This window comes from Primulina tabacum, chromosome 1 (genome assembly GCF_025594145.1).
Source record: "Primulina tabacum isolate GXHZ01 chromosome 1, ASM2559414v2, whole genome shotgun sequence".
NCBI classification, from domain to species: domain Eukaryota; kingdom Viridiplantae; phylum Streptophyta; class Magnoliopsida; order Lamiales; family Gesneriaceae; genus Primulina; species Primulina tabacum.
The window spans coordinates 13,384,526-13,456,614 of NC_134550.1; the positions used below are offsets into that span (position 1 = coordinate 13,384,526).

The following is a 72,089-nucleotide window of genomic DNA, read 5'->3' on the forward strand; positions in this document are numbered from 1 at the left end:
TTTGGGCACATCTTCGTCTCGAACTCGTACTTGTTGATACCCAGAACGAAGATCAATCTTCGAGTATACAGAAGTACCCTGAAGCTGATCAAATAAATCATCAATACGAGGAAGTGGGTACTTATTTTTCACAGTAGCCCGATTCAGTTGCCTATAATCGATACACATTCGCATAGTACCATCTTTCTTTCGAACAAATAAAACTGGAGCTCCTCAAGGTGATACACTCGGTCGAATATAGCCCTTATCGAGAAGATCCTGTAATTGTTCTTTCAATTCTTTCCAAAGGTGCCATGCGATAAGGAGCTTTAGAAATAGGCGCAGTTCCCGGTACAAGATCAATACTAAACTCAACTTCTCGATGAGGAGGAAAATCAGGAATCTCGTCGGAAAATACATCCGGGAATTCTTTCGCAACAGGAATCTCAGATAAAAAAGGTTCCTTTTTAGAGACATCAATAGCGTAGATAAGATAACCCCCATCTCCGCTAGTCAAAAGTCGAGACATTTCCAAGAAAGATACCAATGGAATTTTGGCTTGGGAACCCTTGCCATAAAAATTCCACTTGGGTCCATCAATCGGTCGAAATCGAACCACTCATGACAACAATCAACAGTAGCTCGATTTGCCATCAAGATATCCATGCCAACAATACAATCAAAGTCGTGCATTAGGAGGACAATCAAATTCAGAAATACCACATTATCCTCATATATCAATACACAATTATGCACAACGTTCTCAGACAAAATAATCTTCCCTGCTGGCGTGGCTATCGACAAAGTATCATACAACGGGGTACACTCAATATCGTGAGATGCAACAAATGCATGAGATATGAATGAATGAGATGCTCCTGTATCAAATAAAACACGTGCAGGATAATCGCAAAGCGTGCAAATACCTGCAATCACTCACCAGGAGTTTCTCTCGCCTGATCCTCGGTCATGGCGTACACTCTCACTTGAGGAGGAACTTGGGCACTCTGACCACCCGGTCCTCGATATCGTGGGACACTCGACTGCTGAAAGGATGGAGCAGGAACAATAGGTCTCATCATACTGGGCCCACCTCTAAATCCTGGCTGGGGTTGGGAAGAAGTCGTACCCCTGTTCGGACATACTCGAGAGAAATGGCCTTCCTGCCCACACTGATAACAAGTACCAAACATACCTCGACACTGCTCGATAGTATGTTTACCCCCACAATGGCTACAGTAGGGAGCAATCACAGGACTCCCTCTCTGGGATCCACTCGAACTCGAAGAAGACGAAGAAACAGAACCAGTCTTCTTAAACTTCTTACCTCTCGGCCGCAAAGTAGGTTGTTGAGCTGACACTGGAGGTAGAGGAGTATACTATGGACCTCCTCGCCTAAGTCCAGCCTCGGCTGCCTTGGCTCGTTCAACTGCCTCTGCGTAGCTGGTAGGCAATCCAGAAACAACATAAGTATATAAAGCAGGATGCAATCCATTTACAAACCTGTTATATTTTGTCTTCGCATTACCAGCTACGTGAGGTGCATACTTCAACAGAGTAGCAAATTTCGAAGCATATTCTGCAACAGTCATCGTTCCCTGCTGCAGATTATTAAATTTATTCTCCTGAGCAGTATAATAGGATGGAGGGGAATACTGCTCCAGAAACTAGGCCTTAAAGACATCCCATGTGACTTCAATCCCGGCCTCTTTCAATCCAATCTCAGCGGCTTCCCACCTAGATTTTGCTCGGTCTTTCAATTGATAGAGAGCAAGTTTCAGTCTCCGAGCCTTGGAATACTCAACAATATTAAACAAGTGCTCGATATCCTTTAACCAAGCCTCTGCTCTTTCAGCACTCTCAATGCCAAAGAACCTCGGTGGTTTCAGATCTTGGAATCGAGCCATCACTACATCCATGGACAATCCTTTAAATTGCCCAACTATCCTCTCAGTACTGCTACTCGCAGTTTCATTTGTGGGATCCATCTACAAATCAAATGATGAACTATCACAAATCAATATCAATTTCATAATCTCATCATCTCATATCATCAATCTCAGCAGATACTTACTCAAATCAAATCAAGTAAGAGCAAGTAATACAAATAAATCAAACACATACGCACAATTCATTTGTGCCTATTCAAGTGTACACAAAACTCAATCGAGCATTCTCAGCTATGCTCTGATACCATCTAGTGTGGGGCCCTTAGCTCCTAATCGTTATTACAATGCACTTTGATTAGGGTTAACTAATTACAACGGAAAACGAGTTTAAAATTTCCTTTACAATGAGCTCGAAATATTTCTTCTATAATTTAAATACTAAAATAGTATTTCATCTCATAACATAAACATGCCCACACGAACTCAAAACCAATCATATACAAACAACTCCTATCCTCGAGACATGCCCCGGTATATAAATACATATACATATATACTGGGAACAAAACATAAACCTCAACTCAAACTGTGACTCCCTCCAGAAGTACCCTCTCCGGTCTCCTGATAACCTGGAGTACCTGCTATTGTCCACACACAAAGACAACAACAGCCCCTCTTGGGGGTGAGCAAAGCTTCGTATGAAACAACCAATCATATATACCACAGATATCTAAACAATGATATATGGTATGCAATGCATGTATGTCGTGGAGGTATCAGGTCAAATGCCCATCCACTGAGCACATGTCAGAATCAAACGAATCGCTATCAAATCAATGCTCGAGCTGGCACACCGGCCTCAATAAGGGATACTCGTATGATAGCGTCGACAAAGCGCCATCAAATCCCAAATCTCATATCCAATCATCGGGGCCACAAATGTCTATGTCTTTAAGGGTCATATAATACCAAACATAGCATTGTGTTCACAAACCCCAGAATCCAATCAAATCATATCAGGATATCCAAGGATCATAGCTCAATGTGCATGTCATCTATCGATGTATGCTTCAAATGATGTGTGTTAACAAAACTATTTATTTTATACATCGATATTCAAATCTCAATGTCATGTATGCCACATAAACTCAACAATTAAGGCATATAGACACATATTCTCAATCCAATCAGTCAAATCAATCCAACATATATCATATAATACAGATACCTGTCGTATGTTACCCGATCGCAACATACCTCAATTCTTTGTTTCTAGTTGATGTAGCCTGAAGATATTGATATTACACTTTATCTACATCAATAACATACTCCAAATCATTAATATGAGTTTCAAATATCTTTTGAAACTTCAAAAATTCATATCAAATCATAACCATATCATAATTCAATTCCGACTTCAAATATGAGTTTATTGTCGGTTATTCTACTACATACAGGAAATTCAACTTCAAATACATGCTATTCCAGCACTTTGATATTTCAACTGCTGGAACCAGAAGAAAATTACCTCAGTCAGACGCCCTCGACGCGACGATTCCGAATATATATTTGGTTTCGCGTTTAGACAGCATTTCGAAGTCGATTTGGACGGAAGAGGATCGAGTTTCTTTCTTTTCTCTCGAACTTTCGGTAAATGAAATGAAGAAAGAAAGAAGGAAAAAGTTACTCTTATCCTCATCTCTCTCGCGCTCGGGCGGCAGAATTCTCGCGCTCGAGCGCGAGACATTCTGCCCCGAGTAAAAATGCACCAGGCTCGGGTGGTCATAAAGTACCGCTCGGGCGCGGCATGTTTTGTCCGAGAACATAAATTCTATATATCCTGGCGCTCGGGCAGTCATTTTCTACTGCCCGAGCGCCACACTTTCTATACAATTATTTGATTTTTGTACTTATTGGCGTCCGGCTTCCCCACTCGAGCTCTTACAACGTCAATTCATATTCAATATTTATTTTCTCAATTTCATTGTCATAATATACATCAATTGCATAATCACATATCAAATTCATGAATTATCGATAATCACATAGGATTTACGATAATATGATACACGGTCCTTACAATTGATCTGAAGACACCGACGGAGATGTGGACCGGGAAGCCGACATATTATTCTCATTTACATACATTTTGAAGTCCTGTGTACGTTCGGTATAATGAGCAAGAAAGATCGAAGCTGGATTCGAAATTCAGAAAATGTATCTTCTTGGGTTATGCTGATGGAGTAAAGGGGTTTCGCTTGTGGGATCCTACTGTTCACAAGCTTGTCATCGGCATGGATGTTATCTTCGAGGAAGATAAAGTAAAGGGAGACAAAGGCACACATAATTCAGAAACTGCTATTTTTCAGGTGGAAAATAAGACGGACGAATGTAAAGTTTCTTGTGAAGCATTACCAGAGCACGAAGAACAAGAACATGTTGAGTCTGAAGTTTCCAATGTGAGGCAGTCAACTCGAGACTGAAGACCACCAGTTTGGCTTTCAGATTATGTAACTGAAAGCAATATTGCATATTGTCTATTATCAGAGGATGGTGAACCATCGAGTTTCTACGAGGCTACTCAAAGCTCAGATGTATCATTGTGGATGATAGCAATGCAAGAAGAATTGGAGGCATTGGACAAGAATAAAACTTGGGATCTTGTTACACTACCACGAGGGAGGAAAGCCATTGGAAACAGATGGGTCTATAAGATCAAGCGCGATGACAATAACCAAGTGGAACGGTATCGTGCTAGATTGGTGGTAAAAGGGTATGCTCAGAAAGAACGCATTGACTTCAATGAGATATTTTCTCCTGTGATTCGGCTTACAACAGTCAGAGTAGTAGTTGGCATTGTGTGCGGTGTTTGACCTACATCTAGAATAGCTAGATGTAAAAACGGCGTTTCTTCATGGAGATCTTGAAGAAAAATCCTATATGCTCCAGCCAGAAGGTTTTGCGGAAAAAGGCAAAGAGAACTTGGTTTGCAGGTTGAACAAATCTCTGTACGGTCTCAAACAGGCGCCGAGGTGTTGGTACAAGAGATTTGATTCCTATATCACGAGCCTTGGATACAACAGATTGAGTGCAGACCCTTGTACGTATTTCAAGAGGTCTGGTGATGATTATATCATTTTGCTATTGTATGTGGGTGACATATTGGTAGCAGGCCCCAACAAAGATCAGGTCCAAAGATTGAAGGCACAGTTGGCTAGGGAATTTGATAAGAAAGACTTGGGACCAGCAAACAAGATTCTAGGGATGCAAGTTCACCGAGATACAAGTAACAGAAAGATTTGGCTTTTAAAGAGAAATTATTTGAAGAAAGTCTTGCAACGCTTCAATATGCAAGATAGTAAGACAATCTCGACCCCTCTTCCTGTTAACTTTAAGTTATCCTCCGAGATGTGTCCTAGCAGTGAAGCAGAGAGGATGGAGATGTCTCGAGTACCATATGCATCAGCAGTGGGAAGTTTGATGTTCGCCACAATCTGTACAAGACCGGACATTGCTCAAGCAATGAGAACAGTTAGTCGGTATATGGCGAATCCTGGACGAGAGAATTGGAGTACTGTAAAGAGGATCCTTAGATACATTAAGGGTACCTCAAATGCTGCATTATGTTATGGAGGATCAGATTTTACACTCAGGGGCTATGTCGATTCAGATTATGCATGTGATCCTGATAAGAGGAAATCTATTACTGGTTATGTGTTTACACTTGCAGGGGGAGCTGTAAGCTGGGTTTCAAAATTACAGATAGTTGTGGCTTTATCTACAACGGAAGCAGAATATATGGCAGTTACTCAAGCTTGCAAGGAGGCAATATGGATTAAAAGGTTATTGGAGGAGATCAGACACAAAAAAGAGAATGTTCCTTTGTTTTGTGACAGTCAGAGTGCCTTGCACATCGCAAGAAATCCAGCCTTTCATTCCAGAACGAAACACATTGGAGTACAATTTCACTTTGTGAGGGAAGTAGTAGAAGAAGAAAGTGTGGATATGCAGAATATTCATACAAAAGATAACATAGATGATTTTCTGACCAAGCCAGTGAACACTGATAAGTTTGAGTAGTGTAGATCCTCAAGTGGTCTAGCAGAAACGTAAGCAGCAGAGAATAACAAGATTGAAAGGATGTGTGAAGATGTGTTTGATTCTCAATCAAATCTCCAAATGGGAGAAATGTCGGCAGGAGATAGCATTTATTGCATGTCGGGCAAATTGGATGAATTTGCTGAAAAGAAAAACGTGTGGTTGGCTGGAAATTTTGCGGAAATTTTCAGAGGAGAAAACGAGTTTTTATACGCGTTTTCACACGGACAAAGGGCTCTATAAATAGAGCTCCCCCCTTTCATTTTGAAATCATCCCTTCTTCGAGTTTTCTCTCATCTTATAAGCATTTGAGTGCTTAGTTTTATAATATTTGTGAGGTGTTTGTTCTCCTGTATTAAGAGAGTGTGTTCTTTTTGGAAACACAGTGAGTGAGTTGTACACTACAAAATATTATAGTGGAATTCTTTTCATTTTGTCCGTGGTTTTTACCCTAATAATTTTTAGGGGTTTTCCACGTAAATCTCGGTATCCAGTTTATTTTTTATTTTCGGGTTTTATTATCTCACATTTCGCACGCGTATATATATATATATATATATGCTACTTATAATAAATAAATTATTTAATGATTATAAAGTATGATTTATTTCTTATAAAAATATTTATTTTTAATATTTCATGTACCGTTGAGACATTGCTTTATCAGATTTGGATCTACTGTTTGGTGTGTAATGTAAAATGTTGGAAACCCCACAGAGCACTGTGAGTTATTGTACGGACACAGAAATCTACTGAGAAAGAGATCCATGTCCTAAATATATAATTCCAATTAGCATCAATGGCGCAAATTAAAGGGGGGAAAAAGGCGTCCGAATCAAAGTAGAACTGTACATTTTGAGCAGTGAGCCGTTCTATGAAATGAAGCTCACCGAGAAAGGTGGTAAAGTTGAACAGTACATTAAACAGTAGTGGAAACCTAACCAGAAAAGCCTTGGAAAAAGAGTTCCCATTCTTGAACAATAATGTGTTTTTAGGACTTTAGTAGGTTGTTTGTTTGATTGGAGGGAAGCCCTTTTGTCCATTTGTTTGTTTTTTTATCCTTCTAAACCTCACGATTTGAGCTCAGATTCATTGTTCTTGTAGTAAGGAGAAAATACCTTGAGAAAGAGTACCTGATTCTTGAAGAAGAATGTGTTTTTCAGAGCTTCAAAAGGTCGTTAGTTTGATTAGGAGGAAGCCCTTTTGTTCATTAGTTTATGACTTAATTTTTTCCTGCTGAACGCGCGTTTTGAGCTCGAGAAAATGCTTGTTTGGTTGTTGGCCGGGAAGCCAGCTTCCTTTGTTATTTTTGATCCGTAAATTCTTTCTTTCTTCTTCGTAAGTTACCACACGCACACTTGGGATAATATGATTCGAGTTCTTGATTTTGCCGATGACAAATCAAATGATCCATCGCCGGCCGGAACCCTTTTCTTGTTTCTTCTAGTGCACGACGATCGCAAGTAAAGGGAAGGGAAGCAGCCATTTCTTGAAAATACATAGGACATCAATATAAAGTTAAATTTTCCAAGATTTGTTTATTTATTCATCGCGATGATGAGACGAGAAGAAAAGGTAGGTGAGACAGGCGTTTCTTTAGCAACCAGAAGGTGCCAAGACTGTGGCAACAAAGCAAAGAAAGATTGCCAACACTTGAGGTGCAGAACTTGCTGCAAAAGCCGGGGATTTGCTTGCCAAACCCACGTTAAGAGTACTTGGGTTCCTGTTTCTCTAAGGTACCCGAGGCACCACCCAATGCTGCAGCAGAAACAGCACATTCATTGGTCAACTGTTCAGCACCAAGAAGCCAATCAACCAAACCCTAAAAGGTACAAAGCCATTAATCAAGCTGCAGGGCCTCCACCATTAGGTATACTGTTTTCTTCTTGGCTCCTTTTTTCTAAGATCTCGCAGATCCCGCACGAACACACACTACAAGGTGTAATAATTGGTTATATATTTATTGATCGATGAACTAGCATACGCGCGGTTGATGTTGGTGAATCTTGCAGAGGTTTGGATATAGTAAACCACAAACCCTAGCTACAGCTTTCACTACCTTACATGGTCATGAAGAACAAAACCAAAGCAACTTTTTAAAATTTAAATTCTGTATATTTTGAATTCCTTAGATGTACATCATTTTCTATTCCAAACAAAGTTTTCTTGTGTTTTCAAATTAAGATTAATTCTTGATCATCATATAGATGTTTATTTTTGAACAATTTGCGGCTTGAAATTCAAGAAATTACACCAAGATTTGAGAATATATTCACATATTTTTTCAGTACACATGTTTAATACTTCAGCTCATGATTTTTTTAGAGGTTTCAGTTAATGAATTTTAAAACGAGATGATTAGTTCTTTAAGTTTTGATATGATATAAAAATTAGCTAAAACTGTATATTTTATTCTAGAGTTTTTTAATTCACGTCCCATATATTTATTTTATTTGACGCACTTACCTCCCTTATCAAGTGCAAAATTAAAATTATAATATGCAAGAGGTGTTAAATTCATGAATTATAGGGAAAATGAATGCAAAATGCACGTTTATATGAGCTACTAAGTTTTTAAATATTGTCCTATGCGCAATACTATGATATAAAAAAATGTTAGACCAGAGTTGCACATTATATTTGATAAGCTATACAAATCATAATCTTTAATTTGTGAGACAGTATTCTAATTTAATCTTTCTTGATGTTCCACAATTTCTTGATGTGATGATGATATACAAATCAACTTTCGTTTGCAATTTGTTCAATCTTAGGCCTACAAGAAGGCGTTTTTCCAGTAGAAGCCTGTTTTCCCACTGCATTTCGTTGTGTTCGTGTGAGTTCACTGGACAACGTGATAAATCAGTATGCGTACCAAACATCAGTAAGAATTGGAGGCCATGTATTCACAGGCATTCTGTATGATCAAGGCCCTGAACTTGATGGAACTAGAAACTATGTAACAGGAGAGAGCTCACCCTCCCCTGGTATTGGCTTGTTGCAGCTTGAAAATTTTGTCCCGAGTACAACTCCTACTACAACCACCGGTACTTCATCCAATCCATTTCCTCTCCCTTTTTGAGCATTCACCACTACAACCGCACAGTTCTTTGATCAGTACCCGAAATCTTGAGGAAATGGAGGGCTAAATAACTGTACCAGTACAGTTCATATTTGTATATTGTTTCAAATAAGTATACATATTAATTTATAGGGATTTATCGAGATTGATCATTGAAAAGGGTAGAAGTAACATTTAAGACATATTGTGTTTGGTGATTCCAATGAGAATAATTTGTGATTTCAATATGTTTTTTGTGTTGCTCAAGGTTGTCTCGTTTCCAATGTATATGGCATATTCTTTTTGGTGATTAATTTAAACGGTATACTTATTTTTATTTACATTAGCATGTTGGATCCAATAAATTCCACAGGAGAATATGTGCGCGATCTATCTATTTTATCACGATGGGATCAAGAGAGCTTAAAAGGGCTAATATAAAAGTTGAAATACTTCATGTGATTAGCGACGGAAAATTAAGTCGCGAAACAGAAATCAGCGACATAATTTGTTCTGTCGAGTTTTTCCTCATCATTATTGTTAACAAGTGTTGTGAATAATGTACAGTATTCAGTGCATAACATTCCAATTTCCAGTTAATATTCTATCATGTGAATCATTACAATTAACACCAAGAAAAAATATTAAATTTCCCCATGTATTTGTTGCATATATACCTAATTTGGCATAGTACTTCATATGCCTACATTACTACGTATCTCTACAAAGTGTTAGATATATCATGAATATTTTCTCCATGGATTATAAATCACCTGAATCCCATATGAATTCCCTCGGGGTCGTTCATCTATTTTGGGATCAAATGGTCATGTATCCACAAAAAATAATTCAAGGGTACTTGCTCAGCCGGACATATAAACTTGTTTTGTGTATCCCATTCCCAAGATTTCTTGGTGTCATTATTGTTGTGAATCATCATAGAATTCATAGAATAAGATTGGAATTTCCAGCTTCTCTTTTTAGAAGGCAGCCGCCATAGACAAAAGGAAAGAAACTAATGTTGTATCTGACAATTGACAGTTCAGAAATAGCCATCCAAAAATATCAATAAGAAGAATACATTACATTAAAACCCATAAAATAATTAGGATACTTATCCCTGAACCAAAAAATTAATAAGATAGTTGAAAACCAGCATCAGTATTAACTCTATTAAGTTCATATTTCTTGAAGATGTTACCATCACCCAATCGATTTACATGTTATAATAGCCAATCTTCAATTTCTCTCAAGGTACATGACTGTATATGAACATATTTTTTTTGTCAAATTCGTTGAAAAAATTGTTTTCATGTGATACTTGCTGGAGAATTTTTCACATTTGATTTTACCATTGATTCGTTTAAAACACAGAGTTAATTTTTCGTTGATGTGTGATGCTATTGATTATTTGGAGCAAATATGTGAAGAGTCCAATAGCCTCTTTCTAAAGGTACAGCATTGTATATTTCATATCTTTGGTTTAACCGTATAAAACTTCAACGAATGAGTTTATTTGTGTTGAATGGATTTCAGCTTCAAAACCTTAGCCTATGCTGTAAATCGAGGAGTCAACAACGAACTGACCTGAAAACCCATCTGATATGGAGATTCTGTAAGAAATATGACACATATTAAAAGAAGTAGTGTGTAGGAATTGGCGATGGCCAAAAAGCCTACCGTTTTTTACGAACATTATAGCATCCTCAAATTTTTGACAATTGAGATGGCATGCGCCTCTTTTTTTACATTCAGACTCCCGAATTTTCTCGTTAATGGTATGAGAAACGCCTATACATAGAGGTGATTGAGGTCCATAATCACACATCTCATAAGAAATATACACCATCTATAGAGAGTGTGAATTGCTTGGAAGGCTTCAATCGGAGGAAAATCAGAGGAAGTACAAATTATTCAATGGCCGGTATCAGAGCAGTGATACCTCTACCTTGAAGATATTTGTTTTCATTTTTGAAAATCGGACTTCATGAATTTTCAAAATTGATTTATGAAAAAAAATTGAAATTTGAAAGTTCGAACATAATGATATTAAAAAACTTACCTGATAATATCTCGGTCGAAATCTTGAAAATTATCATGAGGATAATTTCTGCAACTTTGTTCAAGAAACAAAGAATATGAAGTTTCCGAGAGGTTGAATATAACTCTCTGCAACATGGCTTCAAAAATGAATCAGAATACAATTTAACGTGTATGCATTCAATTATCTTTATGTGAATTGAATTATTGAGAAAGTTGGTCTCTCCTCAACTGTCGGCAATTAATTTAGTTTTGTTTTAAAAAAGTTAATGCGAGAACCCACCAATTTGACAATTGCAAGCTATTGTCGGTAACAATTTAGTTTTTTTTATTATTGTTTTTAAAATAATAATAATAAATAAATAAATAATGATTAATGTGTTATTAAGTTATATTATAATTCGGTATACATATAACATTTGGTTTAAATAATTTGTAGACATTAAAATAATCACAAGTTCAACGTAATTTCAAATACATGTTTAGAAATTATTTTTGCATGTTAGATATAATGTCAAATATAATGGATAAATGTTTGACGTGTAAATGCAAATTTAATATTATGTTTGCATTTATTTTTGAAATTTAGAATGCAAATAATATTAAAAATAAATAAATAATTGGTACATCAATATTCACATTATATTCATATTAAATTATATTGAGTTGTTTATAATTTGAAATGAACATATCAAGTAAGATGTGACTATAATATTATAAAATAAATTATTTCAGATGTTCACAAATGAACAAATAATCCTCGCTTTATCACTACTCTGATAAAAGAGAAAAACTGATGAGGAGCCCACATTTTCATGTAAATGTGATCCTCATTTTATCACTACTATGATTGAAGAGAAAAACTGATGGAAAATGTATTTGTTCATATTAAGTAAAAATTTGAATATAAAGTTATTTAATGAAAAATTTTGGCTTATAAAGATTCACATAAATGTGGATAATTAAGTTTAATAATAATGATAAGGTGACGTAAGAAAACATGATCTGAGGGAGTTCTTCATAGATCAGTTTAACTGCCTTGACTTGCCACTAGTCTCCCTGAGGAATGTTGCTCTGACTAGGAGTTAGGTATTTAAAGGGCCTTAGAACTACCTATCTTTCCTGGGAGCACTCTTGGAAAATATTGATTATGTTACTAAATAATTATTATATAAATTATTAAAGTAAAGTAAAAATTTTGTCCCGTAAACCGTATAATTTTAAATAATTGAGGAATAGCCACAACATCCTTAATTATGAAAAATTATGCATTAAGTGGATTTGGATCACATAATGGACATCAATTGTAATTAATTATATAAACACAATAAACTTTACCCCACATGGATTTTTATTATATTTATATAACTAATTAGGTTAAAATATCAAATTATATTTTCTTAATTTACCCACAGGAATTAAGGAAAATTCATTTTGATGGTTTAATCATAAAATTACAGAAAAAATCTTATTGAATTAAAATTTTAGCTCATATGCAAATTTTATGTCACTAGATTTTTAAGACATGAATTACATTGGCAAAACATGATATTGTCTCAAAATTTTAATCATTTGATATTTTGTGCAGTTATGCAACATGCGAGTTTTTTAGATATGAAATGTGACTTCCTGAACTAAAGGGCGATAACTATGAAATATGGAAGAAAAAATTCTTTTTCAGCTGGGGTGGATGAATATTGATTATGCTATACGGAAAGACGAACCATATGCTATTACTGAAAACAACATTCCGAATGATGTTGATTTTTATGAAAAATGGGAGAGATCTAATCGACTCTGTGTAATGTTCATAAAGGCCAAAATCTCTGTTGGTATGCGTGGTTCTGTTGATCAGCATAATAATGTCAGATAATTACTGAAGGCTATTGATGAACAATTCTAGTCTTCAGATAAGACACTTGCTAGCTCCCTAATTATGGAATTCTCTTCATTAAGGCTCACCAGTGTGAGAGTTGTGCGTGAGCACATCATGAAGATGCGGGACATAGCGGCTCGGCTCAAGACACTTGAAGTGGAAATGTCTGAGACATTTCTCGTGCACTATATTTTATGCACTCTTCCACAGCAATATGAGCCCTTCAAAATTTTCTACAACACACATAAGGATAAATGGTCAATTAATGAATTAATGACCATGTGTGTTCAAGAGGAAGGAAGGCTGTTGATGGAAACAAGCGATAATGTCTTTATGACTGCACAAGAAAAATTTAAGAAACAAGCCAAAGTCAAGGGAAAGGGATAATTCCACCCCAACCTGACATCAAAGAATAATCCAAGTTTTTCTTATGTAAAAAGATGTGACACATGAAGAAGGATTGCATTAAGTTTAAAGATTGGCTTGAAAAGAAAGGTATTCCTACTTCATTTGTCTGTTATGAATCTAATATGGTTGATATGATTTATAACACATGGTGAATTGATTCTGGTTCTACAATCCATGTTACAAATACCATGCAGGGTATGCAAAACCTAGCCAATAGAAAATGAGCGGAGCATCTATTCAGGAACAAGATATCTTCGCATGTGGAGACTATTGAGACTTGCTGCCTAGTGTTGAATAGTGATTATATTTTAAAATTGAAAAAGACCTTTTATGTTCCTAGTTTTTCTAGGAATTTAATTTCAGTTTCAAAACTTGTACCTCTTGCTTATTCCGTTAAGTTTTTGGATAAATAAATAAATTTGTTTTATAAATCAAATCTTATTGGAAATAGTAGATTGATTGATGGTCTTTACTCTATTTATTTACAAAATAATAACACCACTATGCATGTTCAGGAAGTATTAAAAGATATGTTATAAATGAAGATTCCTCTATACTATGACATCGGAGATTGGGACATATCTCCATAGAGAAAATTAAAAGATTAGTAGATGATATAGTACTTAATACTTTAGATTTTACTGATTTTGAGACTTGTGTGAACTGCATTAAGGGAAAACAGACCAATAAATCTAAAAAGAGTGCCAAAAGGAGTACATAAATATTAGAAATCATACATTCAGATATTTGTTGTCTAGATATGGACATGCAAAGTCCGAAATACTTCATCTCCTTCATTGATGATTATTCACGATACATGTATATCTATATTATTCATAATAAAAACGAAGCACTTGAAGCCTTTAAAGTTTTTAAGGCTGAAGTGGAGAAGCAATAAAAAAATTAAGATTGTGAGAACAGATAGAGGTGGAGAATATTATGGTAAATACACTGAGAATGGACAAGCACCTGATCCGTTTGCGAAGTTTTTCCAAGAACATGGGATTGTTGCCCAATATACTATGCATGGTTCTCCGGACCACAATGGCGTAGCTAAAAGGAGAAATCGAACATTATTGGACATGGTGTGGAGCATGTTAAGTAGCTCCAAACTTCCTAAATCCTTGTGGACTGAAGCTCTTAAGACAGCTGTGTATATATTAAACCGAGTTCCAACTAAAACTGTCCCAAAGACACCATTTGAGTTATTAAAAGGTTGTAAACTGAGTTTGCAACATATACGAGTTTGGGGTTGTCCTTCTGAAATAAGAGTTGTAAACCCACATGAAAAGAAACTGGACCCAAGAACTATAAGTGGATATTTCATTGGGTATGCCGAAAAATCCAAGGGATACGGATTCTATTGTTCATCTCACAACACTAGAATTTTGGAATCAAGAAATGCAAAATTTCTTGAAAATGACTTGATTAGTGGGAGTGATCATGACATAGTTTTTGAGAATGATCACATTAAGGCACAACCCTCTTATTCAAATGACAGATTGATCGTTATTCACACCCCTCAAGACCAGATGAGTGTTAGACAACCAGTTACTAAAGTTCCACAAATCACTGATGAAAATCCAGTAGATCAAGTTGTTAATGAAGAACAACAAGAAATTGTTGATCAACCAAACAACCTTAGGAGATCTACTAGAATAAGAAGATCAACAATATCTAGTGATTATGTTGTGTATTTACAAGAATTGAACTTTAACATCGGAGCCAAAAATGATCCTGAAACGTTTTCACAAGCCATGAGTTATAATGAGTCAAAACTATGATTTAATTCTATGAAAGAAGAGATGAATTCTATTGCAGTTAATGGAGTCTAGGATCTTGTTCAGTTGCCTGATGTTGTAAAAGACATTGGATGTAAATGGGTCTTCAAAACAAAAAAAGACTCATTAGGCAACATTGAAAGGTATTAAGCAAGATTCGTTGCTAAATGATTCACTCATCACGAAGGAATCGATTATAAGGAGACTTTTTCTCGTGTATCTAAAAAAGATTCTCTTCGTATCATTCTAGCATTGGTTGCACATTTTGACTTAGATTTGCAACAAATGGATGTGAAAACAACTTTTATCAATGGAGAACTAGAGGAAGAGGTTTATATGAAACAACCTGAAAGATTATTCTCTAGTAATGATGAGCAATTGGTTTGTAAGCTTAAGAAATTTATATATGGATTGAAACAAGCTTCGCGTCAATGGTATTTAAAATTTCATGATGTTATCTCTTCATTTGAATTCGTTGAGAACCCAATGGATCAATGTATATACCAGAAGGTTAGCGGGAGCAAGATTTGTTTCTTTATTCTATATGTGGATGATATATTACTTGCAACCAATGATAAGGGTCTGTGATATGAGGTGAAACAATTCCTCTCTAAACACTTTGATATGAAGGATACGAGCGATGCATCTTATGTCATTGGCATTAAGATACATAGAGACTGAATTCGAGGTATTCTAGGTCTGTCTCAAGAAACCTATATCAACAAAGTTTTAGAGAGATATCAGATGAAAAATTGTGCACCAAGTATAGCTCCCATTGTGAAAGGCGATAAATTCAATTTGAACAAATGCCCAAAGAATGATCTAGAGCGGGAACAAATAAAAAAACATTCCTTATGCTTCTGCTGTCAGAAGCTTAATGCATGCTAGAATTTGCACTAGACCTGACATTGCATATATTGTTGGGATGTTGGGAAGATATCATAGTAATCCAGGTTTAGATAACTGGAAAGCTGCAAAGAAAGTCATGAGGTACCTTCAAGGGACCAAAGATTATATGCTTATGTTCAAACGAACTGAGAATTTGGAAGTAATTGGCTACTCTGATTCAGACTACGTTGGCTGCATTGATTCACGAAAATCCACTTCAGGATATATTTTTATGCTAGCTGGTGGAGCTGTATCTTGGAGAAGTGCAAATCAGACATTGACTGCTACTTCCACTATGGAAGCTGAGTTTGTATCTTATTTTGAGACAACCTCACATGGTCTATGGTTGAATAGTTTCATTTCGAGGCTTGGAATTATGGATTCTATATCTAGGCCATTAAGAATATATTGTGACAATTCAGCTACTGTTTTTATGGCTAAAAATAAAAAAGTGGTAGTCGAAGCAAGTACATCGACATTAAGTATTTAGCCATACAAGAACGTGTTAAAGATAAGAAGTCACTTATCGAACACATTAGCACTGAATTGATGATTGCCGATCTTTTGACTAAAGGCATGCCACCATTGAAATTTAAGGATCATACAGATAAAATGAAACTTGGTTCGTATATATAATTTTGTTCTAAGAACAAAGTTAATGAAACTATGATGTGATATTTTCTCATATTTGTTGTGTACACATTCATTGATTTGAAAAATATCAATAAAGTTGGACCTCGAATAAACACATGTTTTATTCATTAAGTTATTTGAGAGATATAATATATTGTGATACATTGAAGATAATAATCGTTTTTAGATGACCTATCGCCATAATTCATGTATTTTATTTTCTCCTATGATAAATGAGATATATGTGTCAAGTAGGAGAATGTAAGAAATATGACACATAATAAAAGAAGTAGCGTGTAGGAATTGATGACGGCCAAGAAGCCTACCATTTTTGACGAACAGTACATGCTGCCTCAAATTTTTGAAAATTGACATGCGCCTCTTCTTTTGACATTCAGACTCCGGACTTTTCTCGTTGATGGTATGAGAAACGACTATAAATAGAGGTGATTGAGGTCCCTGAGCACACATCTCATAAGAAATATACACCATCCACATAGAGCGTGAAGTGCTTAAAGGGCTTCAATCGGAGGAAAATCAGAAGAATTGGAGATTATTCAATGGTCAGAGATAATGCTCGATCTATTTCCGCATATTGATTATCATGTTATATATGTGCATAAACATGATTTTGAAAAAAATATCTAACTGATTCATCAGTAATTTTTTTGCATAAAAAATTAAACCACGAAATCATATATTTATGTGTGTGCAATACATTCGTTTAACAGGAAAAAATTGTAGAATAAGTAGGAAAATATGTGTAAAGTGTGAGGTAGAGGAGACATCCCAATATTGACCTACCGAATCATCGTGGATAGATCATCTGGCAAGATGTTGCGAGACACCTTAGTTGGTCGAGCGAGAGTATGAAGCATGTTAGGTATTTCACATAAATTTTTGTGAGACGATCTCACGGGTGAATTTTGTGAGACCAATATTTTATTTGAGTTATCCATGAAAAATATTACTTTTTATGCTAAAATTATTAATTATTTTGTAAATATGAGTAGAGATGACATGTCTCATAGATAAAGTTATGTGAGACTGTATCACAAGAGACATACTATAAATATTTAGGTCAACTGAAAACTTACACTTTTTTCCTTACCACAAAAACCTATTTTATCTCAACTACTAAATATCTTTATATAAAAATTACTTATCACTCTAGTTTTTTTATCCATTAAGCCTCTTAGGCACCGTTTCAAGTGACATATTATTAAATCATTGATAATTTATCTTATTCAATCTCATCTTTATTTTGTCATATTATTTATCCATCTACTAATTATTTATCTTACGTAAATCAAATCATTTATTATTTATTATGCATAAATAAAATAATTGAATTTAAATTACAATATTATCCTCAGTAAATAAAATTTTATTAATTATTAACAGAATAAAATGATAATTTATCTTCTTCAATCATATTTATTAATCAAATCAAACAAATTATTATTTATCAATCAAATCAAATATTATATTAAATATAATTATTTATCCTAACACTATTATACTATCTTTAATTTCAAACGTCTTAGACAACAATTTATTAATATATGTGGATCCATATTTTTCAGTAGACTTCACACAAATCTCCATTTTCATATGCATCCTTGGATAATTTCCCTAGCGTAGACATCTTTATCTGACGAAATTAATTTTCCATTATTTCGAAAATAGGAAGTTGTTCAGGGAAAGCCTAAGGCCAAAGCCAATTATCCTCTGTCGACATCTTTACCCGTAACGGCATTTCTAATATATTTCAGAAAAAGAAAAGCATTTGTGATATAAAAGAATAAAGGAGATTTGGAAGAAATAACATGTTTTTTTATATCCTCAAATCACTTGGTGTGCGACATCCATTCAGAAACGTGCTTTGCTGAAGTCCATCAACCCCTAAAGTCGCATTCTTTCCAAATTCCTTATATTTAGAAGCAACTTTGAACCTCATCCAAGAAATCTATTGTGTTTTACCCTGGAGCACACGGACAACCTCTTCTGCTCGTGCTTGGATCCATTTCAGATACTCGATGACTATGCGTTGCTGATACGATCCATCCTCCTGAAACAGGGTCGAGGGACGATTTCTTCGCAGGTTATGGTTAGAAGCTGCGTTAGTTTTTAACTGAAAAGGCCAAAGTATTACATGTAGGAGTGCTTACTGTTCTAATCAATGTTCGCTCGATATGTTTCTTGATAACGCCGTCTATTACCTCAGGAGAAATATCACTTTACCAATCTTCAACCCATCGATCAATATCGCGTTCCATTCTGACTCGGGAGCTATTCCATGTAACGGATCAGTGTCAAACATAGATATCATGAAGAACCAGAAACTACGCAGATTAGACAAGCTGATTTCTAGTTCGTCCTTGAAGAAAATTAAAGAAAAATTTGGAAATGGGAAACTACCTTGAATTAAGGTTTCAAGAAACTGTTCGACTTTCTGCACCTCGTTTCCTGCCCAAAAATAACCAAGGACCCGTCGACCTCTCCAAAAAATATCGCACATGACAAGCAAATTTGGCGTAACTACGCTTGGAGAGAACTCTAGAGGCATAGAGTTGATCCATGCCAACTTTATATGACCTTCATATTAAGGTCAACTCTCATTTTACGCATGCTCAGCGAAAACACGCATTCAATGCAATAAACTTGAAATGGTAATCTAACTGTCAAAACCGAGAGATGGAAAACCTGGCCACACATAATCTTCGGCCAATAAAAGAGATCGTGAAATTGTGATATACAAACAACGGCAAATATCTTACTTGCCGCAGTTGTGTGAATACTGTCAGGTTTCAAAATCGCCTTAATTAAGCACATCAGTAGCTGCCTCGATGCTTTCTGGGAAAAAAATAATCCCTATTATGATAATACTGAAAACTGAGGATGCAGAAATCGAAGCTGGTGGATGAATACATTTGTCTTGTGAACGAGATGATCCACAACACCCATCTGTATTTCGGCCAATTCTTCGTAATTTTTCAGTGGAATCTTCGGTTACTACGCCCTTTTTCGTCTTGGGTGCCTAGATATCCACCGTAAGCTTTTTCTCATTTCAACCTCGCCCTTACATTACAAGGTTATGCCATCCAAAGGTGCGGCTAAATGGATCGATCTTATCAATGTCCTTGAATGATAAATCATAGATCGAAACGCCGAATCTAAAAAATTAGGTGCTATCATATAGCTTTGTATCGGCTAAGATCACGAGTTGTAGATAAGTAGACTCGAACCACTGACATCCGCCGCAGGATAAATCACCACCTCTCATGCCCGACTGAGGAGTGAAAATGTCGATTAGGAAACATGACAGTAGAGTCAGAATTATACAAGGAAAAAAAAATTGCCCGAGCGTTACGATAATCAATACCCCATAGATGAAATAGTGACATCCGAAGATCCCAGTTCGGAAATAAATCAATCTTTTGAAAATTTCTACACAAGAATGGATTTTGAACTAAATTCTCTGACAAGAGTCGCAGGATTGGGCTTTCCAGTGGTAAGATACGAATTTATTTCTTTTTCAAAAATTAAAAATTCTAATTTATTTACTAATCGATACGAGATTTCAACACGTGATTGGTCAAATATTGATCTTATATTTTTTTATTTAATATTTTTTCGAATAATCTTTTTTGAAAAAAGAAAATCGACTTCAATTTTATGTTTAACTACGATATTTTTAAGTTTGTTTAATTTTTTTTTAGAAAAAATCAAATAACTTGCCCTTATATGTAACATGGAAAAAAAAAGACAAGGACAAAAATGTCTATATATAAATAATGTGTTGTTTGACTACATATTGAGTAGGTCTCTTGTGAACAGGTCTCACGAATCTTTATCTGTGAGACGAGTCAACCATACCGATTTTTAACATAAAAATTAATATTCTTATCATAAAAAGTAATATTTTTTTATGGCTAACTCAAATAAGAGATCAGTCTTACAAAATATGATCCGTGAAAGCGTCTCAGACAAGTTTTTGCCTACGATATTAGTATAAGTTTTTTTGGGCAACCGAAATAGATCATAAAATTCACATCAAAGTTGCAGTTATAATGCTAATATTTCAAGACCTATAAATAACCCTCTCTAAGGCCACTATGTAAAACCACCTTGGTGAGGAAAATGGTGTGTGGGATATTAATTTGATTTATTATTTTAGGATTTAAATTATTCTCAAAACACATTTCAAAGAATAAAATGTATCTAACTTTTTCATCATGTTCGAAAAAAATATGATTTTGTAGAAGTGGTTAAATTTATAAATTATAAAAAAGTAGAGAAAAATCAAAAGTGGGTAATGTTTGAAAATCAAAATAAAAAGACGAAAATCAGAAATAGATAGTTTTTGATAAACAAGTTATTCTAGTATTAATTTCCACCAAAACACAAAGCAAATGAAATGTTCACAATGATCACTCAATATTTATGTCCTATGTAAAATATTTCTGAACTTTAAAAATATTACAAGAGCAAGAGAAGAACAAATGTAAAAAATATAGCACAAAAGTTTCACTCAACACTGAATAAAACTTGCCCCAAACCAAATCCCTCGAATGAATAAATATTAACGTCTAACTTCCTTTTTTCTTCTTGGCCTCCAAACTTGGACTTTCATATTAATTGGCCACTCCACTCACAGAAATGGAGCTAGTGTCGACCTTCGGGGGGCCAGAATGCCGCCTGGCTCGGTCAGGTGAAGGTGGAAATGAGAGTCGTTTCTTCACAGATCCCTTCTCTGGAGTTTTACCATTTTCCATTCCTAATGGACTTGGCAGCTTGGACTTTGCCTTCGCCGAATGAGTGGATGCCATGTAACTCGGGACTGACATCAAGCTTCCCAAGCTTTCATCATCTCTTACTGATGAACCAGCAATACTATGCCTCCTATTACGCTCGGATTGCAAGCTAAGAATGCTTCTTGAATCATCTTCTTGACATAAAGCACTCCCTCTTGGGCTTGTGGGTTTCAATTTTCTTGCTGCCACCGAAGATGCAGCTGCTTTTGGAGGAGTGGGAGTTCCAGGTGACTGGTAGCTAGAAGGTGGCTTTTGGTAAATTGGTGAAGATGGATTTTCAGAGTTTATTAGGTGACGCGCAAAAGATTTTGTTATTTCTCCTTGACTAGTTCGTGGGATAGCACTTTTTTTCGATATGGAATCACTGTTAATATCTTTCTCTGTTGAACTTTGAGTTTCCCATGGCCGAGCAGCCATCCATCGTTCTAACCAGCTCCAACCCCAGTGAGGATTAGTTGGGTCCATGAAAAGTAAATTTGAAGATCTTGCTGACTTATTCCACATTTGCTGCTCAGTTCACATATTGACGAGTAAACAGAATTGTAAAATTTCTGATGCCATCAAACATTTACAGAAGTGTATACTTCCATTTGAACATTTGAACGTTTCAAATGCATTACTTATAGTTTTTTCTTCACCTTGAAAAGGGCGTAGCTACGGGATTAGTTATACATGATCCTGGTGAAATTTTTTTATTCACAGCTCTTCAACTTTTCTCTTAATTCGTGACCTACTCATTTGTAAAAAAAAGTGTGGTACTATGTTTTAGACAATGTCTAAAACAAAGTAGGTCAAATAAACACATACACCAAAGCACAGGACACTGTATAAAATTGAATAGGTCATATATCAAAATCTTTGTCAAAGAAAGGTTAAATTCCTGAAGTCACGAATCGCGGGTGGATGGAGATAAGAGTGAGTACCTGATGAGTGTATGAATAAGCCAATGCTCTTTCTCGCCTCATAGCAGCTTCGTACTTGTGGAGCAAGCTTGCCTCAATTTGTTCTTTTGACTGTAGACTATGGTCCCATTCCTCTCCCATCTGTAGAAGCATCAATAAGTACGAAACAAAACTATGATCGACACACTAAAGTTTTGAATCATAATCGAATTGCGGCCAAGTTAAATTCTAGAATTCCTCATGAACACCCTCTAACCCCAAGCTAAATAAAATTATAACCATGATAGGAACCATTTTTAAATACAAATGTTGAAAATAATATTGGTAAAATAAACTAACTTTCAGGCTCTCCAGTTCTTTTGCACGTTTCTGCAGGAGTTGTCTCTGCAGTGCCCGATTCTCTTCTAACATCCTGATCCGTCTTGATTGAATCTGAGATTGCACACGAGAAAGAGCTTGCATGCATTTCAGAGTGTTTGCTGTTTGACGATTCACAATCGGCCCATCAACAAGTGATTTCAGTCTGACTAGTCCTCTTAGAGCTCGCAATGCTCTCCTCGCCTAAATGTTAGCAACACCATAAAAAAACTTGATTCTAACATCAACTCAATATTTTCCAATACGGAAATAAAGCAACACCAAATTTTCTGATTCAAGATTCTACAGCAAATAAGTTGCATCCCTTCTATATTATCAAACTATACCAGGTAACCACGGAATGCTGTCTGAATTCTGATTGCCGCCACTTCCTCTTTGGATTTTCCGGCGAATCTAGCCACAGCACAAGGTTGAGATATCTCAGGAGTTACTGGTGTGGCAGCTACATCCTCGTCATGGGCTGCTGCGGTAACAACTGCTACAGCATAAGCATGTTTTGTAGGTTCATCCTCTAACTCCGCCAACTTCACATCTTCTAATGGCGGAAGAGGATGATGATAAGATACTTCAACAGTCCCTGGATTTTGAGAATCTGAAACTGATGGCTTTTCTTTCCAAAACCATTTCTTCTTTGATTTATTCGTTCTCTGAATTAAAACCATAATAAAAATCAATAGAGTTGCCATTTATAAACCAGTCATCATACTATTAGCCAATCCAATTTGTTTTGAAATTAGGAACCTCAGCTTTTTTTCCTTCTGAATCTGGGCTGAGAACCTTCTTCACCGACGAAAACCAACTTTTCTTGCTTCCCATCCTTTTATCATTACTCAAGCCCTACACTCTGCAAACAGAACAAACAAACATACTAAAAAGCTTTCAAACACCCCAAGTAGATCCAGCAGGGCTAGCAGTCAGTCTGCTCCCTCCAGAATTTTTTAGTCAGGTAAGATTTGGTCCAAGGACTGTATATCTGAATTTCAAATAACCAGCAGCAGAACCAAAACTTTGCACTATAAATTATTCCAAGATTTCATACTTCCCAAGCAGATTCAATCGTGTCTGAATGTTAATTCACAAGCAATGGAATCTATACTCGACTAACAGAACAAACAAACTAAAAGACAAATTACTCCAAGATTTCATACTTGGCAGACAGATTTTCAGCCAGGCTAGCAAAGACAGTTGCCTACTCCATTAAACTTTTCAACACCAAGATTCAGTCAAAGGACTACTACATATCAAAATTTTCAATGTAATTGTCAAAGAGCAACAATTGCCGCCACAACAATAAAAAACGTGGAGCTTTCACCTAATGTCCTATCTAAAATAGTGGAATTGCATAGTTACCTTCTAGCGTAACTTAAGGCATCGGCCCATCGCTACCAAAAGTGGTCCGACGAATTTTAACTCGGTGCTATATAGGGAAATGAATTGTCAAAGAGCAAAAATTTATCCAGTCCATACGCAGCGCTTTGGTTGCCGTACGATGAAAATATTTAAGAGGCACCAACAAAAAAAAAGCATGGCAATCACCAAATCTAAACATGCAATCACCAAATCTAAACATCTAGATACCAAGATATCTTCTAGTAGTAAATTTCATCATGTCCGGGTGTGAATGTGCAAGCATTGCCACCTAATCATCAACAGTTTTCAACTTTGGTTACCCCCAAACACAAACACAACTCCAACTCACTCCACAGCTATAACTAAGAATCAAACAGGTGAATATTTCTCAAGAAAAAATCAGTCAATGCTCTTGAAAAACATAATGGGATTTATGAATTCCACACCAAGAAACTTTCTTTCACATCAAAACTTCACGAAAATGAGACGGGAAATCACCTGAAACAGAAGTAGCCGCTCAGATCTCACGCATGTATGCTCTCTTCACAGGAGAGTCAACATAAGTCTCTGTCTTCCCGTACAAATATAGAAACCAAGAAAGATGGAAAAGCAGATCTGAGGAATGAAAGATCTGGGAAGGAGAACTTCTTACAGATTCGATAGAATGTGGGACCCACACTGGCAGGGAGCTGCTATGTGGGACCCAACCTAGTCTTAATCATCACATAACGATTCTCAAGACAACATTGTACTTGATCCGTTAAACGAACGAGTGTTCATTTGGTGATGTCTAAATTTTCGATACACCTTCTCAATTTTATGTCCATATATTCAGGGACAAAATCAGGATTTCATCGTTGGGTGGTCTAAATTTTTATGTGAAAAAAGGTAATAAAAAATCTATGGTTGAAGATATTTTTTATATTGGTTATATTATGTCTATAACATAAATATAATTTTTTTAAACAAAATTATATTAAATAAAATAATAACAGATCCATTGTTGAAATAGTAGACTTGAGAGATAAATATCTATATAGAAGAAGAATTTAATTAGAATGTTATCTATACTGATTTTTTCTCCATTTCATTGATTTAAATATCGATCAATTTATTCATTAGAAAAAGATTTTTAATTAATAATATGCAGTTGTATTTTGAACAATTAAATATTCTTTGATGGACAATTAAGTTTTGATCAATTTACAAAATACTGGACTAAGTCATTCCCTGCCGAGTGTAACTCTGCCGGACTGTCAAAGTGTAAATATTTGGCTAAGTATAAAATAGACAAGCTGTCCTTATTCAGTGAACTCGGCAGAGATGTTCTCAAGTCTACTGGATTACTTATGTCTGTCGATTCCTGGTCAATAGCTCACTCATCCAAGCCGATGTTTTTCCTCAAATACGACAAATCTACACTGAGTATTTTCAGATATATTTTATGAAAGAAGAAAAAGTACAGCAGCCGAGAGTGTCAGCTACCGGCATGGTTCGTCGAAACGGTTGTGATGCTTGGAACGGCAACTACCGTTTCAATTCCAATGTTATGTTGCAGAACGGTTGCGGAACGCTTGTATAAAAAAATTAATAAATTCAAAAAATTGGTAAAAAATTTTAAATATAAATTACATCATACTAAAAAATAAAATATATGAAGTTATTACAAATTAATATATCAATTCAAAACTATTTTACAATAATAGCACAATAAGAAATACACACTAACAATTATAACATACGAAAGCTAATATCATGAAGAGTGACGCGGAGGAGCGAAATCATTGTTATATTCTTCATCAGTATCTCGTAGATTAAATTGATTTCGAACATTTGGATATTGACATGATTGTCCATAGGGATATTGATTAGATTGAGATGACGAAAGATCATTAGAATGGGATGACTGATTTTGTAATAGTGTTTCGTCACGACGATTATAGTATCTGAATCCACGATGCACAGTAGAACTATCAGCTGTACTTGAAGATCTATACTCAGGACCATGACGTCCAACACCACGCCATATAGATGATGAAGATTCATTGTATCTATCACCAATATATTGAGATGACCCATAATCAAATCCACAATGTCTAATTCCATGTGTACTAGATGTTGAAAAATCAAATGATCTATCAAAAGAATCGTGTCTAGAATTATAATTACCCTGATATCCATATCCACCTGATTGATATGCAATCGGATCATACCCATTATGCTGAGAGTCCCAATTGTAACTCATCGATCCATAATTATCTGTCATTTGAATTTGTCGATTTCCCCTCAATCCAAGACATCTTATATGTTCTTCGACACCCATGTATGGTTGAGTAGAATTAGCTGAATGTTCTTTATCACTAGCAATAGAGAATTCTGATAAACTTTCCAAGAAACGACGTTGTTTCCTCAATTCCAGGACGGTAACCATGATCAGTATCTTGTGTTGCATAATAATTTTGATAAACTTCGGGCCACTTTTGGCTCGTCTTCCCTAATGATTTGAACAAAACTCAAAACATGAAAATTATAGCCTTATATCTTATCTTTATAATGGAAGTGACCTCACAACAATTGGATCAATATACAAGACATTATACTGAAAACCACAACTACTGCCACATTTTCCGTTCTGCTCCGCCATTCTGTTCCGCATCGTCGTTTAATCGCCGCTAAAACGTCGAAGAACAGCGCTACAAAACAATCATCGCTTTGCCCTGGAACTTTGGAACGACGGTCACCGTTCCCGTTCCGCAACGGCCGTTCCGACCGTTTAAAATGGCTACCCGCGCACTCATCGGACATGCTATTTCTGGAAAATTGTCAATGACACGTGGAGCAAGATGTCATTTTTGGAAACGAGCATAATTTAAGAATAAAACCATTTAAATGTGAATGTTTGAAAATCTTCTATAACATTTGAACAAAAGAAAGAGCTCTCTGAAAAAATCATATTCAACTTTTCAAGCTTACTCAATTGATTTTAAAGTTATCCAAGCCGAAAAGTTCAAGTTAAAAATTCTATCAAACAAACTGCTCATTTGTTATATCTGATCAAAGCAACATTCGTGCAAGTGTTAGAATTCTTTCTGAATCATTTTGTAATTGCAAGGAGGAGTCCTTCTGCATAAGAGAGTAAGTCCAAGTGAAAGTGGGTAGCTGCAAATTGCTTGTAATCACAAAAGTATTCTAGTGAACATCATTATGAAAACAGAAGAAGGAAAATCATAGAAAGATTACATTACTTTCGAACTTCCATAAATAATCTGCCGAGTTATTTTCTTATTGGTTTTCATTCTCTGTCGATTCTTGTTTTAGTATATATTTGGTTCACTTTGATCACAAGTCTGTTTCCATGCATTAACTTTACCTTGTTGACTTGTATCTATGCCGAAGTTGAGATAAACAGATTGTGTGTTGCTAACCCAAGACAATCAAACTGAAAATTTTGTAAGATGTTTATTAACCCCCCACCCTCTAAACACCTAGTCGATCCTAACAAGTGGTATCAGAGATGGTTTTACTCGACCTCTGAACCTTGATACTAAAATGATCTCATTCAACAAAATCTATATGTTCCCCAAGAAAGATTTTGATTAGTGGAAAATCATAATAAAATCACATTCAACATCACGAGATGATGATATGTACATCACTACTATGGACCAATCAAAATCTTGAAAGCCAACATTGCTCTGACCATCACTGAATGTGCACCACAAATTATTGAAAAATACAGAAGTGAATAAAATGTCGATGATAAAAAGAAAGCAAACGTGGACAATGTTGTCAATGATATATTATACAAGACTCTTGATGAGAACACATTTATCAAGACCAAGATGTGTTCTTCAGCTAAAAAAGTAAGAGAAAATCTCACACAGCTATGTGAAGGAAATTATTAAACAAAAGAAAATAAACTGACTGTGGCTATGAAAAATTTGAGGGTATGATGATGAAACTTGGTGAATCCATGAGTGACTTTGATGAGAGGTTTGGCTGCGTGGTGATTGAACTATGCATCCTTGGCAAGGATTATTCCAAGAGGGAAGTAGCACTCAAGATGACGAGGGCTCTGCCGAGAGAGTGGGGTGTAAAGACAATTGCCATGAGAAAATCAAAAGATTTAAAAAGTTGAAGTTGCATAACTTGTTTACAAATTTGAAAGACAATGCGATCAAACGGGAAACAAGAACATGTGAAGAACAAACTTCCAAGGTGACGAAGGCTTTAGCTGCAACTTCCATCGAACCACATCATCATCAGAAAGATCTGTCGAACAATTAAGCAATGATGCTATATCATTGATTGTGAAAAAAATTGGAAAGTTTTTAAAAAAGAACCAAGTAAAATTCCACAACTCTGGCTAGAGGCAGCACTGCAAGAAGAACTCTGAAGAGAATGACGATGTATGTTTCAATTGTGGAAAAGCATGGCATGTCATTGTCGATTGCACCAAGCCAAAGAAGGATGAAAATCGACCTTATGACAAAGAAAATAAAATCCATGACAAGAAAAAGAAATTCAAAGAAGAAAAGAAGTTATTTAGAAAGAAAAGAGACCGGAAGGTACTTTTGCTGAAGAAGGGAAAACAAATTGGCTAAATCAGACTATGAATGATCATAAACATAAAGCTCATCAGGCAACAACGAAGATGATGAGGTTCATTGTCTGATGGCCGATTCTGAACAAGGAGAAATCAGTGATAAATTATTCAATTTTGACTATGATGAATTCATACAAACTGATTTAATTGAAGCACTGCATGAAATGATTAAGGAATATAAAAGACTTTCTTAATCATTCAATGAGATTAAGACAGAGCATAATGATCTGTTAAATGAAAGGACAAGCCAAGTTGTAATCAACAGGGTGAAACAAGTAGTCTAAAAATTGAGAACACTGAGCTGAAAATTGGGAATGAAAGAGTTCAAACAGATTGTTAAAAACTGTTTACAGAAAAAGAGATTGAATCTATTAATAGAGGTTTGGAATGTTTTCTATATCACTAGAGAGAATGCACAAGCTACAGAAGCCATCAGGAGATAGAACATGTCTCGGTTTCAGCAACAATGAAAGCAACTTTGCTGATACTAGTACTCCATCGTGTTTGGACAATGGAAAAAGTAAATTATGAAATTTGTAAGATCCAACAAGATATATGAACATCAGGAATCGACAATATAATTTGAAAATCCTGTTGAAATTGGTTATGAGATTCCTAAGAAGAATACCAAGCCAAATTGGTCTGCTTGAAGAAAAAAGTCGGCAAGATTCACATCTATGAATGGAAAAACTCAACAAAACCACTATAGCAAGCATGTTCAAAGAAGATATAGGATTTCCGAAAAAGAAAGACAAGGAAACAATATTTCAGCACAAGCAGGTGATATGCATCACACAATATTTTCATTGCACAACCCTTGCTAAACAAAAAAGGCATCAAGCCGATTAGACTAATGTAAGTTTGGGTTCTAAAGAGACTAATCTAGTTTGAACCCAAGTAGAAATAAGTAACTAATTATTTATAACTTGTCTTGTTGGTATCTAGAGGTCAATTACTTGAAAAATCTGATTGGTACCTGGAAAGTTGATGTTATAGGTATATTACTGGACAGTCTAAGTTTCTAAGTGAACTGATACCGTATAATGGACCGAAAATCACTTGGTGACAATGCTAAAAGTAAAACTGTGCGTAAGAGTAAGATTACACATGGTAACATTATCATTAATTATATATTATTGGTTGACAATTTGTGTTATAATTTGATAAGCATCAGTTAATTATGTGATCATGATCATTCTGTTGAATTTCTGAAAGAAAAATGCATGATTAAGAACTATGTGGGTAGAAATTTACCTGTAGGAATTAGAAATGGTAATACATACAAGATTGATTGGAATCATGATTGTGTTAATGTGTATACTTGATTTGTTGCTGTTAATTTTGATAAGAATTGGTTGTGGCATAAGAGACAGAATCACTTAAATTTCAAAGGCATTAAAAATATATGCAAACATGATTTAGTCACTGGTCTTCCGAATATCGAGTTTGTAAAAAACAAGGTCTACCAAGCGTGTCGTCAGCTTGTCAAGCAAGGCAGATCAAGTTTCAAAAACAAAGAGAGTAAAATTCATTTCGATGCTTGAGCTGCTGAATACGGACTTATTTGGTCTAGTACTAGTTGATAAGTGCAAGAATTGCACTTAATTTATATGAGAATCCATTTGAATGATGTCAGTTTCGGACATAATTATGCTTGGTACTTATTATTTTCATGTCGTCCAGGAGATGAAAAACTATTGGATGATTGATGGCGATTAGAGGTGTTTTTAATTGTGAACTTCTGATGGACTAGTGCTGCATCTCCAAAGAACAATCGCCGCAGCACTAAGGTTTCACAGGAGGAAATGTAGCGCCTAAGCGCTACAACTCAGTGCTATAGCGCCAGGATATTCGAAGCTCAAGCGCCTAGGCGCTACATTACAAGCACCGTGGCACTACTTCTGGATTTTACGTGCGCCTAGGCGCTGATGGACAAGCACCGCAGCGCTAATGCCTGTGAGGAAAGACAATTGGGATTTATTTTACGGGCTCGGACAAAATATAAGAGGAGAAAATAGGGTTTATGGAGGGCCAGCCATTTTTTGGAGTAAAAAAACATGAGAGACAAAGAGTAACCATTGGAGAATAAGTTGGAACGCAAGGATTGATCTCACGATAAGAACGACGAATCTGGGGACAGAGATTCTACCTCTGATTTGTTATCTAGCCTTTTTTCCCTTTCAAATTCTTGTATTGAGATGTCTAAATCTTCAAACATGCTTTGTTTTTGTTTAGATTTTGTTATGCATTAACTTTTCAATTCTATGGGATGATGTAGCTTTGTTGACACGATAATTTTGACTCAGTTGTTTATATGATTGAATTCATGTTGGTTTAGTTGTGTTATCTAGTTCTTATTGACTTCAGTTTACTAGCCATAAATGGATTATTATCATATTAATTCTGCAACTCGGGAAAGAGGCTAGAATTATAGATCATAAGAGATACATCGTTGAATGTTTATACTGTTCGGAAGGCGTATAACTTTAGCGGGACTTAGGTAAAATCATCGTTAGCATGTATCATTTGAACTTAGATTTTTATTAGAAATGTTTGAATTGAAGTTTGAATGATACACTTTATTCGTCACTTGAGAAAGAGAAAATAAAATAATTAAGTGTTCTTGGCTATTAAATGACTGGAGTTCTTGAATATAAACTCAACTGAGAATAGTTATAGTGAAAATTAAGTGAAATCAATCTTCTGGATATTTTCTCTCATTGATATTTGCTAAACTCGGTTCTTCGACTCATATTTATTTTCAATTAATTCGCTTTAAGTATACCAAAACTTCTATTGATTCTTCTAGATGAAGTCGTGATTATTTTAATTACAAGCACTGATGTAATTTTATATATACACTCTTCGTGGGAACGATACTTTACTGTCGTATATTAAAACTTGACAACCGTGCGCTTGTGAGCGGAAAAATACACTATACTAGTACTCAGCTTAGGTGGAATGAAATACACTGTTGTTATTATTGATGATTTTTTTTTTAAAATTTGATTGGGTAATTTTCTTGCAGTGGAAATAATCAGGCTATCTGTAAACTGATCAAATTTTAAATATATTCTAAACGAGAAATCAGCTGTGATAGATATCATTTGATGTGATTGAGGAACTCATTTTACGAACAAAAATATTGAATTCTATTTAGATGAACAACAAATCAAACATGAATTCTCTACTACTAGAACACATTAACAAAATGGGTTACCGAAAGAATGAACATAACTTTAAAAGAAACAACAATGACTATGTGTTAGAAACTGAATTTCGGATGTTTGACAAACTGAGCGTCTAACTGATCTAAAAATAATGATAACTGATCTAAAGCATGTTGCCATTAAGTGAAGAAAAACACGCAGACTTTCGAAGTCAACTGAACCAGCAACTAAACTACGCAGACAACTGACTGATCAATTGGGAACTGATGAGTTACTACAAACAATTGTGAGCTTCTCAACTACATTCTATCAGCTGATCCCTCAACTATACACGTCATCAGTTCATACATTCAACCGACACAAGCTGACTGCATTAAGTAGTGGGATCAGCCGTTTTTCAGAAAAGCTGCAGTGTACGACTGTCAAAATAATGTTGACGTGGCATGCAACGGATAGAAAGGCTCAAATTGTATTTAATATTACCGTTGGAGGGAAGCCTATAAATAGCAGAGAAGAGCAACTGAAGAAGATCTAACTCTTGAACTTTTGAAACTCTCGAACTACTGAATCATTGAATATCTGAATTCTTGAGCACTCGAAATCTATTCAGTTACTCTGCTGAAATTTTTGTAAACAGAAAAGCTCACACTTATTGTATACATTCATAGCTGCTAGAATATAATTCGAACTTTCAACAAAAACTGTATTACTCGATCTAGAAGAGATCAGTTGTGTTAGATGTATTCAGTTCTATTGAGTTCTGAAAAATAGTTTGTAACTAAGAGTTTCAGTTTGACATTGTTAAGTCCAAAACTGAAGTGGGTCTATACAAATGTTTGTATCAATCAAAGTCTTTTAGTGTATATCATATCCTTGAGATGTAGGGGGTGATATATGAGTGTTTGAAATCTCCGAACATCCATAAAATCATGTGTCTTATTATTTCAGTTTTTATTCTATCTATCAGTCATTTTATTTCCGCACAACTATTTGTTAACTGATTGATATTGACTTACAAGATTCACGAGTATCAGTTTATCACTAAACTGACTCATCATTCGAAAAGGTTTTGAAAATTTTAAGTGTTTATTCAACCCCCTCCTCTTCTAAACACTTTTTCACCCTTAACCAATCCTATCAAGTGGTATCAGAGCAGTTGAATCTTGTTCCAGAATACTTCCATATACAAACTGATCAATATGTCTTCATTCAACAAAATTCCAATGTTCTCCAGAGAAGACTTTGATGGCGAACTGATCAATATGTCTTCATTCAGAATGCAGACTCATCTAGCTGCATACATTATCATAGACATACACATGAAGATATTGAAGGCAAACACAACTGCTGCCATAACTGATGGGGCACCACATCGTATTGAAAAACCCTGAGATGAATGGACAGCTGAAGATAAGAGAAAATCCAATTTAGACAACGTGGCTAAAGGACATCCTATACAAAACGCTGGATAAATCACTTTCAGCAAGATAAAAATGTGCAAAACTGCCAAGGAAATATGAGAGAAACTGATACAACTTTGTGAGGGCGATGAGCAAACCAAAGAGAATAAGCTATCTGTTGCTGTTCAAAAGTTTGACAACATCAAGATGAAGAATGGTGAATCCATGCATGAGTATGATGAAAGATTCAGCAGCATTATAAACGAACTGAATTCACTCGGAAAGGTGTATTCAAACAAAGAAGTAGCACTGAAGGTAGTCAGAGGTCTTCCCAAAGAATGGGATGTTAAGACCATGATAATGAGAGAGTCAAAGGACCCGAACAAGGTCGAACTTCATGACTTATTTGCTGACTTAAAAGCCTACGAGTTTGAGTTGCAAACCAGAGAAGGAGAACCTTCTACATCAGCTGCTACAATTGCTTTAACTGCTATCAAACTGGAGCCAACTGGTTCAGTTGACAAATCTGTAGATCAGTTAAGTAATGATGCTATGTCATTATTCGTCAAAAAATTTGGAAGATTCATGAGAAGAAACCAAGGAAATTTCCAAAGACAGTATCAGAAGAATCATTCCAAAGAAGAACCTAATGCTTGCTACAACTGTGGCAAAACTGGTCATTTCATTGCTGACTGTCTCAAGCCTAAGAAGGACATTCGTGGCTCAACTGAGAAAGGAAAGAAATCCTATAAGCACAAAAGAAGATCTAAAGATGACAAGAAATCTTATAGAAAGTAGCACGATGTGCTTCTAGCTGAGGAAATCATGTCAAAATGGACAGAATCTGGCAGTGATGATTCAAATTCTGAGAGCTTGAGCTGCTCCAGTGACGATGATGAAGTCAAGTGTCTAATGGCTGATGACACAGAACTGGAGTCAACTAGTCAACATGTATTTGACTTCAACTCAACTGATTTCACACAAGATGAACTCATTTCTACACTTCATGACATGGTAAATGAATATCACAAGCTTTCCTTATCTTTTGAGAAAGCCAGAGCAAAGCAAACTGATCCTATAGACAACAAAACTAAAACTGATGAACATTGTTGATCTGTTGAGTCTTAAAAGAGAGATTGCTGAGCTCAATGCTGAAAGAAGAAAGAATCAATCAATGATTCAGCAGTTGATGCTTGAAAATTCAAAGCAAACTGAGCTTATTAAAGCATGGAACAAATGATCTGTTGCATTAGCTGAAATACAAAATAAGCAAAAATCAGTAACTGATAAAACTGGTTTAGGATTTAGCGACCAAGATGAAACTTCCACCAGTGATACTCAACCAAAACTGAATACGAACAAAGGGAAATATATCCACTTTGTAAAATCAGTTGTGGTACAAGAACAACTAGAGTCAAGTAAACCAGTTATACAGCCTATTGAAAATAAGAACAAGGCTAGAAGATATGGTTGGTTATAGCCCAACAATTTCAACTGACCCACAAAGTCAGTCATCAAAAAGGTTCAGTAATAAATACTTGAACTATTCAAATGGCTACTCCAATTACTATAACAGCAAGCCAGTTCAGAAAAGATATCGACTGAATAACCAGTTGAAAAAGGCTAAAACTCATATTGCTTCATCTGCACACTGCACATCAAGCACACACAAGCCGAGAAAAACTATCTGGAACACAACAACTGGAAAGTCAGTTAGACTATTCCTAGTCTGGGTTCCTAATGATTTATTCAGTTTAGGACCCAAATAGTTGTGGGTATCAAGATTATATATTACGTGTGATTGCAGGGGATATATACAAACAAAGAATCAATCTAGTATCTGGACAGTGGATGCTCGCGTCATATGATAGAGGATGCAACTTTGCTAACCCAACTGATCAAATACACTGGTCCAAACATCAGTTTTGGAGACAACTCTAAAGGTAAAACTGTGGGTAGGGATAAGCTTATCCATGGTAACTTTACGATTAAAGATGTTTTAATAGTTGAGAATTTGAAGTATAACTTGATTAGCATCAGTAAATTATGCGACAATAAATTCTCACTTCAGTTTGACAGACACACTTGTTCAATTAGAGACTCAACTGATGAAGTCATCCTAACTGGCAATCGTTGTGGGAATACCTACAAAGTCAGTTGGACTGAACAACCTATGCACCAGTTTGTCTTAAAGCTTCCAAATCTTCAAAAAACGGGTTGTGGCATAAGAGATTGAACCACCTAAAATTTTAATCTATTGCCTATCTGAGTAACCATGATCTTGTACCTGGTGTGCCCAAAATAGATTTTTCAAAAGATAAAATTTGTTCAGCATGTCAGTTTGGTAAACAAAAAAGATCTTCATTTAAAAACAAGGGTTGTAAATCATCTTCCCGATACTTAGAACTGCTACATATGGATCTTTTTGGTCCTATACCAGTCATGAGTTTAGGGTGAATGAAATACACTCTAGTAGTCGTGGATGATTTTTCAAGATTTACTTGAGTTATTTTTTTCAAATCCAAAGACCAAACTGCTGTACAACTGATTAAGCTTTTTAAACGACTTTTAAGTGAAAAATCAGTTGGGATTGATTGAATAAGGTCTGATCGAAGAACTGAATTCATCAATCAAAATCTTTCACAATTTTTAGAAAATGCTGGAATCAAGCATGAGCTCTCAGCAGCAAGAACTCCTCAGCAAAATGGTGTAGCTGAGAGAAGAAATCGGATCCTTAAAGAAGCTGCTAGAACAATACTTGCTGATTCTGGTATTCTCAAATATTTTGAGCAAAAGCAGTAAACACTGCATTTTACACTCAGAACAGATCAATGATTAACAAGAATCATGTGAAAACACCGTATGAGAACTGGCATGGATGCAAAAGTGTGGTTTCTTATTTCAAAATATTCGGCTGCAGATGTTTTATTCTTGACAATGGAAAAAATCATTTAAAAGCTTTTGATGCTAAATGTGCAGAGAGAATATTTATGGGATATTCTTCAGCTAGTAAAGCTTACAGAGTTTTTAACAAATACACTTTGAATGTAGAAGAGTCTATTCATGTTGTATTTGACGAATCTGTGTTAACTGATAAGCCAACTGATCTGATTGAGCTAGTTGATTGATTTACAGATATCAGTTTGGAGGATGATAATGAAGAGAAGAATCATATTAATCAAAACATCCTTCAAACAACAGAACCAGAAGTGCTGGATCAATCAGTTGAACAAGAAATTATTACTGATAATCAGTTGGTGGAGCAAAATGATAACAATCAGTTACCAACTGATACAGCAGCAACTGAAGCTGAAGAAAACATTCAGTTGCCAACTGAAGCAGTTGCTGAGATGGATGCAACAAATACTAAATACAGATGGAAGAAATCACATCCACCAGAACTGGTGATAGGTAATCCATCTGATCCGGTAAGAACTCGAAATCAAATGTTTAAGTTATTTGTTCATTCTGCTTTTGTTTCCCAACTTGAACCTAAGAAAACTGATGAAGCTCTTTGCTGATCCTAACTGGATAAATGTAATGCAAGAAGAACTAAATCATAATTGATCGAGATTTCACGATCCTCGTCAGTTTGTGGTTCTGGCGGAATATTTTTATCATCTTGTATTTCTGTTGAAATATCATTCTCTATTTCGTGATCATCATGTTTCTCTATGCTTTTTCTTTTTCGAGGATTTTTATCATTGGAACCAATTGGTCTTCTACGCTTCAAATGTTTAATGACATCATGAGTGTCTTCAATTTGTTTCTTTGGAATTTCAATTCAAGCAGGGGCTTTTACAACATGCATTTATGATTTAGTTACCTCTTTTGTGTCTGCAAATGCATCTGGTATCTGATTTGCTATTATTTGCAAGTGCACAATTTGTTGTACATATTTTTCACATTGTTTGGTTCTTGGATCCAGATGTAACAATGATGATGTATAGCATTTAATTTCCTTTTTGATATTTTTCTTTTCTCCCCCCTAACATTGGAAAGATTTCCTCATTAAAATGACAATCAGCAAAACGTGTTGTAAACACGTCGCCTGTCTGAGGTTCGAGATATCGAATTATCGATGGGCTATCATAACCAACATAAATTCCGATCTTTCTTTGAGGTCCCATTTTTGTTCGTTGAGGTAGTGTAATAGGCACATATACCATACATCCAAAAATTCTCAGATGAGAAATATCAGGTTCTTTACCAAATGCAAGCTGCAATGAGGAGTATTTATGATATGCACTTAGTCTGATGCGAATTAATGCAGCAGCATGTAAAATTGCATGACCCCATATAGAAACAGAGAGTTTTGTTTTCATAATCATTGGTCTAGCAATCTGTTGTATACGTTTAATCAATTATTCAACTAATCCATTTTGTGTATATACATGAGCCACTGGATGCTCAACATCGATTTCCATTGACATACAATAATCATTGAAAGTCTAGGAAGTAAATTCACCAGCATTATCAAGTCTAATTCTCTTGATTATATGATCGGGAAATTGATTCCACAATTTTATTATTTGAGCAAGTAATCTTGCAAATGTGACATTTCGAGTTGATAATAAACATACATGTGACCATCTGCTGGATGCATCGATCAATACCATAAAATATCTAAATGGTCCACATGGTGGATGAATTGGCCCACAAATATCACCCTGGATACGTTCGAGAAACATAGGTGATTCATTTTGGATTTTAGCTGGTGATGGTATTATAATAAGTTTTCCAAGAGAACATGTTTTGCATTGAAACTTATTATTTTGAAAGATATTCTGGTCTTTCAACAGATAACCATGTGTATTTTCTATAATTTTTCACATCATTGTTGAACCAATATGTCCTAATCGATCATGCCAATTGATCAGTATTGAAGAATTATCAACTATCATGTTTGATTCAATTAGACTCATATATGTATAATGCAATCCAGTAAGGAGCATTGATAGTTTTTCAACTACATATTTCTATCCTGATTTATATGTGGTAAGACACATATATTTATCATTTTCTTCATTTATTGTCTGAGTATCATACCCATGAGAATATATGTCATTAAAACTCAACAAATTTTTTTTCGATTGTAGTGAATACAAAGCATCATTTATCAAAAAAATTGTACCATTAGGTAACAAAAAATATGCTTTACCACAACCTTGTATCAAATCTACATAACCCGATATTGTATTCACCATTGTTTTTGTTGGTTTTAGTTCCAAGAATTATCTTTTATCTCAGAGAATAGTGTGGGTTGTACCACTATCAGGTATGCAAACTTCCATGTGATTAGTTCCTTATTTAGCTTTGTTCATAGCATTTCCATATTTGAACTTCCAAAAAAATATGCAATGAAAAAATTATTGACAATACATGTGTAATTTATTTAAAAATAAAACACATATCATAATTGTACAAATAAAAAATTATTATATGAGTACATGAAAAATAAATTATTTTATATTTATAATCCACCAATATATTGTTCATTTTCGGAGAAATCACTGAGAAAATCTGCAACATCAATATTTTTCATTTCTATTCCACTAGAATATTTATCATTTCCAGAGAAATCATTCAAAAAATCTGCAGCATCAAAATGAGTTGAATCACTCAAATGACCACTGTGTTCAGTAAAGTTGATATATTTTTCTTTACTCTTTATCGATTCTTCCTAGAGCTTACAAAGGTGTTCGAGGGCTCGACAAATACGAGACCAATGTCCTGGAGTGCCGCGTATTAAACAAAAACTTTCAAATCGTTTTGAGTTATTTTCATCACCACTCATGTTCTCATGATACCTTTTCAGCGGGTGGTTCGTGACGTCCTTTTGAGATGAGTTATAAAAATAACTATCTCGATTGTTTTTAAAACCACGGTCGCGACCACGACCACGACCACTCCCACATCCACAACCACGACCACGACCTCGACCTTGACCAAAACCTTGTCTCTGAATTTGATTTTGGTTTCCATGTTTAAATTCATTTTTACTTACAGCATTTACTTCTGGAAATGCTATTGATCCAGTGGGTCGGGACTGATGATTTCTCATTAGCAGCTCATTGTTCATTTCCGCCACAAGAAGACAGACGATAAGTTCAGAATATCTCACAAATCCATGCACTCTATATTGTTGCTGCAGAGTTATATTTGATGCATGAAACGTGGAAAATATTTTTTCAAGCATTTCTGATTCTGTACTTCATGTCCACAAAATTTTAATTGCAAGATTATTCGATACATCGCCGAATTGTAATCACTTACTATCTTAAAATCTTGGAATCTCAACATATTCCATTCATCACGGGCTGTCGGAAGTATAATTTCCTTTATATGTTCAAATCTTTTTTTTAATCCTTTCTACAGAGCCATGTGATCTTTTTCGATAAAATATTCACATTTTAAACCTTAATCAAGATGTCGACGCAAATATTATAATTTTTGCTTTTTCTTGTGATAAATATATACCATTTTCTTTAATGGTCTCGCTTAGACTCAATGACTCAAGATTTCTTTCTACATTGAGAGTCCATGACATATAAATTTTTCCTGTAATGTCGAGTGCAACAAATTCGAGTTTTGCCAAGTTTGACATGGTGGTACTTTTTCTTGTGTTTTGGAGCTCGGAAAAATATGGAGAACTGAAACTTCGAGTATCGTGCTGATAACGTGTTAAAAGTAAAAAATTACATTAAAAAGTAAAAATCTTAAACTCCCAAAATTTACCAAACTACACATTTTATAAAATTTTCTCTCTACTCAATTGTGATTTTCTTCACACATTGAGAGATTTATTTATAGAATTTCTTTGGAAATAATCAAAATAAATACATCATTATATACATCATCACACACTAATTTTAAATATTTACAACTCTTATTTTCAACATTCAATTTTCTTATTTTCAACATTCAAATATTACAACTCATATTTTTCAACACCAAGAAATATAATCTTTGTTGAGTCGTGAATTTTCGCACATGTCCTCTTTTATATTAGCAATTTTATTTGTTTTATGAGCTTTGTTGGCATTTTCAAGGCTATTTTTTTGAGGTTTTTCATGTCGTTTTATAGCTTAGCTCAATAAGTAATTAATTCGTCTTCTTTTATTTTTCTAGATAGATTAATTGCCAATATTTAATGTTAATATTAATATATGTCCTTTATTTTTCGTGTGCTTAAAACATTAAAACTTAAAAATTTATTATTAATAGTATTTCGTGTGCTTAAAACAATACAAATTAAATTTATTACAAAAGTCTCACTTTGAGTTGTGAATTTTCACAAATGTTCTCTTTTATATTAAGAATTTTATTTGTGTTTAGGGATTTGTTAGCATTTTCAAGGTTTTTTCCGAGGTTTTCCATGTTAATTTATAGCATAGTTCTATATATAATTAATTTGTCTTCATTTATTTATTTTTGGTATATTAATTGCTAATATCTAATATATATTAATATATGTCCTTTATTTTTGTATGCTTAAACTTTAAAACTTAAAATTTATTATTAATGATTAGTAGTAGTATTTCGTGTGCTTAAAACAACTCAAATTAAAATTTTATTAATTATTAATATTAATATTAATTAAATTAATTAATTAACAATAATAAGGTAAAAGGTAATCTAGAAAATATCTTAAAATAAATATGAATAATTTAATTTAACTTTAAAAAAATTAGTGAAATAAATATATAATATATGTAACAAAAACTTAATATGTCATTAATTATTAATATAAATTAATTAACAACGATAAAGGCGAAAGATGTGTTTCTTATTTTGTCATTGTCTCTAAGAGCAAACGTTTGTCTTTTTACCAAAAATTATAGTTAATGGTAATGGTGCAAATCAAATTTTTTAAATCACACAGCAACAGCAGGTGTCATGGTTAGATCGCTCTACCCAACATGAATAATTATTGCACCTCAACAACCTCTCTCCTAATAATTGCACTCATTGCAATCAATGATAATTGGACCCACGACCTTGGCACTGATAACAATTATAGGACCGCATGTTTTCCTCTTTACTAAAAATTATAGCTGATTTTTGGAATATTAATATTACCCTATGATAGACTTTATTTGATTGTGGTGATGAAAGTCAAAACCGGTAGATCGCGTTAGTAAAACCAGAAGATACGATAAAAGCAGAAGTTCTCATATAGCCTTAACAAAGCAGTACTCTTCGAGTACTTATCAGCTTAGATAAACAGAAGCAGAACTTGACTTTTACTAAATCAGAACCTATCGAAAACATATTAAATATTACCGTTACTTTACCAAGTACGAGTATTAAATGCTTCATTAAATATTGAACAAAGTCATTTAATACGTTTTCCCAATTTTTGTATGAAACAAGACTGATTGTTCTGAAGATTTTTGCAGGAACCTTTTTCGGTAATAAAGCTGATTCTATCAGAAGTCAAAGAAGCCGTTTTGTTTATAGACGTTAGAATCAAGACCTCTATAAATACACAGGATTAACGACGTTTATAGGTTACCAAAAACAACGATCACATTCTCTATCATACGAACGTCAATTTGAGCACTCAGAACTACTTATCATCTTCAAACTCAATATACAGAAAAGCAGCACATGCTTCATAATAGTTATCTGATCTTTTGAGATCATAGTGTGCTGACTATTTCTTACTATCTCTACAAGCTATTCACATTACTATATATTTGAGAAAAGTTTGTAATCTGGAAAGAGTATTTTCCAGAATTTTGTTGTATTTGTTTTATTGTATTGAGAAACTAAGAGTTTCAGTAGGCAAAGGATAAGTCCTCGTGAAGTGGGTATGTACAAGTGTTGTACTGTAAAATCCAAAGTCTTTTAGCGATACCTTCTGGAAACAGAAGAAGAAGAGACGTAGAAGATTTCATCTTCAAACTTCCATAAACAACCACTGTTCTACTGCCTACTGTTTTATTGTGTTTCACCGTACTCCATCGGATCGTTTCCGCACTTACTCTTGTGATCTGCTGGACTTACTCTTGAACAAGATAAGCTATAATCTCTTACAGGATTCTAGTAACCTTTGCAAAATCAACCTACAAAGGAAAGAGTTTATTCACCCCTCCTCCCCCTCTAAACTCTATATCGATCCCCAACAAGTGGTATCAGAGCAGATTTTTCTTGTTCTATATTTACAACAGATATGGCACACTTCAGCAAGGTTTCATGTTCTCAAAAGAAGATTTTGATGACTAGAAGATCCGGATGCAAGCTCATCTTGCAACTCAAGACGATGACATGTGGTTTGTCATCACAGAGTGTCCGTTGAAGATCTTAAAGTCTAACATTGTTGTTGCTGTTACTGAGGGAGCACCCCAGATGGTCGAGAAGCACAGAAGTGAATGGACTGGCGAAGACAAAAAGAAAGTCAATCTTGATATTGTTGCAAAGGACATTATCTACAAAACTCTCGACAAAAATACCTTCAGCAAGATCAAGATGTGTTCTACTACTAAAGAGATTTGGGAAAAACTCATCCAAATCTGTTAAGGAAATGAACAGACAAAGGAGAATAAACTATGTGTAGCAATGCAGAAATTTGAGAATTTCAAAATGAAAGCCGGAGAAACTCTGAATGAGTTTGATGAACGTTTCAGCAGCTTGGTTAATGAACTAGCAGTTCTTGGGAAAGAATATGGCAACAGAGAAATAACACTCAAAGTGATGAGAGCTTTATCCAGGGAATGGGACGTTAAAACAATGGCTATGAGAGTCTCTAAATATTTAAACAAGTTGGAGCTACATGACTTGTTTGCTGACTTAAAAGCCTATGAGTTTGAACTAGAAGTGAGAAATGGAGAAGAGCCATCATCGAATCTACCTACCAAGGCTCTTGCTGCTACTACTGCTACTACTGCTGCTGCTGCTGCTGCTGTAGTTGTTCCACAAGCATTACCTGCTACTATCATTGAGAGAACTTCTGAAAAGATCAGCAATGATGCTATGTCTCTTTTAGTGAAGAAATTCTCCAGATTCATGAAGAAGAATCATCGAGCTTATCAAAGCCCTGACCGGAATTTCAAGAAGGATTCACCACTCGGTGATATGGCATGTTTTAACTGTGGAAAGATCGGTCACTTTATTGCCGATTGTCCAAAGCAAAAGAAGGATGACCAGAAGAAAAAATAATACAAGAGGAATGACAAGAAATTCAGAAGAGACCGCAAAACGATGATTGCTGAGGAAAGCAAATCTAAATGGCGGATTCTAGCTTTGAGTCTTCTGACTCAGAAAGTCATTCTAGCGAAAGTGATGTAGAAGAAATCAAATGTCTCATGGCAGATATTGAACCAACCTCGACATCTGGAGAGGTACTTGACTTTGACTCTGACGAATTTACACGAAATGATTTGATTAAAACACTGCATGACATGGTGGAAGAGTACTCGAGACTTTCTCAATCATTCGAAGAAGTTAAGATTGAAAATCAAGACTTAAAGGATCAAGTCAGTAAGTTCACTTGCTTGCAAGAGAACAGCTGCAATGATTTAAAAGTTGAGATGAGTAAGTTAAGAACTGAGAATGAAAGAGTGAATGCGGACTACCAAACAATGAGGTCTGAGAACCAGAAGGTATCTGTTTTGGTAAATGCATGGAACAAATATTCTGTTTCTTTAGAGAAGATGCAAGAATTGCAGAAGCAATCCGGTGACATGAGTGGTCTCGGATTCAGCAATAATGAAAGCACTTCTGAAACAAGTACTAAGCCAGAACTGGATAAAGGAAAAGGGAAATTCATTCACTTTGTCAAATCCAGTGTGATATATGAACCTGTAGTACCAACTGTTCGAGTTGAAATGACTGTAGATCAGACGAACAGAAGGAAGCATTATGGTCTGGGTTATGTTGAACCTAAGAGAATAGTTCATCAGAGTTCGGGATCCAACAGAGGATTCAACTCAGGAGGACAACCCTCTATGATGGTTAAAAACTACTAGTACTATAATTCTAGACATGTTCAGAAGATATACAGACCAGACAACAAAAACAGAAGGGAAGAACAACATTAGAAGATGCATTCTGTTAGAAATTGTAGACCTTCTGTTGCACACACCTCTTTGGGAACCCGAAGTACAAGGTCACCTAGAATTGTACAAATGTGGGTTCCTAAAGGACTAATAAGGATTGGACCCAAATAGATTGGGTACCAGATACTAAACTTTGTGTTTGCAGGAACAGGAGAGGAAAGTCAAAATCAGCAGCTTCACATGGTATCTGGACAGTGGATGTTCCAGACACATGACTGGACAGATGAATCTACTATCAGAAGTAATGAGTTGTACTGGAACAAAGATAACATTTGGGGACAACTCAAAAGGTAAAACAGTGGGTAAGGGTAAGATTATCCATGGTAACATTACTATCAATGATGTACTATGAGTTGAAAATCTTTGTTACAACTTGATTATCATTAGCCAACTATGTGTTATTGGTTACTCTGTGGCTTTTCAGAAGCACACATGCACAGTTAAAAATGCTGATGAGTCTACTGTATTAACTGTAAAAAGAGAAGGCAACACGTACAAAGTTTCATGGAATAAAGATCATATTAATATTCCTACATGTTTAGTTTTCTCTCTTAGTGATAAACATTGGCTATGGTATAAGATATTGAATCATCTGAATTTCAAGTCAATCAATAATCTCAAGAATCAGAACATATTTGATGGCTTGCCTGATATAAACTTCGTTAAGAATCATATCTGTTCTGCATGTCAACTTGGTAAGCAAGTCAGATCTAGCTTCAAGAATAAAGGTAGTAAATCAACTTCAAGGTGTTTGGAATTATTGCATATGGACTTATTTGGTCCAATCCATATCATGAGCTAAGGGGAATGAAGTATACACTTGTTGTTGTTGATGATTTTTCTAGATTTACTTGGGTAATATTTTTTGCTGGAAAAGATCAAACCAGTAGTCTACTAATCAAGCTTCCTGAAAATAATTCAAAATGAAAAATCAATTTCTATCATTAAAATCATAAGTGATCGGGGAACTGAGTTTACTAACAAGATTCTTGAGTTATACTTGGATGAACAACGCATTCATCATGAATATTCAGCTGCTAGAACGCCTCAACAGAATGGAGTAGTTGAGAGGAGAAACAAAACTCTTAAAGAAGCTGCTAGAACAATGCTAGCAGATGCAGACATCTCTCAGCGCTTCTGGGCAGAAGCAATCAACACAACATGCTACACACAGAACAGAACAATGATCAACAAAAGGCATAATCAGACTCCGTATGAGATATGGAAAGGGAGTAAGCCTAATGTATCTTATTTTCATGTATTTGGTTGCAGATGTTTTGTTCACAATAACGATAAAATTATTTGTCTGCATTTGATTCAAAATCAGATGCTGGACTATTTCTTGGATATTCAGCAGTAAGCAAAGCTTTCAGAATTTTTAATAATAGAACTCTTAATGTTGAAGAATCCATTCATGTTGTTTTTGATGAAGATAGCAGTGCTCCTGGAATTTCTAACGTGTCAAATCTAAGTAACAAGTTAGACACTATTCATCTGGAACTGGATAGTGAAGATGATGCAGAACCTAGTGTTAAAGATGCTCAAAATCTAGAATCAGACATTCCTCTGGTAGAACCAATTGTTCAGACACAGGATTTGCCAGAACCAGAAGTGGACATTCCAGAACCTGCTACTGCTTTAGCTGAGCCTGATTCGAATCCATCAAACCAGGAAGAAATTTCTTTAAACCATTTTGTCTGGAGAAAATCTCATCCTCCATCTTTGGTTATTTGTAATACAGCAGCTCCATTAAGAACCAGAAGGCAAATGATTAATGAATATATGCATGCTGCTTTTATCTCTTCAGGATGAACCAAAGAAAATTGAAGAAGCTCTTCTGGATCCCAGTTGGATCGAAGCTATGCAAGAAGAGCTGAATCAATTTAAAATAAATGAAATTTGGTTTCTTGTACCTAGACCATCTCATCAAGCTGTTATTGGAACATGGTGGGTATTTAGAAGCAAACTAAATGAATAAGGCACTGTGGTCAGAAATAAAGCAAGATTCGTAGCTCAAGGTTTCAGACAAGAAGAAGGAATAGACTATGATGAAACCTATACACCAGTAGCAAGGCTTGAAGTGATCAGAATATTTTTAGGCTTCGCTGCTTTCAAAAATATCAAAGTTTATCAGATGGACGTGAAAAGAGCCTTCCTAAATGGTCTACTGCAAGAAGAAGTCTACGTTGAACAACCTCCAGGTTTTATCGATCATTTCTTACCAAATCATGTATTTAAATTACACAAAGCCCTATATGGTTTAAAACAAGCACCTCGAGCTTGGTATGACACGCTTTCACAATTTCTAGTCAATCATGATTTTACAATCGGCACAGTAGACAAAACTTTGTTCACTTTAGTAAAGAATAAGCACATTATGTTAGTACAGATTTATGTTGATGATATTATCTTTGGGTCAACTAACCCCAAATTGTGTGCAAAGTTTTCCAAATTAATGCAGGAACAATTTGAAATGAGCATGATGAGAGAATTAACATTCTTCCTAGGACTGCATATCAAGCAACTTGATACTGGAATCTTCATAAATCAGGCTAAATATACTAAGGAACTAATGAAAAAGTTTGGCATGGAAACATGCTCTGCTGCTTCTACTTCTATGAGCTCATCTACTAAACTTGACAAGGATGAAAATGAAATTTCAGTAGAGGTAACTCAGTATCGTGGTCTTATTGGTTCACTATTATATCTTACTGCTAGTAGACCTGATATTATGTTTGCTATCTGTATTTGTGCAAGATTTCAATCTAACCCTAAGCAGTCACATTACATTGGTGCTAAGTGCATACTGAAATATTTGAAGGGCACTCAAGATGTCGGCTTATAGTATCCTAATGATTCATCTTTCAATCTTATTGGATATTCAGATGCTGATTATGCAGGATGCAAATTGGACAGGAAAACTACAAGTGGTTTTTGTCAATTTCTTGGAGATAAGCTAATCTCCTGGTTTAGTAAAAAGCAGACTTCCATAGCTATGTCTACTGCAGAAGCAGAATACCTTGCTGATGGAAGCTGCTGCTCTCAAATATTGTGGATACAACAACAACTTAAAGACTATGGAGTTCAAGCTTCTGAATCATCTATATTCTGTGACAATACCAGTACTATAGCAATCACGTAAAATCCAGTACTTCATTCCAGAACAAAGCACATAGATATCATACATAATTTCATTAGAGATCATGTGCAGAAGAAGGACATTCGTCTGGAATACATTTCTACTTATCAACAAGCAGCAGATATCTTTACAAAGCCTCTGCCTGAGAATAAGTTTTCTTATTTTCGCAATGTTCTTGGTTTAATTGATTTAACTTGAATATATTGTTGCTATCAGTTTGTTAATTGTTATCAGCTATTTGTTACTAATCTAATATCAGTATGTTTATAAGGAAAAGAGACAACTTTGAGCAACTGTTGATATTTTATCAAGAATAAAATCGACGCCTTACAACTTGATTCAAACTACTTTCTACAGCATCTTGCCACAACATCAACCAGTTATTCAAGTCATGACTCCTAATATTCCGAAAAGTTTCGGAACTAGCAACTATATCCAGCAACTCCCACTCCATCGACAGCATCATGTGATTCAGCACATCTTCCTTGACCAGCTCGGATATCTGATCAACCCAAGCAATCCTCTTGAACCATCTTGCCAGTAACCTCTGCCGAGCAGAAGCAGGAAATTCCGGTGTTGATTATTTGGAGGTCACGAACAGTAGTCCAAATGGACATAAACTCCACAAAGATGAAGTCTTTAGCACCTCGTTTTAATTCCTGCAAACGTTGAGTCGTCCATGAAAGATGAGGAACATGTGTGCTGCTCTCACAATCCATTAGAGTTTAAATGTCAATATGAGCAGAAGTAATCTCTATTTATAGACGAGACTTGAGGAAGACGAAGAGTCATCAAGCCTTAAATTATTCAGACTACATTTTTCTCATCCTTTCTTTTGTTTATTTTTATTTATTTGCATTAAGTAAAAAGCAGTAGATAAACAGAGATGACAAAATGGAATATTTACATTGCCATATCTATTACATTTGTTGATATCAGCAGTTTGAAGTACTTCAGCACGAACCTAACTAAGATCTATCGGAATGCCCTCGCTTTGCATGGTCATGGTTAGTAGAAGGGATTATTCCGCAGCTTAGTTCTTTTAATTTAGAACAATCTAAGTGATTGTTCATATTACAGGTCAAGGAATTTCTTCCAAGTCTTCATATCTTGAAAAAGGATGTCTTCAGACATCATCTTATGAGAAACTAGAAATTGTCCTTGCAACTCTTCTGCTGAATCAGACTCTGGAGAAGACTCCGAGAGAATTTTTGCATCATCCATTTGTTATGATTTGTTATTCGTATACATAACTTAATTTGTGAGATTTCAGGTACTTATATAGAGACTTGGGGAAGCTAAAGAGACGTCCAACTAGTCACATCATGCACGAATATCAAGAGTCATCTATCATTCCCTCAGATCTCGTATCAATTGCATTTATTAGTTGCATTAATTGAGGGGGAATATTATTTTATTCTGTCTTTTCCTTTTCCGTGCTTTATCAGAAGCAGAAGAATGCTTGTCTTTTCGATAAAACAATGTGTCTACTGGTTCTTTTATCAAGATGCTGAAAATATTTCAGTACTCCATAACTTTCAGTAGATATTATCATAAAACGACAAACTCTATTCTGATATTTTTAGTAACCGCTTTGGACAGCCCGCCTATTTTAGTATTTTTTAAAAAATTTGGCGTATCTGACACTCTCTGTTCAACTTTTCAAATTCAACCGTAAACATAGTGACACATATCATTATGTTTCACTGATGGCTGTACATTTTAGATTTTAACCGTCTTTTCTCAATCATTTCACCTTTACGCTTTCAGATCTTTTGCATACTAGCTACTGTTTTCTCTAGCATTCACACTCCACTGCAGAATCTACTCCAAATTCTTTTTGTTTGCAGAAATGGCTGGAGCTTACACTCTAAATGCTTATCAAGTTAATTTTGCTTCAGTCCTAACAATCAAAGACGAAAATCTTGTCAGCATGTTTAAAGCCATCGAGAAATCTGGTCTCAGAAAGTTTTTGGAATCACCAGCTGTTATCTACAAGACTGCTCTATTAGAATTCTACGCCAAAGCAACAGTTGACGAAGGGAAAATCATCTATTCCCAGGGAGTTGTATCTATTTTCATTGATGTTGCCCTATTGGGATCGACCTTCTTTTTCCCATGCTCAGTTATCTCTGACTTTTCTGATATTTCTAAGGAGGAGATGTCGGCTGTCCTCGTCACTTTCTCAGCTTCTAGAGAGGAACTCTCTCCCTCTTGCTTCAAAAAGCTTCTGAAGATGGAATATCAAGTGCTTGCTGATATTGTGGCAAAAGCACTATTGGTCAAAGATGGTACTTTTGACAGATTGACTAAGGAGAAGGTACAAGTGATGTTGGACATCACTTCTAGATTGGAGAGGATTCTTGTTTAGAATCTTGAAGGATATGGTTCTTAGGAAGAGTTCTGATTTTGCTATTCAGATCAGCAAAATGCTTAAGGATGCTAGTTTTTCTTTCACTACTGAACAGGACGCTTGTTACGTAACAATGGTCGATGCTGACAATGTACTTGCTCTTAGGCCAAAGCCATATGTGGCTGAGTTCATTGCTTTGAAGAAGGAGGTGGGAGATGCTCAATCTAAGGCTCAAGGGCCTCAGAAGAAGATCAAGAGAAAAAGAGTGGTTATCTCCACTGATTATGATAAAACAGTATCCGAGGAGTCTGCTGCTCCTACCCAAGCATCTATCCCTGCCACCCCTAGCAAGAAAAAGGCTCGCACGATGCTCCGCATCAAGAAAACAGCAGACATTGCTGATTTAGACACTGTCCCTTTTGAGACAAGTGTTTCCAGAATCTACCTCTTCTTTGCAAGAATCTGTTCCTGTCACTAAGCCAGCAGCCACTTCTTTTGCCACCACCTCATCTACTGCTCCGACTTTCGAACCCTCGTCTGGAGTCGTTATTCGTGAATCTACTGCAGGGTCTTCTGCTTTTAGATCGATGATGCCTGCCTCATCTTCAGATAAAGGCAAAGAGAAATTCGTTGCAGAACCACAATTTCACAGCGCCAAATCATCCGTTTTAAATAGCATTGATCTTCATTTGGAGGAGATTGAGCAATCTGCCAATGAAGGAATGACTTTCATTGATGACTGACATAAGGTTCGAGTTTTCCATCCAATCACATTCTTCAGAACACCAGGTGTATTTCGTAAAATGGTAAAGAATGAAGAGAAGGTGTTTGATCTTGCCAAAAATGAAAATGTGATTGAAGCAATGAGACGACGAAGTTTCATTCTTGAGCAGCTGAAACGACAGAAGCTGGAATCATTTTTAAAGATTCTTCAGTCTAATTTTGATGCTATGATTCCCACTGCTGCTCAGGATCAGAATGTGATCCATATTCTGACTGACCGATTGAGAATGATGAATGAGCAACTTCTTGCTCAAGAACAGACATTTGAAGAACCTGTACAGTATTCAGTAGGCTTCATTCTAGACTTTACTCAGACTAAGCCAGTTTAGGAAAGGACTACAGCTCCACCAGAAGTTAAGGTCTCTAGTATTCCTGCATCCCCGAAGTTGCCTACTCAATCATCTTCTCTTATCTCTGTTCGGGAATTGGCTTCAGTTGATGAAGTAATTCAATTCATTGCTGTTACTATCTCTACTGCCCCAGAAACTACTCAAGCTGATGATGTGGTTCATATAGAAGCTCATCCAGCAGAACAACCGACGGAAGGATCAGATGCTGCTTCACTACTGCCAAATTTGGAGATATTTTCTGCACAACATCAAGCATAAATGGAAGCTCTGTTGAACATTCCATCTGAATCCTTTCCAGTTGATGTGCAATTGGTAACCACTGAAGCTAATCCACGAGAAGAAAGTGCAGCTCCTGAAAAGTCTACTGCCTTTGAAGAAAATTCTTCTGAACAGTCCTCTGCTGCTACTACTGCTCCAACCGAAATTGTCTCTTCTACTGCCTTGATTGTCCCTCCTACTGATTCACCAGCTCACATAGCTCATATTGCTCATCTTGCTGAAATCTCAGAACGTATACTCGCAAAAACTCCATCACCAGAAGAAGAGCACTTTGATCTTGAGTCCGAGATTGATACACTGAGACATAATATTGAAAGAGTTTCAGAGATGGTGAAACAGTTGTCCTACAATCATGCTGATGAAGTCAGTGCCACCAACTTCTTCCGTGAACGCATTTCGAAAAAAGTCATTAACACGGCAGAATCATTGGCAAAGCTTGAAGTTGAATCCAACCTCTTCAGGAAAAATGTGTTGACCAGTCATGCTAACATCATACTCAGTCAATCTGATGTTATTCAAACTGTCTCTGATCATGACTCGTCTTTACGCTCAATCTCAACTAAAGTTGAAGCTACTGAATCGAAACTTGAAACCATTGATGCTAAGATTGAGTCCCAATCTCAATCTCTTCAGGCCCTTAATGATCGTGTTTCGAATCAAGTCTCATTTCTGGAGATGATGAATGACAGCATTATCAATCTTACTGGACAAGTGGATGAATTAATCACTCGTATTGATGCCAAAAAGGGGGAAGCAGTAGGTAGGACAGACGGAAGGACAGAAGAAGGTAGATCTGGAGGACATCATCATCAAGCTGAATCATCTTACAGAAGCCGAGATCCTCAGGATGAGGATGATGCATTGTTCAAGGATATCGGAACTGATTATTAATCTTTTTTATTAATACTCTTTTGAACTCTGTTTTACTGCTTATTTAATTTTCATTTACTTGGTTATAATTGCTATCTGTTTTTGATATAATTGTTTTTCTTCATCATACTAACTTCTAGGTTTTGGCATCACCACAAAGGGGGAAATTGATAGATTTTATTTGATTGTGGTGATGAGAGTCAAAACCAATAGATCGCGTTAGTAAAACCAGAAGATACTATAAAAGCAGAAGTTCTCGTATCGCCTTAACAAAGCAGTACTCGAAATCGCCTTAACAAAGCAGTACTCTTCGAGTACTTATCAGCTTAGATAAAAAGAAGCAGAACTTGACTTTTACTAAATCAGAACCTATCGAACACATATTAAATGTTACCGTTACTTTACCAAGTACGAGTATTAAATGCTGAAAAAGTCATTTAATACATTTTACCAATTTTGGTATGAAACAAGACTGGTTGTTCTAAAGCTTTTTGCAGGAACCTTTTTCGGTAATAAAGCTGATTCTATCAGAAGTTAAAGAAGCCGTTTTGTTTATAGACATTGGAATCAAGACCTCTATAAATACACAGGATCAACGACGTTTATAGGTTACCAAAAACAACGATCACATTCTCTATCATACGAAGTCAATTTGAGGACTCAGAACTAATTATCATCTTCAAGCTCAATATACAGAAAAACAGCACACGCTTCATAATAGTTATATGATCTTTTGAGATCATAGTGTGCTGACTAATTCTTACTCTCTCTACAAGCTATTCAGATTACTATATATTTGAGAAGAGTTTGTAATCTTGAAAAGATTCTTTTCCAGAACTTTGTTGTATTTGTTTTATTGTGTTGAGAAACTAAAAGTTTCAGTAGGCAAAGGATAAGTCCTGCTGAAGTAGGTGTGTACAAGTGTTGTACTGTAAAATCCAAAGTCTTTTAGTGATACATTCTTGAAACAGAAGAAGGGGAGACGTAGAAGATTTTATCTTCAAACTTCCATAAACAACTACTGTTCTACTGCCTACTGTTTTATTGTGTTTCACCGTACTCCATCGGATCGTTTCCGCACTTATTATTATGATCTGCTGGACTTACTCTTGAACAAGATAAGCTATAATCTCTTACAGGATTCTAGCACCCTTTGCAAAATCAACCAATAAAGGAAAGAGTTTATTCACCCCCCTCTCCCTCTAAACTCTATATCGATCCCCAACACCCTAAAGTTTTAGTGATTGACAAAATAAACAACATCGAGCTATTTCAAGATCAGGTCGTTCTCTTTTATTAAAACATGTTTTGCAAACCGCTGGATCAATTCAAATATTTCAAACCGTTCATGACTTCAACTGTTATGTAAAGAAGTCAAATCGTTGTTGTAAGGTCCATGAATTTAATTCACGTAACCTGAATGCATGCAATCTATTATTTTTATTTTTAATTATGTGTTTAATTATTTTTATGCATTTTATGCATAATTCATGCATGATAGGATTTATTTCACGAAATTTTAAAAGTTCGTGCATTAGGGTTTCTAGATGCATTTCGCACTCGAACGAGGAACGGAGATCGGAGAATTTTCGGAAAAATTATTTTATTACACGATTTATTTTTATAAATTAATATAGGGTGTTTTTAAGTGGATTTTTCAAAAATGGGAATTTTTGGATATTTTTACCCGCATGATTTTAATTTTTAACGGTACGCTAATTTTATCAAATCGAAGAACTTTTTAAGGGTTCGGCTAATATTTTCAAAATCTTTCCAACACGAAATATTTTTCGGGAGTGGGTTTGGGCTTAATGGGCCTATTTTTAAATTTATAGGGCTTAAGTATCTTTTTAATCTTTAATTAAACAATTTAGGCCCATTAATTATTTGATTATTATATAATTAACCACCTAAATCACTCTTTAACCTAAACCTAAAGTATCTAGCCAACACCTCCTCTCTCCCTCATCTTTCCTCTCGGTTTTCTCAACAGTAGTTCAAGAAAAACCTTCGGCCACTTCAATTCTTGCAAAGGAGAAATTCATCTGGGTCCTCCTCTTCCTGTTTTGGTCATCTATCATCAACAGGCATGCCTTGTACCATCATTTGTGCATCATCACGTTGATATTACTGTTATAGATGTATTCTTGCATGAAAACCCTTTATCCAAACATGAACATAATAGATTTTAGGATTTCCATGTGTTTTCATGCATAACACTGATTGTTGCTGACATTGTCTGAATTTCGTGCAAGGGGTTGCTGTTATGTTGATGCTAAGGGACGGTTTAGAGCTGGTTTGTAGTGTCATGAGGCTGGTGTAAGGTTCTGGAGGGTGCAACGATGGGCCGAGGGGTGTAGCAGTGAGGGTGTTCGCTGTCTTTGTTCAAATCGGGGGATAGGCTCGGGCTGGTGGTGCAAAGGCGATTCTAGATCTTGGACAGACCCTGGTGGGTCTGAACCATGGTCTGTAAATGCACAAAATCTGCTGATCTCGTCCTAGAAGCCGCGAGGGGAGTCTTGAACGATTTGGGTTCGGTTGGCGTTGTGAGGAGTGTAGCGGTCGGGTGCGCTTCTGCTGATGCATGGGGCTGATGGCGTGGGTGCAGTAGGTCCAGGAGAGTCTTAGGGTGATCTAGGAGGGCTCGAACCGTGGCTGGAACCATCGGTGTTTGGGCTAGGAGCGAAACTTGGCAAGTAGTGCATTTAGGAAATGTAGAATAGGAAAGTGCCGAAATTTCCAGCAGCCCTTCAGGGATTTATTCGAAAGCTAAGGGTCTGAGTTTTGGTGATTTTTGGCTCAAGTTTACGTCTAGGAATGTTTTTTAAAAAAATTGGGACATTTTAGGGAGTTTGGTAAGCTTCGGGTCAATTTTAGAGGTCCAAGGTTGAAACAATAATTTTTTGGATTTCCAGGGGCAAAATGGTCATTTTGCACCCGGGTGAGATTTTTGTCCTGGCATGGCTCTGAGAACAATTTTATGATATTTTAAATTTTTATGCATTATGTTTACGATTTTTAAGCAATTATGATAAATATGTGGCATGATTGGTTTAAAGGAAAAATTACGCATATGCATGTTTTTATTAAGTGATTATATGATATTATTGTTGAAGGATGAGATTTGGTTGTGACTGACGATATATATGTACACGATGATATAAGATATGATGAGCTGAGGCCCGGGCTCAGTGGACGGGTAATGCTGTCGCTGATGTCTCTCACCGCCATGGTTCGCGGTTGCGGTGCTTGGAATGTCAACTACCATTCCAGTTCCAATGTTATGTTGCGGAACGGTTGTATAAAAAAATCAATAAATTCAAAAAATTGGTAAAAAAAATTAAATATAAATTACATCATACTAAAAAATAAAATATATGAAGTTATTACAAATTAATATATCAATACAAAACTATTTTACAATAATAACACAATAAGAAATACACACTAAAAATTATAACATACCAAAGCTAATACCATGAAGAGTGACGCGGAGGAGCGAAATCATTGTTATATTCTTCATCACTATCTCGTAGATTAAATTGATTTTGAACATTTGGATATTGACGTGATTGTCCATAGAGATATTGATTAGATTGAGATGATGAAAGATCATTAGAATGTGATGACTAATTTTGTAATAGTGTTTCGTCACGACGATTATAGTATACGAATCCACGATACACAGTAAAACTATCAGCTGTACTTGAAGATCTATACTCGGGACCATGACGTCCAACACCCTGCCATATAGATGATGAAGATTCATTGTATCTATCACCAATATATTGAGACGACCCATAATCAAATCCACGATGTCTAATTCAATGTGTACCAGATGTTGAAAAATCAAATGATCTAACAAAACATGAAAATTATAGCCTTATATCTTATCTTTCTAATGGAAGTGGCCTCACAACAATTGGATCAATATACAAGTTATTATACTAAAAACCACAACTACTGCCACATTTTTCATACCGTTTCTGCACTTCCATTTCCTATTTGGCTCAAGATCAACTTTCTATTCTACATATTCATTTCCATAATTATCAACAACTATGAAATATAATACCAATAACATAATCATTCTATTACCATTCCAATAAACATAACCATAAATAATAACCATCTACAATAATCATTACCATATCTTACCGTAATGAACCATGAATATCTCATAACCATATTTTTTAAACACCAAACCGTTCCGCTCGGCCGTTCCGTTTCGCTTCGCCGTTAAATCGCCGATAAAACGTCGAAGAACAGCGCTACAAAACAATAACCGATTTGCCCTGGAACTTTGGAACGGCGGTCACCATTCCCGTTCCGGCCGCGTAACGGCCGTTCCGGCGAACCATGCTCGCCGCCCGGTACTGTGGTTATGCGTAGATGGATCCATCGATAGAGCTGATACGAAAGTCACAACTAATGAACTGAATTCAATTAAAAGAAAATGTATATGTTTATGATGACATGAGATGATATGATTTTACACGATACGTTTATGTTCATGAAAATTATGTTGAGTATGATATTTTTCACTACTGTGTGCCTGTATATGTATTCGTTATTACTGGTACAAGGTGTGTTGAGTCTTTAGACTCACTAGGCGTATGTGATGCAGGTGAGCATTTTGAGCAGGAGATAGGAGGTGCTGAACTCTGAGTAGGCAGCCCTGGTGCGGTGACATAACCCGAGGACCGCATGTTTTTCCGCACCTTGAGTTATGAGTTTGGAGAGGAGTTAAACATTTTATATACGTTGAAGATTTTACGATTTTTTTTACTCATTTACGTTTACACTCGACGTTGGTTATTTTTAATTGTGATGTTTTTATTGCCAAATAAATACGATCATTTTGAATGTTATTTTGCAATTGTGAGATATAAAAAAAATTCGCATTTTTAAAACGAGTAGACGTTTCAGTTGTATTTATTGAACTCCAGCTGCAAGAGATCATCTGACAAAATTGATCGGTCCGAAAATTAAATGTAGTGCAAAGATTCAAACGTCACATTCCAACTGCATTACAAACGAATAATTTTGAGAATTTCAAGGAGGATATTGCAAGTTAGGCCGTTTAGACGAATGCTGGAAATGAAAAGATTACAAAATATCTTACCAACCCCGGAAGTGACAAAAAGTGACTTATTTGGTCTACGGTCTGTCAGTTTTTCAAATAGCATGGATTTAAAGTTGCAATAGCAAAAAGAACATTAAAGAAAATTTCATGATATGTGTGACGATTGAAAATGACTTGTCCGTATTGTCGAGAAACGATACAGATGATCTTTGAAAAGAAAATCCGACTGTTGGAGATTTTCAAATATAAATATGTAGAACATTCAAAAAAAGCACATCAAAACTATGAACAATCAAGTTTTTCCAATCGTTAATTTAAAAATTCCTATAATCTGTATATTTTAATATCGTTTGGGCAGAATTAACATTATATATTTCAGACTACTTAACCAAAGCACAATTTATAAGATTGATTCAGATCTTCAAGGATCATCCTATGCTATCTCAACCAAGTCAAGCCGTTACAAAGCTGACAATTGTGTCGTTGTTATTTATTATGTTGTATGGTGAGCCGATGATTTTTAAACATCAGGCCTTTTTAATTGATCGCTAAAAGTTTCAGTTTAGACATTGTGATAAGTCATAACTGAAGTATGATATTATAAAACGTTGTAAAACAAAAGTCTTTTAGTGAAAATCTTCCTAAGTGAAAGAATGAATTATGTAAGAGTTTATCTTCGAACATCCATAAAAATCTTGTATCATTTAGTTACGCACTTTACACTTCTTCACATGCAGGTTTTAGACTGTTTATTGTTAAACTGCTAACCGTTTATTTATCGCTAGCAAACCGGACCATTTCCACACTTACTCTATTTTATAGTGGTTCAGTAAAACTAGTCGTTCAAAAATAGTTCTTAACAGCTTAAAAACTGTTAAGAACAGTTAAAGTTCAAAGAATTTTTAAAGAGTTTTAACAGTTCAATTAAAGTTTAAAGAATTTTTAAAGTGTTTATTCATCATCTATAAACTCTAAGCCGAACTCAACAGGTGTCATCAGAGCAGGTTTTTCTTGAGTTCTTATAACTACACTTTCAAATGGCATCGTTTAACAAAACTCACATGTTTTCAAAAGAATATTATGATAATTGAAAAATCCGAATGCATGAACATTTAATAGCTCAAGATGATGACATGTGGTATTTCATCACAAACGCTTCAATGAAGATTTTAATATCAAATCCAACAGTTGCAGTATCTGGTCGTGATCCATAGATGGTGGAGAAGCACTGATCTGAGTGGACAATTGAGGACAAGAAGAAGGACAACCTTGACAACGTGGCCAAGGATTTCCTTTAAGAAACTTTAGATAAAAATATGTTTAGCAAAATCAAAACTTATTTCACCACTAAAAAAATTGGGAGAAGCTGACTCAGCTCTGTGATGGCAATAACTAGACTAAGGAGAACAAACTAGCCGTTGTCATCCTGAATATTTAACTTCCATATCTTGGTAATGAATATTCTAACCTTGAAATTTCTTTGAAGGTAAATGAAAGCACTTCCCTAATAATGAGATGTAAAGATGACGGTCATGAAGATGATAACGAAGAAACTGAGGTAAACTCCACCCATGAACGATAGACATTCAGACTTGTTTCCATGTCTAAAAGGAATAAAGCAAAAAGGAAATGATTTGGTTGAGGTTGTTGGCATGATCGTCACATCTTTTCAAGAGTTAGTGGCAAACGACAAAAATGAAGAAAGACTAAACAGTATTGAATTAAATGAGGTTGTCTCTAGCATAATTGGATTACGGACACCGGAAAGATTCAAGGCAATCCAAAACTTGATGAACGACGATATTGAAAATTTTAAATTATTAGAAGCACTTCCAGATGAGGAGAAAAGAAAATCAGTGTATTTTCTCATTAACTCATGAATATTTCGGAATGTTGTTTGCAAACTAAAAAGCCAAATATCAAATGTTTCTTTGTTGATGTTTTGGTGTAACAACTCGTGACTATTCTATAATTTTTAGCTTATGAGGATGTTTTATATGTTTGCTTTTGGATATGGTTACTTTGCTATCATAATATTTATTTTAATTTCAAAATATATTTGTTGAATATTTGGTGTTTGATGGACACGATATTTTTATCTAATGAAATTTAATATTATAATAAGATGTATTTTTTAAAAGAAAAAATATTAATATTTGTTTAACATTTATTTATATATATTCAAATAAAATAAATAAAATGTAAAATTGTATATTGGTTATTTTGTAATCATGATACTAGTTTTAATTTAAAAATATATAAAAAAAATAATATAGTAGATTATTCTGTTATTTGAAATTTTTTAAATTTTTGCTTAATGGATTTAAAATCAACTTGGAAATTCTTTTTCCATCCAAACAAGAGATTTATTATTGATTTGGATTCATCTCTCAAATCCAAATACTTAAATCCAAGCACAATCTAAAAAAATAAAAAGTAAAGATTCACCAAAAATTTACTAACCAATTTGATAAAAATTCTAAATCAAAGATGTATACTCCAGCAAAGCCAAAAAAAAAACAAAAAATAAAAATAAAAATTCAGAATCCGCCAACCTTATCAGCGAATTCTGATTTTTTTCTTTTAAAAAAAAACATGCTGTGGTTTCACAAAATGGGACCAAAAAAATATAAGAAATCCGCTACTTTGATTAGCAGCTTGAACTTTAACCGGCCACCTCAAATATGGTTTCACAAAATGGGACAAAAAATGCCATCTTCTGGAACCCCAAAAAAAAAAAAAAAAAAAAAAAAGTTGCATAGCATAAAATAGTATTCCACACTGCACAAGGGTTCCAGTCTCTAACAAGCCCGATTGGTCGGTTTGTGCTAAAAGTTAGTCTATAACTTTAATTTAACATGAAATGACTATACAAAATCATAAACTACCCGAAGTCTATGAATGTTTTTAAGTTAGTTATGCCGAAAATCACAATGTGCTCCCTTCCTACAATAGCCATTTGTGTAATATGGACACATAGTGTCTCGCCTATTAGAAGAACCTCTGGAGCCTCCACCGCCGAACGAAGACTGCCTGTTCCAAGGTCTTCCACCAACAAAACCAAGGATCTCGACCCTGATCATTATGATGTCCCGAGAACTGATTACCGCCGTAGTTCTGTTGGCCCACCCACAAACCCTGGTTCCCTTGTGGTGCAGCGCCCCATCCTTGGTTTGTATTTCCTTGCATGAACCCTTGAACAGGAGCGGGAGCACCCGGATTAGCACTTGGTGGGCCCCACCCATTCCCAGGTATTGAACCTTGAACTGCCGGCAGCTACCCAACTGGGGCCCAGAGCCTGCACCTGTCCTGGAACATTAGCCCCTGCATTTCCAGTGGGAGCAAGCCAGCCAGAATTTGTGTTGACTGTGGGTTGGATAGGTGGTCCCATGTACGTATTTGAGTTTGCCGGTGCTGGATTCCCGCATCCCATGCTAGCGTTCGCATGTGGAGTACCCCAGCCAGTGTTAGTAGCATCGGATACGGCAGTAGAATATATGTTTGGTTGAATACTTTGAGCTGGTCTCTGATATTCAGGTTGAGCTGCGGCATTGGTATTTAAATTTGAGAAATTTGCTGCATAATTCTGCACGTTCGGAGCAACCCAACCATAATTAGGAGGCTGAGGCTGAGGCTGAGGCTGAGGCTGAGGCTGAGCAGAGCCACCCATAACCTGAGTATCAGTTAAAGGACTTTGACTGACAACTTGGTGGACCATGGTCGACTGATGGCCATGCATCTGTATTGCATGTGGTTCACTTGTGGTCGACTGAAAACCCAAAGAATTTGCCGGACCCACCTGAAATCCTTGTTGTGAATTAGGTGTCGGGCTAAAAGCGGTGCTAGACTGGATAATAGCATTCAAAACCGATGCGTCAGCGACAGAAAGAGTCCCAATATTAGTTCTCTCAACACTACGCGATGGATTATAATTGACGAGACCACCACCTTCTCCTCCGGTCCACCCCACATTACTTTGCTTAGGAGTAGGAGATGGTAAGTTGGTTATATCATTTCCAATCCATTTTTCAGAAGACAATTTCGTGCTTGACACTGAACTTTGATCAACACTAGTTCTATTCTTAAGATGGAGTAAGGATGTTCCAGAAGCCTGATCAAAATGGTTGGCCGAGATGGGTAGACTATGGAGGGTATTAGCTGATGGAAAAATATTGTCAACAATTGGTTTCTCTTTCTTGAACTTACCTTCCAGTGCATCAGCCATAAGTATGGAGTCTTCTTGCTTGTCAGCAGTTTTCCAGATCTTCAGATCAGTAGGAAAGTAACCTGTGTTGCTCCATTTACGTAATTGCACCATAGAAAAGGGCCCTTGAACTTTTCCAGAAGGATCTTGATAATGCCACATCTTTTCTGTTTCATTTATCATAGTTGAAGTTTCTGCAATCCTAACTTGGAGAGATGCATCTGAGGTTACTGATGAAACACCAGTCAGTGATTCACTTCGGGACACATTGCGCTTACCTCTGTCGGCAGAATCAGAATTATAATTCAGGTTCTCCAAATATTTGAAATCTTGTGCATCTTTTCGGCCTTCCAAATTTCGAGAAATTTCATTTACCATCTCACCACTATGAGTAGCATTACCAGAAAAATTATTACCGGACAAGTTTCTACTCAATTCCCTGTTCTTGGTTGAAACTTTTCCTGCACCACCCCTTGCAGAAGAGTCGCTTCCAGGTGAGATTAGGCCCCTTTCTCTCCTGATAAAACTGGAACCTCTAGATCTCAGGAAATTATCTGTATACAACAAATCATTTTCGGAAACAGTTAGGACTACACAGGTTACAGTATTCACACCACAGATATGGAAAGGAAGAAAACCTCGTCTACTGTCTTCAGCTTCATGGTCATTTTCATCAGATTCATAACTTGGATCCATCTTCGGATCGGCATGTATTTCAGCAATTTCCTTCAGTTTGCGACGACGCTCTTCAGGGGTCTTCAAAACTTGTAACTTTTCCACACACTCTCTGAGCGTGGAAACAAGTCAAGGCTAACTTGTCGCTTTCAGTCATATATAGCATATGAAATCCACATGCTTAGAATAAAGAGAGAATAAACAGCATAAATAAATATCCAGATCATAATAACAATCTTAGGAGGTAAATAATATCTGCCCAACAGCACTCTAATTAATTGTTGGAGTAAATGACAAGTTTTAGAGTTTGGATTGATAGATGATCTCTTAGAAAGACATGATTTCTGCCTTCTCCATGCTATGAAAAACAAACCCCAAACAGAGTGCATCTATCTATTTTCTAGCTCTGCATCCGGGTATTTGTTGATATACAGGAATTGCACATGGTTGTGAATATACTTGTCTAAATAACTCACAAGCACAGTAATCTTATAGCCACATGCATCCCATAACCACAAGAAACTTATTCATATTTCTACAGGCCTAATACTTAACATGACAGGCGACAAGTGAAAGCTAAATTATTTAATTGATCAAAAGAAGGGAAAACAAAAAAAGGATATTCTTTCCGACGTCCTAAATCACTTGCTCGATCACGAAGATGACTGAGCCGCAAAGTTTCTGACTCCAGCCACTGCAAGTTACCACAAAGAAATACGCTTTACTAGATAAAAATGACTTACATATGGAAATCTTCATCCACAAGGGGAAAAGTAAATAAGCAAATCAGGAGATATTCAGTTCAGGATTTCATGTAATTATAAATGTATAAGGAAATTAGTGAAAGGGTACCACGTCAATTGACAATTAAATTGGTAGTTTAATAAACAAATTTAAGAAGAACTACCCAAAGACACTTAAATTATGCAGCCCTCGAGCCAGTATCTACTCTACCCTTCTCATTAAGACATATTTTTCCATCTCAATGCCACTCTCCCTATAGAGTCCATTCTCGCTAACAGGAAAAATATGATGCAAGTCATACCCAGCCGCCAACAAGTTATCTGTAATTTCCTTCAAGCAGTACCCTCTTCCCGTCCCTCAAGTGACTTACAAATACCGAACCCCTTCTTTTGAAAATTGTTAACGAAACAAACCCCTAGATTTTGCCCAGAAGACCAGAACTGAATATAGTTTTGAAGCTAAACAGGATGGGGTGGTTTATTAATAATCAAACAGGTCAAATTGCCTAAACTAGAATTTAGCAAAAAAAAAAATCCAGAGAGAGTTTTCTAGGTGTACAAGCAGAGGGTTATATGTAGCAAATCTAGAATAAAAAGGTAAAACCTCCTCTAATAAAAAGTAAGAACCAAAACCAGGACATATTCCAGAATAAGAGTGTTCAGAAGAATAGACTAAAAACACTTTTTTCAAAACTGTTTATAATGCTTGGATGCATAAGTTGATTTAAATAATTCTTGAAACAGTATTTTCACCAAAAATGTGGCTTCTGGCTTCTGCTTAACAAATTAATAAGTTTATTTTACATATTATATCAAAACAGCTTCTGTTTTTACACGATATGTAAAGTATTTTAAAAAAGTTACTCAGAAACACATTTTTTCTTATCTTCAAGAAGAAGAAAAGCAACTCATATTTTCAGCAGATGTTAGATTTTACTCTAACATGTAAATATACAGTTAGAATATTAAGACCAGAACTAGTCGCTCAGCATTTCCATCATTACATGAGTTCCAAAACTTTCATTACTCCCAATTATTTTAGGAAAAAATAAGGGTTTAAAGATACATTTTTTAACATCCATTAAGTTTCAATAAACAGAACAATTTCAAAAGAACAGGAAACAAACACACATCATTAACTCTGGCCTCCTGAATTTCCATGGTCTTGTCAAGAATTTCACCCTGCAAACCAGAAATGTCGTTATCCAACTGTGAGAAAAAAAGGGGGAAATACTCTAGAGGTATGTAAACAGTTACCACAGTCAGCCTACTGATCAGTCCACACTTGATACTCTGGCGCAGACGCTTGCATTCCTCCTGTAAAAGTTGAAAAATCAAGGATATGTGATTGACTTTCAAAAACCGAGTTAGCTTGAGATTTCGAAAAGCTGAACATAGCCTATAACATCATAGCTTAATTTCAATAGGACAGAGTGACCGACCGGTGCATGTCAAATACATCCAATAATTTCAAAATTAAGTTTTACTATATTGCACGTTGAAGTACCTTGATAAATCACATCAGACATTGGGGGAGTGGGGGACAAACTTGGGGGTGGTATATATAAAATGTTCGGAAATTTCTCGTAAAAGAGGTATTGAAGGCTCTATGTTAGAAGCAATCACCTCAGTGAAATCCTGATTTGAGATTGTATCGATTGATGTGACTTCAGTCTTGTCTAGATTTAGTATCTCCAACACAATGTTGGTGGACTTTTTACCAATTTTGTATGGTTCCGCTGCCTTGCTTGTGCCTGAAGATGAAACACAAATTCAATTTTACTGTTTTTATTCGAGGAGTAGGTGCATATGTAATTAAGGAGCTGATAGCTACTGTGCTGAAAACAGCCAGAGTTCCAACAGAACTTAGAAACGATACTAGCTATACAGTGGTTACATAATAAAGAGAGAGTTCTTACATACAGTGATAACATACAGATAGAAAGGTCTTACCTACAACTTGTACTAATCTATACAGGTCTTGTTTTTGACTACTACCAGAAATCCTTATCCGAACAAACATCCCAATGACTTTATCATGAAACTTCTCCACATCCTCAAGCAAGTCCTCCATCAATTTTCTTCGCAGGTAAATTAAGCTAATGTTGTGCATGTCAATAGCTGCATAATCATCAAGATTAGACTGTGGCTCCCGAAGACCACCTTTTTTGCGTGTTTTGTGTTTCCTATCTTTCACACCCTTGGTCAGATGGTCAGTATTGCCCGCCATATCTAACTGGTTATTTTCGGTGTCAACAATACTTCCTTCAACATCATCATTCTGCTCGTCTCTAATAAGAAAATGAGATTCCAGAAGTTTTAACATTTCAAAATGCCCAACTCGAGGTTTCCCAAATAAAACTTCAAGTCTTGCATCACATATAATTTGACTTTTCCGGCGAGGATCACGTAGTTTGTTTCTTTTTATATACTCGAGCAAAAGACCTTGTACATCAAACTGGGAGAGCACAGATGTGTCACCATTTTTCATGTGTGAAACAAGTTCAAGTAGCTCTTTTGATGCCCACCCAGAGTTGGCTGATGATGCAAGCCCTTTGCCACCAGTTGCAACACCTGCACTCACCAAATCCTTTTCTTTGGCTAGGGATTTCGATTTTTTCCCTTTCTTTTTTCTTTTAGAATTGATAGTTTTCAAAGTCTCAACAGACTCTTCTGAACCAGATCCTTCATCAATGTCATCAGCCTGGCTATCTAATGATTCTTGTTTACTGGGACCAGAAAACGTATCCTTTCCCTTCCACGGGTTTTTAGCCTCTGCGACCTCAACAGACGAAAGTGACAGCTTAGATTTCAATTCGGTATAGTAATCCTTGAAGAGATACTCCCAGCTACCTTTATCATCGAAACTTGTTAGAGCCTGTATCAGTTAAGAAGGACCACAATAAAACAATCAGACTAATGTTCAAACATAGATTACATTGTTTCAGGGATAGGAAATGGACCTTATTATTTAAGGTACACTTTATCTAGAAATTGAACAAAAATGCTACACAAGGACTAAAATCTGACATCAAACCAAAAGGAAGTGAGAAGCCAATGCTCAAACGCAAACCATAAATAAATCTAACATAACCGAGTTCTCATCGTTTAGGATCAACTGTAAGTGATGTACTGCCTCGGTTAAAAAACTATTGACATGTTTAAATTAACCTACACATAAATAATGATAATAACATGGTCCATCACTGCAGCTCAAATATAAAACACCCATTTAACATACCCCAGTTAAATGACTAATTAGTCTAATCCAAAATAAGACAATCCTACAGATCCTTGGGGATTGTGTACAACAATCATATGCTCAAATTTGACTGACCCAAAAAAAAAAAGCAAACATGTCTGTCTCCCTGAAGTTTAATTATGCCCAAATTTGGATGTCTGGCAAATGGAAACAAAAAATTCTAATCAATCAGGCAGGTGAAAAATACAACTGCAAGGAAAAAAACTATAGCTGCAAAAAAATAAGGTAAAATCAAAACCATAACCTCAAAATAATAGAATCTTCAGATTTACAGACCAGCTTGTGTGATTCATCTTCCAGTTCAAAGATGAATACAATGGGACAACAAAGAGAACTCATAAAATATTTCACACAAATTTTATCAGTGTCAACAGGTCCCAAGAACATACCATGGATCAGAGGGAACAAACAACTGAAACTGCAGATGATATAAAACTAAGAAATGCTAATAAAAGGTAGTCCAGATGTATGTTAATGTCATGAAAAGAAAACGTTAACCGTGCACAACTATTTAGACAACATAAGATCAATATTCAACTTTGGAATACCAATTCCATTAGTATCAGTCAAGAAGGACCATAATAAAACAACCAGACTAATGTCCAAACATAGATTACAATGGTTCAGGGATAGGAAATGGACCTTATTATTTAAGGTACGCTTTATCTAGAAACTGAAATAAAGGTGCTACATAAGGACTAAAATCTGACATCAAAACAAAGGAAGTGAGAAGCCAATGCTCAAACGCAAACATAAATAAATCTAACATAACCGAGTTCTCATCGTTTAGGATCAATTGTAAGTGATGTATCGCATTCGCCTCGTTTAAAAAACTATGACATGTTTAAATTAAGCTATACATAAATAATGATAATAATATGGTCCAGCACTCCAGCTCAATCTCAAATATAAAACACCCATTTAACATACCCCAGTTAAATGACTAGTTAGTCTAGTTCAAAATAAAACAATCTTCCAGATCCTTGGGGATTGTGTACAACAATCATATGCTCATATTTGGCTGACCCAAAAAAAATAAAAAAGTAAACATGTCTGTCTCCCTTAAGTTTAATTATGCCCAAATTTGGATGTCTGGCAAATGGAAACAAAAATTCCAATCAATCAGGCAGGTGAAAAATATAACTGCAAGCAAAAAAGTTATAGCTGCAAAAAAATAAGGTAAAATCAACCATAAAGTCAAAATAATAGAATCTTCAGATTTACAGATCAGCTTGTGAATCATCTTCCAGTTCAAAGATGAATACACTGGAACAACAAAGAGATAACTCATATAATATTTCACAGAAATTTTATCAGTGTCAATAGGTCCCAAGCACATACCAACGATGAGCGGGAACAACCAACTGAAACTAAGGATGATAGAAAACTCAGACCGTAAGACGTCTAATAAAAGGCAGTCCAGCTGTATGTTAATGTCATGAAACGCAAAGGTTACCGTGCACAACTAGTTAAACAACATAAGATCAATATCCAACTTTGGAAAACAAATGCCACTAGTAACCTGTCATACTTGAAACTAACATATCATACGAACCAAAGCATTAGCAGAGAGGGAGAGAAAGGACGTACATCATTGCTTCCTTGTTCATTGTTCTCAATTAGCATGACAGTTTTCATGCAGGTCTCACAGAAACCTTTATTTCCTCTGACACACAGGATAACCGCATCTTTACTACATTTCTTGCACAAGGAGAATGTACATGTATAGCACATAAAGAGGGCATTCTTCTCGCAAATGCTACACATATGCCAGCCTGAAAAAAAGAAAAGCACAAAAGTGTTATATTAGAGTGGAAACACCATATAGATTCAGATTAAAATAAACATAAGTTACAGAATACAACCCACAACACAACCATTGAGACCGTCAGAAGAGGCATAAAAAAGACAAACTAAGGCATCTCTTGGACTCAAATTGAATATAAAGAGCATACACGGAGAAATATTTAGAATCATATTTTGAGTACGGTCCACCTAAACTGCATATAGCAAAGGGCACATAAACCAAGAAACATGCTCCTATCTCACGCTTTATAGTCTTACATGAACAAACAGCGACCAGTGGGACAGGTGGTTTGTTGCATGGTTCGTCCTAAGTCAACCTTTTGTGGATTAAGACCTTTAACTGTAGACACAGGATTGTTATTTTTGAAAATAGCAATTTCATAGAGATCACTCCATTGCAGAGTTACTCAAGTTGTATATTAATTTTATTATCAGTTCAACGTTTAAATTATGTTCGAAAACTTACTGCACGTAGACAATTTAAGAGGTGAATTTAACATGTATATTTCATTTCCATATAGCGAAAGCATCCTTTTCTTTCTCACCATATTATTACGTGACAAAAACCTGGGATGCAAACGATATTGGGCATCCTTGATGTTAGAAGTAAAGTAGCAAAGGTGAATTTTAAACCCAAGATATATTTATCTTAGTTAAGTTTTTAAATTTACTTGCTGGTGAATTATATTAGCACGTTCAGTTGTGGTACTTTTGTGCATAAAATTCCGCTATAGTCGATATCAATTCCGTGCTGCTGGATTAGAAAGCTTTGACGACGGTGCAAAGCTTAAAATTAAATCCTTAGTGCATCGATCTCATACTTGTTGAAGTGTATTCAGGAACGATCCAAACACTTGCAAGGCAATATATAACGAACAGTTCTCGTCAGTGCAACATATCACAATTCTCACATAGACATCCCCAAATCTCCCCATTCCCAGGGTCTGTCTTATCACCATATCTACCAGTTGATAGTAGCTGCGAAAGTAACCCACTTAAGCATCAGTCAACAATGTAAATATAACAGATTTTTTATTTAAGCTCTAATCTAGATAAAACCAAGTCAACTTGCTACATAACCAATGGGGCTGCTGTGTGTGTGTGTGTATATATATCAGTATTTATGGGATGTACTCCAAAGAGTTCAGTCAAAGGATCTGAGCGACTTAAAAATGGGAAAAAATAGACTGATTTAAAGGATTTATTCTGTCTGGGCAGATATGGGGAAAAAGGGGTAGATTGTCTGTCAGATAAAGTGAAAATGACACTAAAACTAATTCCCTCTGCATGTCAATCGCATGAAAGTGGGACCAGAATTGAACCTCTATAATACTTATGATAGTCTTAACACATTCGACATGCAACCCCACTAGCATGGAATCTGAAGCTAACACTACTATTAAGGGTTAGTTTCGTAGATAAAAAGTAATTATAATCCTTAAAGCATCATTAAAAAGAATCGACTATCATCAATTTGTGCATGAAATTTGAGGTGAGGTAAAGAAAAACATACCACAGTTCCATCGACCCTTTGCCCTGAAAAAAGCTTCATCTCGATTAACACAGGTTGGATGATATGCCTTTGGGCAACCTCTGAGAAACAATGGAAGAAATGTAATGGATGAGAAAAATTAGAAACAGTCGTCAAAAACTAAATAAAAATAAAGGAACTCTTTCTTGGACAAAATTGAGAAATTCAATCCCACACCTCTAAAACTTACCTCCGATCACACAACACGAGCTCCCCACCATCAAAGCAAATGAAGCAAACGTCTTCTTCAGTTATCTTCCTAGATGAGGCCTTTCCTGTGTATTTAGCATTCGAAGGACTTTTAGAAACCTTTCCTCTCTTCCGCTTGCCTCCGAATTCTTTCCCGGATTCAACCATGTCTGTTTCTGTCTCCATTTCAGTGTCTTGAGTTCTCATCTCCTCGGCCGTAGGTGTATCATTGTTTTCATCTAGTATTCCAGCTGACGAATCATTCATCCCCTCACGAGGATCACCCGTGGAGCTACTAGTTATCTTTGTCTCAAACTTTGTGTCTTCGCGTGGAGTTTCGTCAGCCATCACATCCACTGCTGTCCCTGTTTTTACTTCAGCATCTTCCATACGAACCTCAGCTACATCACTCCTAGTCATGTCTGAATCCAATTCCTCCACTGTTTCAATTCTACAGTTTCCTGCAACAAGATCCTCATGTACTATTGCGTCATCCCTATTTTCCACCACAGTGGCATGCTCATCTAACTTGAAATCATTTTCAACTTCCACACTCGTGTTCTCAAATTCCACCATCTTCGTATCGTGCATCATATCCTCCTCAGCAGTTAACTGTTTACTCTTGGCAAGCTCATCTCTAGCATCAACACCAGCATATTCCATATCACCTAGTTGATGAACCTGTACATTTTCTCCGGAATTAACAATATTGGGGTTCACCTCAGTTATTAGCTCCATACCATTTTTAAAATCTGCGATGGGCGTCTCCTCAGTGATCAAAGAGCTAACCTTTTCCACTTCAACATCAGAAAATTTTTCCACTGTCTGAACCGCCAAATAATTAGCAGCTAATTCAATCTTCTCCACATGATTTGCATCATCTGCCATCATTAAATCTGATTCGTTTTCTAATGTCAGACTGTCCACCTCTGCTAGTCCCGGTTCTTTAAACTTCTCTTCACTCATCTTCCCCTCCAACTCCTTTCCTGATTTATCATTCCATGGTTCCATCCCCTCCCTGTCTTCTAGAAAATCATTGCCGTCCCCAAATGTCCGGGACTCGGGACACGAAACAGTTTCAGTTACGTCAACAACAACGGGTTCCACCTTGGAATCAACAGAGGGCATTAGGAACATAACTTCTTCCTCTCCAACTCGTTGGTCCACCGAAATTTCATCCCCTCCCGCCTCCACCTGCCACTCAGAAAACAGTAGCGCATCCCCTGCACCAGTTACATCCTTTCCCACGTTAACAGCATCCACTCGCTCACATACTTGGTCTGCTTTTATTTCTAGCACGTGTTCCCCAACCACATGTGGTCCGTCCACCTCCGCTACCGTTACGGCCACCTCCATGATTTCCGACTCTGCCGTCACATGATTCTCCGAAACAACCTGTCCTTCTGCCACCTCCTCTAAAAACTTCATTTCAGTGGTTTCTCCGCCAACATTCACATTCAATCCACCTAATACAGGAAAAAGATATTTTCTTCCTCCAATCTCGGTTTCTTCAATTCCCAGATCTTCCTCTTCCATTTCCGATTCGCGGGGTTTAATCACGTTCAATTCAGTCTCCTCATACTCAGCGCGAGTGTGATTTCCACTTCCTTCACAAAAACCTAACCCTGGTTCCGAATGGCCTGGCTAGCCATGTATGTTTAGTTTAATAGAAAAGAAGAGAAACAGATGGATTCGATAAAAACTAGGGTTGTCTTTCTGGTTAAAGGAAATTCGAATTGGCCCCTATTACAATTGAATTGGTCCTGGGATAAAGAGAATGTAAAGCCCATTGGGCTTCTTTGTGAAACGGGTTGACTTTATTTTATTTTTTTATTTTTTGTTAGAATAACATGAATTCAATTCATCAATTGTTCAAATAATCTCTCGAGTGCTAACTAGTGCTACAACGATTGGAGTTTGACTGCGCTTGTAAAGTTGAAGTTCACGGTTTTGAATTCGACGATTTTGGTTTCAATAAAATGTGTAACTATGATTAGACCATTTGAATAAAATTTTGTTACGTTTGAACTATTTTTAATCGGCAAAAACTTGTGTGCGACGGTCTCACGGATCGTATTTTGTAAGACGGATTCTATCATGGGGGTAGTGTCTCTACATATATAATGGAATAAACCTTATGATCTCTTATTTTTAAGAACCTCAAATTTCGATTTTCAAATATGGTTTAGGTTTATGCTCAAGTTTCCAAGAAAAAACATGGTCAGTATTATAAAATCTAATTTTAATTTAATTATATAATAAGATTAGTATTGTATCTTCGTATATTTAAATACTTGATTCCAGTTTTCTTGGGCATAGTAGTAAATGCGGGAATCAGGCACAAACAGAAAACTAATCCAAAAACTATGTAGTTTAAGAGCAGCGGGAATCGTTAAAACAAACATCGTAACAATATGGACAAACTCAATATAATAGCTGTCAAATATAAGACAAGTTAAGAAAACCTTAAGAGTCAATTG

At 35.7% G+C, this 72,089-nt stretch overlaps 3 protein-coding genes across 4 annotated transcripts; 1 reads left to right on the top strand and 2 right to left on the bottom strand.

Moving 5' to 3' along the window:
• Positions 1–6,801: 6,801 nt before the first annotated feature.
• On the top strand, positions 6,802–9,202 carry LOC142518101 (protein SHI RELATED SEQUENCE 3-like). Its single transcript, XM_075620783.1, has 2 exons — positions 6,802–7,836; positions 8,741–9,202. Exons 1-2 carry the CDS (start codon positions 7,521–7,523, stop codon positions 9,046–9,048), a joined length of 624 nt encoding a protein of 207 aa, XP_075476898.1. The 5' UTR covers positions 6,802–7,520; the 3' UTR covers positions 9,049–9,202.
• Positions 9,203–21,016: 11,814 nt separating this feature from the next.
• LOC142541976 (protein IQ-DOMAIN 2-like) lies at positions 21,017–24,872 on the bottom strand. 2 transcript variants are annotated; one of them, XM_075648425.1, is made up of 7 exons: positions 24,599–24,872; positions 24,101–24,462; positions 23,492–23,594; positions 23,077–23,397; positions 22,712–22,933; positions 22,394–22,513; positions 21,017–21,977 (listed from the first exon to the last, which is right to left on the bottom strand). In XM_075648425.1, the coding sequence occupies exons 3-7, from the start codon at positions 23,564–23,566 to the stop codon at positions 21,291–21,293; spliced, it is 1,425 nt and encodes a 474-aa protein (XP_075504540.1). In that variant the 5' UTR covers positions 23,567–23,594; positions 24,101–24,462; positions 24,599–24,872; the 3' UTR covers positions 21,017–21,290. The 2 variants fall into 2 exon arrangements, with proteins under 2 accessions (XP_075504540.1, XP_075504547.1); XM_075648432.1 differs by lacking the exon at positions 24,101–24,462 and having other exon boundaries at positions 23,492–23,592.
• A 35,300-nt stretch (positions 24,873–60,172) lies between these two features.
• LOC142541990 (zinc finger CCCH domain-containing protein 19-like) lies at positions 60,173–71,316 on the bottom strand. Its single transcript, XM_075648438.1, has 10 exons — positions 69,611–71,316; positions 69,403–69,482; positions 67,674–67,858; positions 64,775–65,699; positions 64,448–64,575; positions 64,079–64,138; positions 63,953–64,003; positions 62,702–62,772; positions 62,042–62,196; positions 60,173–61,957 (listed from the first exon to the last, which is right to left on the bottom strand). Exons 1-10 carry the CDS (start codon positions 71,143–71,145, stop codon positions 60,420–60,422), a joined length of 4,728 nt encoding a protein of 1,575 aa, XP_075504553.1. The 5' UTR covers positions 71,146–71,316; the 3' UTR covers positions 60,173–60,419.
• Between the last annotated feature and the right edge of the window lie 773 nt (positions 71,317–72,089).

Coding starts and splice junctions, on each gene's coding strand:
- LOC142518101 (XM_075620783.1), top strand. CDS start 7,521: ATGATGAGACGAGAAGAAAAGGTAGGTGAGACAGGCGTTTCTTTAGCA. Junction 7,837..8,740: donor TGCAGGGCCTCCACCATTAG/GTATACTGTTTT, acceptor GTTCAATCTTAG/GCCTACAAGAAGGCGTTTTT.
- LOC142541976 (XM_075648432.1), bottom strand. CDS start 23,566: ATGGGAAGCAAGAAAAGTTGGTTTTCGTCGGTGAAGAAGGTTCTCAGC. Junction 23,398..23,491: donor CAGAAGGAAAAAAAGCTGAG/GTTCCTAATTTC, acceptor GTTTTAATTCAG/AGAACGAATAAATCAAAGAA. Junction 21,978..22,393: donor CTTATTCATACACTCATCAG/GTACTCACTCTT, acceptor TGAACTGAGCAG/CAAATGTGGAATAAGTCAGC.
- LOC142541990 (XM_075648438.1), bottom strand. CDS start 71,145: ATGGAAGAGGAAGATCTGGGAATTGAAGAAACCGAGATTGGAGGAAGA. Junction 65,700..67,673: donor ATGAACAAGGAAGCAATGAT/GTACGTCCTTTC, acceptor TAACTGATACAG/GCTCTAACAAGTTTCGATGA. Junction 62,197..62,701: donor GATTTAGGACGTCGGAAAGA/ATATCCTTTTTT, acceptor ACTTGTTTCCAC/GCTCAGAGAGTGTGTGGAAA.